This window comes from Chlorocebus sabaeus, chromosome 22 (genome assembly GCF_047675955.1).
Source record: "Chlorocebus sabaeus isolate Y175 chromosome 22, mChlSab1.0.hap1, whole genome shotgun sequence".
NCBI classification, from domain to species: Eukaryota; Metazoa; Chordata; class Mammalia; order Primates; family Cercopithecidae; genus Chlorocebus; species Chlorocebus sabaeus.
The window spans coordinates 96,971,526-97,043,252 of record NC_132925.1 but is presented as its reverse complement, the minus strand read 5'-3'; the positions used below and the strand labels follow the sequence as shown (position 1 = coordinate 97,043,252).

Genomic DNA, 71,727 nt, shown 5'->3' with positions numbered 1-71,727 from the left:
TGTATAAGTATGGGACTAGATTACACAAAACAGCATTGATCACTGGAACTAAGGGATTTCTGTTTACCACAGGCAAACAGCTCTTTCTAGTAGAAAAGAGCTGGGCTCCCTCACTGTTTCCTGGCACATGGTATGATACTGAGTTCCATGATTATGCATGTACATTGGTTACAAGCCCCCTACCAGCAGAACCTCTATTGCATCCTTCTTTGTATTGCCAACAGGGCCTGTTGGTGACCTGCACACAGGAGCCCTCCAGTCAGTATTGATTGAATGACTCAAGGCTGCCTCCCTGCAAAGTTGAGGTAAGCAGTTGAGTTCAGTAATGCTGGCTGCATTTTCAGCTATTGGGGCTGCAGTAGCTAGGCAGGGGCTGCAGGCCCTTATGGCTTTTTAGCCCTCCTGGTCACCCACCATTTACACAGTCTTCCTTTCAGAGCCCCCCGTTCTTGTCCTGCACTTCCTTAAATATTGATTGCCTCTCTGATTTCCCTCACTTTGTTTCTCCCAAAGATTTAGGGCTGTTTTTATGGTCTGCTAATTCTGTGAGAATGAGGTACCTCTTCTGGGAGGCACTGCCAAACTCAATGGCACTGCAAACAGGTTTTTATTGGCTCATCTCCAAGCACTCCAAGTCATTCTGCCCTCATACTGATTATGAGACACCATCTGTTTATCTTGATTGTGTAATAAATTGAGTACTCATAAATGTAGTTGACATCTAAATTAGATCCAAATCACAGTAAGAACAGGATAATGGTCTCCTTTGCCAGAGATGGATGAACAATTACTTTTATAGCTCTGGGAGAAAAATGGGTTATGCAAACAGATACTTCACCCAAATTGGTTTCCTGAGTGACTCTCCATATGTTGATGTTTTTGCTCAGGGACAGGAACCTGCCTACCCTGTTTCAGGGAAAACTAGAAAAGAAATGTAATCTGCTTTGGGAGGCTGAGGCGGGTGGATCACGAGGTCAGGAGATTGAGACCATTCTGGCTAACATGGTGAAACCCTGTCTCTACTAAAAATACAAAAAATTAGCCAGGTGTGGTGGCAGGCACTTGTAGTCCCAGCAACTTGGGAGGCTGAGGCAGGAGAATGGCGTGAAACCAGGAGGCGGAGCTTGTAGTGAGCAGAGATCACGCCGCTGCACTCCAACCTGGGCCACAGAGCAAGACTTCGTCTCAAAACAAACAAACAAACAAACAAACAAACAAACAAATATAATCTGCCCAACCCAAGTGAATCAATAGTCAAATGCTAGCCACCAGTGTCCTTCTGTTACCCTGCTTTCTGAGGGCCAGAAGAGATGTTCAAAGACTAGAAGCACTAAAATAACCGTTTAAAAAAAAAAAAAAAAAAGCTAGTAACCTTGGCCTGTTGCCTAGTATAATATAGCTGTTCAGAAGGAAATCACAAGCAGTGGGACTGGGCTTAAGGTGCAGCTTGTGAATTCTCTAGGAATTGGGTGAGTTATTGCTTAAGGACAGTTCATGAATGGTTTTTGGTTTTTTTTTTTTTTTTTTTTTTTTTTTGAGATGGAGTCTCACACTGTCACCTGGGTTGAAGTGCAGCGGTACGATCTCAGCTCACTGCAACGTCTGTCTCCCAGATTCAAGTGATTCTCTTGCCTCAGCCTCCTGAGTAGCTGGGATTACAGTTGCCTGCCACCGTGCCTGGCTAATTTTTAAAATTTTTTAGTAGACTTAGGGTTTCACTATATTTGCCAGGCTGGTCTTGAACGCCTGACCTCATGATCCACCAGCCTTGGCCCCCGAAAATGCTGGTGCTGGGATTACAGGCGTGAGTCACCACACCTGACCTCATCAATAGTTTTAAAAGACCTATTACCATTTCTGGCTAGTTTGCTTTTACAGTTAATTCGGAATGCTTGTGATCCATGGGCTGTATTTAGTGAGTTGTCCCTGGCATCCCTTTTTCTTTTATCCGTGTTCCACTAGAAGCAAGAAGAACCACATACAGCTGCTCAGTCTGCAATACACCACCAGCACACACACACAGGAGTCCTGTTTAGCTCATTTCCATTTCCTACATGCACTGCTGCAAACTTGACCGACACACTTGACATATGAAAGTGTCTCTGATCATTTAAACAACTCTACAAGTGTGTATTATTACCCCCATTTTATACAGGAGGAAACTGAAGTTCAGTGTGGTTAGGTAACTTGCTTGGGTTTCCATAGAGGCAGAGGTAGAATTTGAACCCAATACTGTTTAGCTCATGCTCTTTCTGGAACACTCTGTCTTTTCTTTTTGCTGCCTGTGCTCAGATTTCTCTCTCTCTCATATAATACTTTTCTTTTTCTTTTTGAGACCGAGTCTCGCACTATCACCCAGGCTGGAGTGCACTGGCACGATCTCAGCTCACTGCGAGCTCTGCCTCCTGGGTTCACGCCATTCTCCTGCCTCAGCCTCCTGAGCAGCTGGGACTACAGGTGCCTGCCATCATGCCGGGCTAATTTTTTGTATTTTTAGTAGAGACGGGGTTTCACCATGTTGGCCAGGATGGTCTCGATCTCCTGACCTCGTGATCCACCTGCCTTGGCCTCCCAAAGTGCTGGGATTACAGGCATGAGTCACTGCGCCTGGTCAGAATATACTTTTCAATCTTCTGTTTCCCCTGTTAGAATCTTTATCAATCACAACTTTTGTTTTGAAATACATATGTGTACATATTTACAAACACATACAACTTAGGTTTATATCTGTATTTATTTATATGCATAGATTTTTAGATATTTATAGATAGATAGAGACAGATATAAATAAATAAATAAATAAATAAATAAATAAATAAATAAATAAATAAAATGTGGAAAGATATACTCCCTAAATGGTAATGGTGGCTTTATCTGAACAGTAGAATACTTTGTGATTTTCATTTCCATTTAAAAAAATATATGTATGAAACTAAATTTATATTGTTGCTATAATCAGAAAACAATTTTTAAAACCTTTCATCTCCTTTCAAATTCACACGTCACTACCTGAATAGAATCTTTTCCTGGTCTCTAAATTAAAGCTGTCTGTCTCTCTTTTGCAACACACTGCCTTTTCCTAGTACTTTTATTTTCTTGAGTCACTTCTAGCATTTTGCTTTGTATTCTGTGTAGCCTCAATTTCCCAGTTCCCACCAACTCAGAGAGGGAAGAATCTAACAGGCACAGTTAAAAATAAAAACAGGCTGGATGCGGTGGATCACGCCTGTAATCCCAGCACTTTGGGAGGCCAAGGTGGGTGGACCACTTGAGGTCAGGAGTTTGAGACCAGCCTGGCCAACATGGTGAAACCGTGTCTCTACTGAAATGCAAAAATTAGCCAGGCATGGTGGTACATGCCTGTAATCCCAGCCCAGCTACTTGGGAGGTGGAGGCAGGATTGTGCCACTGCACTCCAGCCTGGATGACAGAGCAAGGCTCTATCTCAAAAAAACAAAACAAAAAACGAATAAAAACAGTAGCAGAATAATTGTTATTCCAGTCTGCCCCCCTCCCCAGTCATGAAAGCTAGAATCTTTCTGCTGTATCCACCAGATCTCAGGCTTGTGTCTCTTCTCCTCTCTGTAGTCTTGGCTGTGTGTCCACCACAACACTGTTCCTTTGATGTGAGTTAACCATTATGCTCACTCCAGTGTTTGTCTTTGCATGATGCTGTCCCCTTCCTTTCACTTGGTTCTAGGCTAAGCCCCATTGTTCCACCAGGCCCCACGTGGTCTAGGCTGTGCCTGCTCTCTTCACTTTGCTGAAGTGGCAGGACAGTCTTCTCCTACCCAGGTTGCACTTTTAAAAAGTTATCCCTTCTTGTTTTCTTCATCTCTGATAAAGCCTAGCATGGAGTGACTTTTGTGTTTGAATTTTTCCTTTTGTTTCTTACAGCATCCCCTCCCCTGCCACCTTGCCTAGGGGAATTTGTACTGAGCTTGTTCAGGAGTCAGAGTGATCTGTCTCAATACCTCCCTCTCCTCAATCAGGGGCTCCAGACAAAAGGATGCTCAACTGCTTTCTCTCCTGTCTGGGAGATCAGGGTGTGACCTTCATTCTATAACTCATTTAAGTGTCTCTCTCCTGTGTAGCCTGTCAGCCTTCATGTCTCCAGTCATTCTCTTCCTAGACAGACTTGTTTGGGATGCTCAGAACTGGAAGTTTGGTGGCTTGCCCTGACCTGTCCAATGCTCAGTAGGCAAGCAGAACTTACCCTCTTTGGGCTGTCTGCACTGTGTGCTCTTCTAAGCCATGCCATCAACTTCTAAGAGCATAAGAGGGGAGCTGAGCACCATTCAGCTTTGTATGCCCTGAGGGAACTAACACAGTTGCATAGGATGGCAAGAAACCTATACATTTTTGAGGAATGAATTAATAAAAGTTATTGACTTTTGTGCTCTGCTTTTCTCCCTTAACATTATTGCAGGAAGCAATCAAATAAAGGTAATTAGTCCCAGTTTGTTCTACACTAAGTATATCACACCGTGATTCTGATTCCATAACTTAGATCTGAGTTTTAAAACACTGAAACAATCACAGTCATCCCTTGGTATCCACAGGGGATTGGTTTCACATCTGACCTCATGTGATAGTTTGCAGTCAAAACCCAGTCAAAACTTTGTTTCATGCACAAAATTATTAAAAATAGTGTATGAAGTTAACTTCAGGCTATGTGTATGAGGTGTATACGAAACATAAATAAATGTTGTGTTTAAATTTGGGTCTCATCCCATAGATATTATTTATATTTTGAAATATTTCAGGCCGGGCGCGGTGGCTCAAGCCTGTAATCCCAGCACTTTGGGAGACCGAGACGGGCGGATCACGAGGTCAGGAGATCGAGACCATCCTGGCTAACACAGTGAAACCCCGTCTCTACTAAAAAGTACAAAAAAACTAGCCGGGTGAGGTGGCGGGCGCCTGTAGTCCCAGCTACTCCGGAGGCTGAGGCAGGAGAATGGCGTAAACCCGGGAGGCGGAGCTTGCGGTGAGCAGAGATCCGGCCACTGCACTCCAGCCTGGGTGACAGAGCCAGACTCCGTCTCAAAAAAAAAAAAAAAAAGAAATATTTCAAAATCCAAGGAATTCTGAAATCCAAAACACTTCTGGTGCCAAGCATTGTGAATAAGGGATACTCAACCTATAATACCTAATATAATGTAAATGCTATGTAAATAGTTCTTATACTGTATTTTTAAAAATTTGTATTTTTTTATTGCTGTATTGTTATTTTTAAATTGTTTTTCTAAAATATTTTCAGTCCTTTGTTGGTTGAATCCATGGATTTGAAGGGCTGGCTATATACATAAAATTCAGCATCTTAAATTATGCAATTTAATATAACCACAAAGTTGCATAATCATCACATTGTCTAAAATCAGAACATTTTTCATCATGCCAAACACACACATTAGTTGTCACTTCCATCTCCACACCTTCCCCCTGCGCCATGAATCTGTTTTGGGTATTTGCCTATTCTGGACATTTCATATAAAGGGAATTGTACAATATATGGACTTTTGTATCAGATTTCTTTTACATTGCATAATGTTTTCAAGGTTCATCCATGTCATAGCATGTATTGATACTTTATTCCTTTTAAATGGCTGAATAATATTTCACTGCATGGATATACCACACTTTGTTTATCCACTCATCCGTTGGTAGACATTTGGGTTGTTTCCCATTTTGGGCCATAATGTTGGGAACATTTGTGTATATGTGTTTTTCTAGGGACATATGATTTCAATTTTCTTGGCCTTATACCGGACCATATGTTTAAGTTCTTAAGGAATTATCAAAATTGTTTTCCAATGTGGCTGTGCCATTTTACATTCACAGCAGCAATGTATGAGGTTCCAGTTTCTCCATGTTCCTCTTTTTGAATTATAGCCATCCCAATGGATGTGAAGTGGAAAAATCAATTGACCATGGATACCTGGGTTTATTTACGGATTCTCAGTTCTATTTGATTGATCTATATGACTGTTCTGATATCAGTACTACACAGTCTTGATTACTGTGACTTTGTAGTAAGTTTTGAAATAAGTGTGAGTCCAGCTTTGTTCTTTTTCAAAGTTGTTTTGGCTATTCTGGGTTCCTTGCATTTCCATGCGAATTTTAAAATGTCTGTTTCTGTAAAAAATGCAGTTGCAACTTTGATTGGGATTGTGTTGAATCTGCAGATCAATGAAGGGAGTATATCCCTCTTAACCTTTAGTCTTCCAGTCCGTGAACACGAAATGTATTTCCATTTGCTTAGGTCTTCTTTAATTTCTTTCCATGACGTTTTAGTTTTTAGTGTATAGGCCTTGCACATCATTTGTTACATTTATTCATAGGTATTTTATTTTTTCTGATGTTATCATAGATATAATTGTTTTCTTTTTTTTCTTTTTTTTTCTTTTTTTTTTTTTTGAGACGGAGTCTTGCTTTGTAGCTCAGGCTGGAGTGCAGTGGCGCAATCTTGGCTCACTGCAAGCCCTGCCTCTCAGGTTCACGCCATTCTCCTGCCTCAGCCTCCCAAGTAACTGGGACTACAGGCGCCCGCCATTACGCCCGGCTAATATTTTGTATTTTTTTTTTTTAGTAGAGACGGGGTTCCACCGTGTTAGCCAGATTGTTCTCGATCTCCTGACCTCATGATTCACCTGCCTGGGCCTCCCAGAGTGCTGGGATTACAGGCATGAGCCACCGCGCCCAGCCGATATAATTGTTTTCTTAATTTCTTTTTAGTATATAGAAATACAATTGCTTTATGTATATTGAACTTATATCCTTAATGTTGCTGAGATAACTTAGCTCTGATTGTGTCTGTGTGTGTGTGTGTGTGTGTGTGCATGTGTGTGTGTATTTCTTAGGATTTTCTGTATACAAAATCATGTAATCTGCCAATAGAGAAAATTTCACTGCTTCCTTTCCAGCGCAAATGCTTTTTATTTTTCTTGCACAACTGCTCTCACTAGAAATGCCAGTACAATGTCAAATAAAAGTGGTGAAAGTGGGCATCTTTGTTTTGTTTGTGATCTGAGGTAGGGAGGGGGAAGCTTTTAGTCTTTTACCATTAAGTGTGATGTTAGCGCTGGGTTTTTTTTGTTTTTTTTTTTAAATCAGGAAAGGGTGCTAAAGATTACCAAATGTTCCTTCTGCATCTGTTAAGATGATCATGTGTTTTTTGTCCTTTATTCTTTTCATATGGTGTCTTACATTATTTGAGTTTCAGATGTTGAATGGTTTAACCTTGCATGCCTGGCAAATAGCTTAACTGTCCATGGTGTATAACCCGTTATATCTGTAGTTGGGTTTGGATTGTTAGTATATTGTTTAGGGAGTTGTGTGTGTCTGTGTATCTATATATTGTCCATAAGGGATATTGGTGTGTAGTTTTCTTGTGATGTCTTTGTTGGGTTTTTGTATCATAGTAATACTGGACTCATAGAATGAGTTGGGAAATGTTTCTTCCCCTTCTGTTTTTTGAAAGAGTTTGAGAGGATTAGTGGTAATTCTTTAAGCATTTGGTAGAATTTACCAGTGAAGTCATCTGGTCCTGGGCTTTTCTTTGTGGAACATTTTTGATTACTAATGAAATTCCTTTATTTGTTATAGATTATTCAGATTTTCTTTTTCCTCTTGAGAGAGTTTCGGTAGTTTATGTATTTCTAGAAATTTGTTCATATTAATTATCTAATTTATTGGCATACGGATGGTCATAGTATTTTCTTATAATCTTTTTTATTCTATAGCGATTCTTTTTTATTTCTGATTTTAGCAATCTGAGTCTTCTCCCTTTTTTCTTAGTCAATTAGCTAAAAGTTTGTCAGTTTTGCTGATGTTTTCCAAGAACAACCTTTGGTTTTGTTGATTTTCTCTATTGTATTCATATTCTCTCATTCATTTCTACTTCAATATTTATTTTGTCTTTGTTTTTGCTTGCTTTCAGTTTAGTTTGCCCTTCTTGTTCCAGAGTCATAGGTGAAAAATTAGTTTACTGAATTGGGGTCTCTTTTTAAATATATCTGTATTCACATTTCTTTCTAAGCATTGCTTTCACTGTGTCCCATAAGTTTAGTACATTTTATTTTTGTTTTCATTCATCTCAAAGTATTTTCTAATCTCCCTTGTGATTTCTTCTTTGACCCAATGGTTATTTAGGAGTGTGTTGTTTAATTTCCACATGGTTTTGAATTCCCCAAATTTTTCCTTCTGTTATTGATTGAATTTAATTCCATTATGGTTGGAGAAGATATTATATATGGTTTCAGTTCTTCTGAATGCATTGAGACTTGTTATACGGCCTAACATATTCTCTCTCCTGGAGAATGCTCCATGTGCACTTGAGAAGAATGTGTATTTTGCAATTGTTGGGTGGAGTGTCTTCCTTATATGAGTTTTAGTTATTCACTTTTCACCTGGTTAAACATTATTCATTCTTTGAGTCATAGGTCCATAGGACTTCTTGTGTCAAATATTTCTTAATCCGTCTCCCTAAGTAAAATGTAGTTTCTTCATTTGAACTTCTATAATTCTGCCAACACCTGTACCTGTATTATAACTTTTATTCCAGTTCAATCTTTCTAAACTCTGATGTTACGAGTTTCTTTGTGCAGAGCCATGTTGTAACTGTATCTCCATATCCCTGAAACCTTACTTCTAGCGGTAACTTTAAAGCATGTCATCGAAAGGCCAAGAGAATCTGCTAGTTATTGAACACTTCTTCAATCCAGAGCCATAAGCTACCTACAGTGGATTATGGATCAGGAGAAGCAAGGCAGTGCACTCAGCCTCTGGGGAACCTACATTTTAGTTAAGAGATCTACAAGATACCAATGTAGGAAACCTTTAATACAAGATTTGACAAAGTGCCAAGATGAGAGCACTAGGGGATTGGACTTGTTCATTTTGTCTCTCTCCCCATGCATGGGAAAGAGGCTTGTGGAATTGTGAGGCTGGAACAGCCCTCAGGATTTCTGATTTCTAGCCATCATCCAGCCTGCGCTTGGACACTGTCACCCACAGGGAGACGCCCCCACACTCCCATTTAGGACTTGATGATGGCTGTTTGCCAACTTTGGGCAGAGCAGGAAAAATGAATTGCCCTTTAGCTACCACACACCCTTCAGTCTTCTCCATAAAATAAACCATAAGCCTGCAAAATCATGTGTAAAGTCAACAGAGAAAGGAAAGAGCTGTAGTCATAAACTGTAATCCCAGGGGGATAGGTGAAAGAATGCTTGCATTATATATATCTTTTTTTCTTTTTTCTGTTTTGAGACAGAGTCTTGCTCTGTCACCCAGGCTGGAGTGCAGTGGTGCAATCTCTGTTCACTGCAACCTCTTCCTCCAGGATTCAAGCGATTCTTCTGCCTCAGCCTCCCAGGTAGCTGGGATTACAGGTGCCTGCCACCACACCCAGCTGATTTTAGTATTTTTTAGTAGATACGGAGTTTCACCATGTTGGCCAGGCCAGTCTTGAACTCCTGACCTCAGGTGATCCACCTGCTTTGGCCTCCCAAAGTGTTAGGATTATAGGCGTGAGCCACCACGCCTGGCCAGCTTGCATTATATTTTGATTTCAGATAAGCAAAGTCAGATCAAGTGACCATGAGAAGATCACTTCTTTCTTCTCCCTTCCTTCCTTCCTTCCACAATGCAGCCCCTAAAAGTGGCAACATCTTGTTTTAAGGGGAACCAAAAGGAATGTTTCTGAGACTTATTATTCTCCTAGTGCCTACCTGTCTGTGAATGTTCTGGGAAGGTCTGAGGGTGTGAGATTTGGAGATGTGGAGATTTGGAGAGGCGAATTCATCTCACATGCCAGTTAGACACTTTATTCTGTCTAATTCAGGACAAAGACTGATGATTTTGGAGGCTAATCAGGGGATTCTTTTCAAGAATACAGTGTGGGCCGGGCGCGGTGGCTCAAGCCTGTAATCCCAGCACTTTGGGAGGCCGAGACGGGCGGATCACAAGGTCAGGAGATCGAGACCATCCTGGCTAACACGGTGAAACCCCGTCTCTACTAAAAAATACAAAAAAAATAGCCGGGCGAGGTGGCGGGCGCCTGTAGTCCCAGCTACTCGGGAGGCTGAGGCAGGAGAATGGCGTAAACCTGGGAGGCGGAGTTTGCAGTGAGCTGAGATCCGGCCACTGCACTCCAGCCTGGGCGACAGAGCGAGACTCCATCTCAAAAAAAAAAAAAAAAAAAAATACAGTGTGATGAACAAGGTTGTCAAGACAGACTGCAAACTCTTCTCTAGCAACCTCTGAAAATAGACTCATAATGTGAAGTACAATACCTGCAATTATGGTAGCACACATTAAATAAAACAGGAGGATAATATAAGAGCAGGCCCATAGTTGTATATATTAGTGGACTAAATGAGCGATATCTTGATTATGATCATCATGGTCACATTTATTGACAGTCAGTTTCGGGCAAAACACTCCTGGGAGAGGGGAACATCAAGCCATCTGAAATTGGAAGGAATTAAATAATTAGAAAAGAAACAGAGCAGGTGTCCTGGAATACAGTGGACTTGAACAGGGTGGAAGAATGGGCGATCTTTGGATGGAGAGAAGGGGAGAAGAAAATGAGGGTGAGTAAAAGGCCACAGAGGTTGGAATGTGTAAGGCATACATTTTATCAATGCAAAAATACCAGAAGGTGGAAAACCTGGACTTTGGTAGAGGCATGGCACAGGAAAATTGCTGTTCATGGGTCCACACAGATGTGTCAACTTCCAAACAATATTAGCTCACTAGGTGCAAATAAATTATCCACATTACTCTGTTCCAGGCAATAGCCCTTATTGAGCTAGTGACAAAGGTAAACCATCTCTGACTCATCAGAAATTCTCTTCCCAAAGAGGTGAGGGGAGAAAATGGGAGTGGTAGGCCAGGAATAAGGGGCAATTCTGGTTGGCCCAGGGTGAGTCACTTTCCCTAATGTTCCTACCAGGAGATCAGGCCATGAGCTCTTGGCTCTGCTGCTCATTCTTGTCACCTTGCCCCCATATTCTAGCTTCCTCGGGTCACTCATCCTATCACTTTTCCGATAGGGCCCTGGAGTTGTACCCTCTCTAATTTTATAGATAGGGACCCTGTGGCCTAGAGGGGATTGGGGCTTGCCCTTCTTCCTGTGGCACATAGATTTCACAGCTGGGACTAGGAGAGGGACCTCTTGACCATCAAACCCTTACATCTGCACTCTGTCCTCTGCCATGTGACTTAACTCTTTTAGTCTTCACACCAGTTGAGAGGCAAATGAGACACAAAACAGGACATGGGAAGACTTGAAGGGGCTGTACCTGGACTGCAAAGGGCACCGGGGTACATGCGTAGAGGCAAGAAGAGTTTAGGGGCAGCAGGTCATCCTCCATGACCCTGTTCTCAAAAGAAAATCAGTCTCCATAATCCAGTTTCAAGTCTCATATTCTAAAACGTAAACTCTGAAGTAACAAGCATTGTGATTCTTTCATAGATGTCTAATATTTACTAAACAAATATTGGGACTTGTTTTCAAATTTTTGTCTTCAATACCCTCTTTCAAATACCTCTTATAACAGGGTTCATAATTTCTCTTCCTGAATGTTATGAGATTTCATCTTTCCTTCCTAACTGTCCCAACGCCTCTCTTCCTCTAGTGACCATGTGGCAATCATAGAGGGGGTCTTATATAGCTTTCCTGTATCAAAGGAAGTATGTCTAAGGAATTGGAGGGTGCTAGTCTTTAGCCTTTGATGGATAAGCATTTCTTATTAATTTAGTTTAATTAATTTATTTTTTTTAGAGACGGGGGTTTCACCCTGTTGGTCAGCTTGGCCTTGAACTCCTGGCCTCAAGTGATCTCCCTGCCTTAGCCTCCCAGAGTGCTGGGATTACAGGCATGAGCCACCATGCCCAGCCTTTGATTGATAAACACTTCTTTCCTCTTCCTTCATTCTGCAATGCAACCGCTACAGGTGGCAAAATCTTGTTTTAAAATTTTGTCCATCCCCTCCCCTAGATTTAGCATAGTGAAGATATGGAGCAATAGTGACTCTGAGAGGAGAAGAGGTGTAGTGCAGGACACAAGAAGCTGCCAGCTGCTGAAATCCTGTAATATCTTTCTTTCAAGTCCCCCTCCCTGCCTTTGTCTCCTGGTGATGAGGTGTAAGTTCTGCCTTTTGTTTGTTTGTTTGTTTTTTTCTTTTCAGAAAGGCTTTGTTGCTTCAGGCAAGCATCAAAAACTGAATCTGCTGGGCTTCTGGTTGGACTGTGTGGCCTCTCTTTATCCCTTTCTTCCTGGACCCCTCAAAATCAGGTGCATTCTATATCTCCTGAGGCTAGATAGACGTTCTTTGGTTGCTCCTGTCTGCATGAGGAAGGGAACTCCAACCTCCCCCAAGTCAGTTAATTTTAAATATTTTGGTCTTTTCCTGTATAATCTGGGATCGGTGTACCAGAAATGACTCAAACCTGTGGTTTTCTGAGACTGATCCTGGGACTATAATTTCCTGAAATTAAACTCTTAAGGCAAAAAAAAAAAAAAAAGAAAGAAAGAAAAGAGAAAGAAAAACATAAACTCTCATCATGGCCAGATGGAGCCAGAGATCTGTGAGAAGACAAGACTTAAAGAGTAAAAGGCTATCTGCGTGCGACATGGGTTGAAAAACAAAAAGTAAAAGGCGAGATCCTAGACTGCTACTCTCTCCTAGGAGAAGTTGCAAAACCTCCTTAGTGATGTTGGGAAAATTCTTTTCAGTGAAAAGTCTCCTATGGACCTGTTAAAAATATCCCCAAAGAACAAAACAGCAGACCCCCATCTTTAAAGCAGGTGTACCTTTTGTCACTTAATGCCTACCTGTTTCAAATCCAACCTTCATTGCTTTGTGACGTTAAAACATTTCTTCTTTGCCAGCTGGCATGATGCTAAACTTTATCAGCAGGGGGCGCTGGAGGGCTAATTTCTTTGGCCAATGGCAGTGGTTTCTTGCTCTCCAGCTTCAGTTGCCCAGGATGCTGCTTGCCAGGAAACCCATAGTTTCCTGCCTGCTAGCCCCGGCTGCTGACTGTGGATGAGCTCCAGCTAGGGCAATCCAGTGAACATCTCTGCCATCCAGTAGCTGCAATCACACCCTCTCAAAGGAGGTCTGCATCCTAGCTTTGGGGCGGGGCTCCCTTCTCTTCCAAATTAGTACTTTTGAGAGTAGTCTCCCTCTGCCTAGGGTGTTCTTTAGAGTTCTGTTCGATTCCCTTGTAGTAGTTACTTCTCTTCAAATAGTCAATACATCTTTACATTAAACTTTCCCTGTTCAAATTACTGTGGTTACTATCTCTTGACTCTCCTTTCATGGACCACGATGCCAAAAATGCAATTACTAGTAACAAAACCATCCCTATTAGGTGAAAGGTTTGATAGTTTCAAAATCAATTGAGCATAGGGAAATACATGGGTCTTAATGTTACTAGAAATTAAAAGAGGCAGAACCAGTATATTCAGCCAGAAATTATGTCTATGAATTTTGTACTTATAATTGGTATTAAATCATTATATGATTTAATGGTAGTGAAATGAAACATGTACAAAACTTTGGAGACTGAGATTTCTGGAAAGATAGAGATGACCCTCCCCTTTCCTCTACTAGCATCTGCACCAAGAACAGCCTAATACCAGAGAGCCTCCATCTCTTAAGATGTCAGGACCCTTCACTGTTAGAAATTCATTGCCATCAGGCTGGGCGCAGTGGCTCATGTCTGTAATCCCAGCACTTTGGGAGGCTGAGGTGGACAGATCACTTGAAGCCAGGAGTTTGAGACCAGCCAGGCCAACACAGTGAGGCCCTGTCTCTAATAAAAATACAAAAATTATCTGGGTGTGGTGGTGGGCACCTGTAATCCTAGCTACTCAGGAGGCTGAGGCATAAGAATCGCTTGAACCAGGGAGGCAGAGGTTGCAGTGAGCTGAGATTGTGCCATTGCACTCCAGCCTGGGCGACTGGGCGACAGAGCAAGACTCTGTCTCAAAAAAGAAAAAAAAAAAGAAAGAAACAGAAAATGTAGTGCCATCAAATTAAGAAAATGGAAAAAGCTACACCGGTCCATCTGTCAGATTAGAGCACTCCATCACCACATACAGAATGCACAGCTACGAATGACTCTAGACCAGTGCTGTCCAATAAAAACAAGTGAGCTACCATGTGATCTGTACACGTCATTTTAATTTTTTTTTTTGAGAGAGTCTCACTGCCGACCGGGCTGGAGTGTAGTGCCATGATCATGGCTCACTGCAGCCTCAACTTCCTAGGCTCAAGCGATTCTCCCACCTTAGCCTCCCAAGTAGCTGGGACTACAGGCGCATGTGACCACGCCTGGCTAATTTTTCTATTTTTATTTTTTGAGACAGGGTCTGACTCTGTTGCCCATGCTGGAGTACAGTGACACAATCTCAGCTCACTACAACCTCTGCCTCCTGGGCTTAAGTGATCCTCCCACCTCAGCCTCCCGAGTAGCTGGGACTACAGGCACGTGCCATCACACCCAACTAATTTTCGTGTTTTTTGTAGAGATGAGGTTTCTCCATATTGCCCAGGCTAGTCTTGAACTCCTGGGCTCAAGCGATCTGCCCGCCTTGGCCTCCCAAAATGCTGGGATTACAGGCATGAACCACTGAGCTTGGCCTAATTTTTAAATTCTTTTGTAGAGACGAGGGCTCACTAAGTTGCCCAGGCTTAAATTTTCTAATAGTCAACGTTAGAGCCCTAAAGAGAAACAAGTGAAATTAATTTTAATCATATGTTTATTTAACCCAAAATATAAAAAATTATCTCAAGATATAATCAACATAACTGAGATATTTTAATTATTTTTTATTTTTATTTTTTAAAGTATTTTTTGTTTCAATAGGTTTTGGGGAAACAGATAGTGTTTGATTACATGCATAAGTTCTTTAGTGGTGATTTCTGAGATTCTGGTGCACCCATCACCCGAGCAGTGTACACTGTACAATTATTAATTATTAATGAGACATTTTACATTCTGTTATTTGTACTGTCTTTGAAATCTGACGTGTGTTTTATGCTTGTACTTCTCAGTTCAGGTTAGTCACATTTCAGGTGTTTAATGGCCAAATATGACTAGTGACTACTGTACTGCCCAGCTCTAGAATAGGATTTGACCATACATACTACTTAATGGGAATGACAATTTGAGAGATCATTTAAAAAAACAAACTGCATTACAAAACCAGACTTCTGTGGCTGTATTGATCATATTAATATTGTATTTTAAAACCATTTTCTTTTATTGGATACAGATAAACATATTAGTGATTATGGGTATTTTTTTAGAAATCCAGATTTTCAACCATGTGTTGAGCAAGTCTTAAGCCATTTTTCCAATAGGATGTGTTCACTTTGTGTCTCTGTGTCACATTTTGGTAATTCATTCAATATTTCAAACATTTTCATTATTTTTATTTTTATTTTTTTGAGACAGAGTTTTACTCTTGTTGCCCAGGCTGGAGTGCAATGGTGCGATCTCGGCTCACCACAAACTCTGCCTTCCGGGTTCAAGCAATTCTCCTGCCTCAGCCTCCTGAGTAGCTGGGATTACAAGCATGTGCCTCCACACCTGGCTAATTTTGTATTTTTACTAGAGATGGGGCTTTGCCATGTTGGTCAGGCTGGTCTTGAACTCCCAACTTCAGGTGATCCACCCACCTCAGCCTCCCAAAGTGCTGGGATTACAGGCGTGAGCCACTGCGCCCGGCCACATTATCATTATTATACCAGCTATGGTGATCTGTGATCAATAATCTTTGATGTTACTGTGCAGTTGTTTTGGGTGTCCATATAAGACGAAAACCTAATGGATAAATGTGTGTTTTCTTTTTTTTGGTAGGGAAGACAGGGTCTCACTCTGTTGCTCAGGCTACAGTGCAGTCACACGATCATGCCTTACTGCAGCCTTGACATCCTGGGCTCAAGGGATCCACCCACCTCAGCCCCACAAATATGTAGGACTACAGACTCAAGCCACCATGTCTGGCTAATTTTTTTTAATTTTAATTTTTTAATTAATTAATTATTTACTTATTTTGAGACGGAGTCTCGCCCTGTCGCCAAGCTGGAATACAATGGCGTGATCTCAGCTCACTGCAACCTCTGCCTCTCGGGTTCAAGTGATTCTTCTGCCTCCACCTCCCAAGTAGCTGGGACTACAGGTGCGCACCACCACGCCCAGCTAATTTTTTGTATTTGTAGTAGAGACTGGGTTTCACCATGTTGGCCAGGATGGTCTCGATCTCTTGACCTCGTGATCCGCCTGCCTCGGCCTCCCAAAGTGCTGGGATTACAGGCGTGAGTCACTGCGCCTGGGCAAATTTTTATTTTTATTATTTTTTGAGACAGGGTCTCACTCTGTTACCCAGGCTGGAGTGCCAGTGGCCCAATCTCGGCTCACTGCAGCCTCTGCCTCCTGGGTTGAAGTGATCCTCCCACTGCAGCTTCCTGAGTAGCTGAACTGCAGGCACGCACCACCACCCCTGGCTAATTTTTGTACTTTTTCGGTAGAGATGGGGTTTTGCCTTGTTGGTCTTCAACTCCTAGGCTCAAGTGATCCACCCAACTTGGTCTCCCAAAGTGCTGGGATTACAGGCGTGAGCCACCATACTTGGCCTGAATTTCTTAATATTTTCCTTCACTGTTTGGGCGTTTAGAACCTTGTTAAAGAAGCCCTTTCATCTCCAGGGCTCATGAAGATGCTTTCCAATGGCATCTTCTAGGTTTTAAAACACTCAGAGCTTATTTGCTGTGTGGTGTTGGTAAGGTCTCTAATTTTTCTCCCCGCAACCCAGATAACCAGGGTCACCCAGTTAACAGAGCTTAGTCCACGTTGCTTTCCATTGCTCACACTTTCACTGACTGCTCTGTTCATCTGCCTATCTCAGACTCACACCCTTTCTCCAGGACCACTCTCCTTCTGCTGGAAGTGCGTTCTTCAGTGAGTTCCTTGAGTCTCACTCTCCTGAGTTTCCTGTTGTGATAAATTCTGTTTCCCATCTGGAAATGCCTTTACCATGAGCAGATTCTTGGATAACCAGCAATTTCAATGCCTGATTCTAAGCTGACGGTGAAGAGTTCCAAGTTACACTCACTGTATCACATGACTTCCCGCTCCCACTGTGGCCACTACAAAGTCTACTCTCAGTCTCAGCATCTGCTCTCTGTAATCTGTGCTTTTTCCTTGGCTGCATTAAAGATCTTCTCTTTGCCTTTGTTGTCCTGCAATTTCATTATGATATGGATGCGTATTTCTGTGCTTCCCGATTCTGCGTATTCAACCTCCACTAAAATAGGTGACTCATGGTTCCCAGGTCCCTCCTTCCTCCCTCTGCCCACCTGAGCTTGGGCATCTTACTGCAGTGCACAGTTGGGTGAAGGAGCTTGATAGAAGCACCCTAGAAGAGATGATTGGTGCATTAGAAGCCATCTGCCAGGTCTGAGTTGTGTTATGCTTATTTTCTGGGTAGCCTGAGGCAACCCCCAAGAAAGGCAGGTATTACTACAGTCAGAAGAACTGCTCCAGGAATGCATTCCTCCCCAGAAAAAGTCTCACGTCTAAACTGAGACTAATGTTCACGTTTTATGGGGCAATTTTCCAAACATATATATAAATTATAAACCACACCACTCTACCACCTCCAAAGTTGTGATGAGATAGAAGCAAAACTATAGCACTAGCAAAACTAAATAAAATTTTGTAATAAGGCTTTAAGTGCCCTGAGTCTCTTCCAAGGATCAAGATGAACCCTAGAGCTGCAATTCCACGATCCACCAGATCCTGGGATTCAGGCCATATCAACATAGTTATCTAGCTGGCATTCCAACCTCAAGAGGTTTCTTACTTGTCTGTTGCTTTCTTATTATCAAGTCCTCACTTAGGTTCTGTGTTCCTTTGCAGCCCAGACCACCCTAGACTCCATACAGCACCTCTATTCCAGCGGTATACAGGGCCTATTAAAAGAAATCCAGAGAAACAACCCAGATGGAAAGGGCCCTGGGGCGTTCTGTTGACCATTGTCATGACTCTGTGGGGCTCAAGACCATTTTTGAGGATACAGGGTGACAAGCCAGTCAGAGTCCAAAGTCTTATCTCCCTTGTTCCCTGAACATTGCTGCTACCCTGTTCTTTTTTCAAGGTGCCCGGATTTCATATTGTTCAAACACACATGCTCTACAAACAATTTGTGCAGTCAACGCAATCATCACAGGGTCCTGAGGCGACATATATCTTCCTCAGCTTACAAGACGACAGGATTAAGAGATTAAAGTAAAGACAGGCATAGGAAATCACAAGGGTATTGATTGGGGAAGTCATAAGTGTCCATGAAATCTTAACAATTTATGTTCAGAGATTGCTGTAAAGACAGGTGTAAGAAATTATAAAAGTATTAATTTGGGGAAGTAATAAATGTCCATGAAATCTTCACAATTTATGTTCTTCTGCCGCGGCTTCATCTGGTCCCATCGTTCGGGGTCCCTGACTTCCCGCAACACACGTGCCCCTTCTTTTGCTTGAGTGTGGGTCCTGCTGTCCCCAGAAAGCCTCATTACTTGAGTAGTAAATCTTTTCGAATCCTCCTGATGAGTGTGTGGCATCATCAGTCTGGAGCTCTGAATCAATCTTGGGTGGTTTGAAGGGCTGATAACTCCCATCAACAGTGCAGCAACAAAGCAAACCCCAAATTGGAAACTAACTACTCAAATGCCAAGGCAATAGATGAGGATACAAATACATTTTTTGCATATTTGCCCAATGGAATCTTTGAAGCAATGAGAATGAATGAACTACAACTGCATGTCATTTTGCAAACATAATGTTGAACAAAAGAAACCAACACAAAAGAATATATTCTATATGACAGGTTACCATTTTTAGAAGCTAACTTGCAATGTTAGAAGTCAGGAGAGTTACTACTATTCTTAGGGTGGTAGGTTACTGGAAAGGCGCAGAAAGTGAGGCCTTTTTGGTATATCAGGCTCTATCTGAAAAGATAAAATTAAATCTGAGTGAGACAGGAGAGGCGGGAGAGGCAGGGGAGAATGATCCGACGCTCCAGCTCTCTGAGTGAAGTTCTGACTCTGCCCTGTTGGGCTGCGGTATTTAGAACGTGAACCAGCCCCATCCAGTGGACAAATGTAGAAGTGCGTGTAAAGGCTTAAAATAAAATAGCAACATGACTGGTCTCTCTTGGGAACCACTGATAGTCGCAGCTGATTTTGGGTGTGGGTGCAGATCCTGGGCTCAGAAATGAAACAGAGTATCCAAGAAGAGTCTGAGGTCAGCCGTTCTGTCCTGCTACAGAAAGCTGGGTTCAGCCAGGCTGAGGGAGACAAATGACTTCTCTGGTGGGAGGGATAGGAAGCGGAGAGAAAGGTGGACCCTATCCCAGCTGAGGGCTCCACTATCCCCAGGCATTGTTTGCCTCATCAGGAAGTCCAGCTGGGTTAGGAAATCAGCTTTACTCAGGTGCTAAATGCTAATCTCATAACGTAGGTAGTAATGCCCATGTTTCAGGTGAGGGAACTGAGGCCTGGGTAACTCGTAAGTGGCAAAACTAAGGTTTGAATTCTAGTCCGTCTGGGTCCAAAACCCATTTCTAAATTATAATACTCTATGTGGAGTGTCTTAACATTTTTTTTGTTTGTTTTTGTTGAGACAGAGTCTCGCTCTGTCACCCAGGCTGGAGTGCAATGGCACAGTCTTGGCTCACTGCAACCTCCACCTCTCTGGTTCAAGCAATTCCCCTGCCTTAGCCTCCTGAGTAGCTGGGATTACAGGCGCATGCCACCACGTCTGGCTAATTTTTTTGTATTTTTAGTAGAGATGGGATTTCATCATGTTGGCCAGACTGGTCTCGAACTCCTGACCTCAGGAGTTCCCGCCCACCTTGGCCTCCCAAAGTGCTGAGATTACAGGCGTGAGCCAAGGCGGCCGGCCTAGTGTCTTAACCTTTTTTGTGCCATGCCCTACTGTCCCCAGCAGTCTGGTGAAGCCTATGGGGCCCCTCTCAGAATCATGTTTTTTTTTTTTTTTTTTTTTTTTTTTTTTTTTTTTTTTGAGACGGAGTCTCGCTCTGTCGCCCAGGCTGGAGTGCGGTGGCGCAATCTCGGCTCACTGCAAGCTCCGCCTCCCGGGTTCCCGCCATTCTCCTACCTCAGCCTCCCGAGTAGCTGGGACTACAGGCGCCTGCCACTGAGCCCGGCTAATTTTTTTCTATTTTTTAGTAGAGACGGGGTTTCACCATGGTCTCGATCTCCTGACCTTGTGATCCGCCCGCCTCGGCCTCCCAAAGTGCTGGGATTACAGGCGTGAGCCACCGCGCCCGGCAGAATCATGTTTTAAAATGCATAAAATAAAACACATCTGATTGTCAATTCTACTGAAGTTTCTAAGAATGTCAATCCCATTGAAATAGTTACCAAGTTTTAAAAAAATTGTAGTATAGTGTGTGCTATTTGTGTGTATCTTTATTAATGCCTTAAATACAAGATCTAGCAGTGGGTCTGAATTTCCAGGAAGTAATGAGTATAAATATTTTTAGATGTCTGTTCTGACGGTAATGTGAAATGAAACTATCAGGGATTTTACTGGTGACAAAGTCATGGGTGACATTCCAATGAAAGGAAATACTGAATTTCCATCAGAGGTTAGTGAAAATAAGGATGTAATCTTGTTCTCATGTAAGCTCAGATCTCTTGCATACCAGGTATGGGTCCTTTGGGGATCCATGGACCTCAGATTAAGACTCCTTTAATTGTTGCCTCTGACTCATCTCTCTTTGCCCCTGACTATTCCCAGGGCTTTGCTGGAAACCTGCCTGTGAGCTGACAACTAGCAAAGAGTGCTAAGTGTTTGTTAAACAACAAGGCAAGATCACAGTGTTCAGCAGATACGAAAGGCGTCAGATGGGCTGTTGGACCCAGAAATACACACAGGAATAAGATGCAGCCTTGCCTTCAAGAAGCCCCCAGCCTAGTAGACGCAGTGTCTCTAAAGGTTATGATTTACCTCCAGATGAGTTAAACAGGCAAGAAGTGAGTGCTTTGGGAACATACGAAGAGTAATCCTATGGTCTGGGTAGTCTGGGAAGCTGTCCTCTGCGGGGCAATACTAGGGTTGAGACTGGGATGGGCAGCTTTAGAAGGGGCCAGGAACACCTAGTAGTTAGGCACATAGGCTGTCTCATCAGCCTGGATTCAAAACCTGGCTCCATCACTTCCTAGCTTTAGGATTTTGGGTAAGTCTCCCTGACCTCTCTGTGCCTCAGTTCCTCATTTGTAAAATGGAAATGACCCCAACACTTCACAGAGTTGGTGTGAAGATTGGATGAGTTTGGCCGGGCGCGGTGGCTCAAGCCTGTAATCCCAGCACTTTGGGAGGCCGAGACGGGCGGATCACGAGGTCAGGAGATCGAGACCATCCTGGCTAACATGGTGAAACCCCGTCTCTACTAAAAAATACGAAAAAAAAACTAGCCGGGCGAGGTGGCGGGCGCCTGTAGTCCCAGATACTTGGGAGGCTGAGGCAGGAGAATGGCGTAAACCCGGGAGGTGGAACTTGCAGTGAGCTGAGATCCGGCCACTGCACTCCAGCCTGGGCAACAGAGCGAGACTCCGTCTCAAAAAAAAAAAAAAAAAAAAAAAGAAAGATTGGATGAGTTTAAGTGCTCTCGGCCACAGTGATGGCGCTGATGGTCACTGGAGAGGTAGACAGAGGCTGAGGCCTTTCTAGGCATTAGAAACAGCACAAGCTGAGCAGAGATGGGACGGTTTTCTTGTGAAAGGAAATGGGCAGGGAGAGCCATGGATTTGATGAGTTAAGGTGGAATGGACAAGCATGTTTTACTTTTCTAGTTGTGTTTTTATTTTTTTGCCTTATGTTTTTTATTGGGAAATAACATCAAATGTGTGATTTTACTGATAATATTCCATAAAACAGGACTAGAGTGAGTATTTAAGTTTTAAAGAGTGGTGAGTTGATTTAGAGAAGATATATTCATACAATAATACATAGTATAGGTGGTAGAGGGATGTGGCAAAACGTATTAAGGTGGCAGCAGTGCCTCATTTGAATCACTGGATTAGGAGATAGGAACCGTCTTCACCTTATGAATTTTTCGAAGTTCCTCTGGCTCAGTCCAGCAATTCCTGAACCCCTGAATGGGACAGAGGCTGACAGCAAATGCACAGTGTTTGGGAAAAGCCCAGAAATTCCATCCACACCCAAGTCATTTCTGAATACACTCAAGGGCAATATTTGAAATTGAAGGTCACCACCCAAAAGCAGGTTATGAAATCAGTTAATTACATGGTGGCTCACGCCTGTAATCCCAGCACTTTTGGAGGTCAGGGTGGGTGGATCATTTGAGGTCAGGAGTTCGAAACCAGCTTGGCCAACATGGTGAGACCTCATCTCTACTAAAAATACAAAAATTAGCCAGGCGTGGTGGTGCACACCTGTAATCCCAGCTACTTGGGAAGCTAAGGCATGAGAATTGCTCAAACCTGGGAGGTGGAGGTTGCAGTGAGCCGAAACTATACCACTGCCCTCCAGCCTGGGTGACAAGAGTGAGACTCTGTCTCAAAAAAAAAAAAAAGAAAAAAAAAAAGTCAGTTAATGAGCCAGGTCCAGCTTTTTAAAATTAATTAATTTATTTATTATTTATTATTTTTTGAGATGGAGTTTCTCTCTCTCTGTTGCCCAGGCTGGAGTGCAATGGCACAATCACAGCTCACTGCAACCTCTGCCTCCCGGGCTCAAGCGATTCTCCTGCCTCCCAAGTAGCTGGGGCTACAGATGCCCACCACCATGACCGGCTAATTTTTGTATTTTCAGTAGAGACGGGATTTCACCATGTTGGCCAAACTGGTTTCCAACTCCTGACCTCAAGTGATCCGCCCCGCTCAGCCTTAATGTGCTGGGATTACAGACGTGAGCCACCATGCCCGGCCCATGTTCAGCTTTTAAAAACTATGAAACAGAAAGGAATAGAAAATATGAGTGCCTTGATAGTTGGGTAATATTATTTTGTGAAACTTTTTTTTTTCAGGTGTGTGTATGTGTACAATAGACTGCCAGGTAAAATGCATTTCCTATTGTGGGATACAGACAAAAATATCTGCTTAGATGGAAATTCTCCCCCTCCCCTGATGTCTAGCAGGGTGGTCTCCATACTCTGTGAGCCACAGAAACAGGTAAATTTCACTGGGTGACTAACTGAGATAGTAAAGTACTATGTTTATGCCTGGGATTCTGATTTAGCCAAAATGTTCCTGAGCCGATTTATATGCCCAGAACTCTCCATTTAGAGGGACTTCAGTTCTTTAGGAGAGAGGACTGGGATCAGGCCAAACAGGCCATGAACCCATGTTCCCTTTTCCAGATTCCAAGCCCACACCCAGAGCTTCTGCTTCCAAACATTCCATCACTTTTCCAGTTACAGCATTTCCTTATCTTTCACGACTTCCTCATTTTGTGGCCACACTTCCCACTCTGATACATGACGTGGGTGGGGCACATGCTCATTCCTGGAGCCGCCTCCCTGCTGTCCTACCTCCCTGCTGTCCCACCTCCACCTCTCTGGTAACCCGCTGTGCTATGGGACAGGAGGAGGCCCAGCGGCCCTCTGTCCATCCCACGGGTTCAGCTCCTGGGATTTTGTTCAGCAGTTTCTTTTCATTGTATCTTTCTAGGGGTGGCTGTGGGGTGACTTGAGGGGACAGCCTTTGGATAAAGCAGGTAGATAAGCATTGGAGGGGAAGTAGCCCTGGAGCGGACTCTGAGACAAAGATTTGAATGTAAATTTTAGGTTGAACTATATAAAATTGCCATTTTTATAGGTCAAAAAGCTCAAATATTGGCAATGTCATACGGTCCCACTAATAGTTTATCTGGGAGTTGGAAACATGGGCAGGAGAGTGGGGAGATGAGGCAGAGGAAGGAAGGCAGCCAGTGAAGAGTGTGTTAGCAAACCAGCTTCCCCTGTGGGTGGTTGGACTTAATCCCCTGAGAGAAACTTGGGGAGACAGTGTGGTGCACACACTTTGGAGTTATTCCACCCAAGGGCAAGGGAGGCGGGGTATTTAGGAACCAACTGACCTCAGGCATCAACTGAGGGTTCTTGGTGGGGAGCAGGGAACATATGTCTTGGAATTTCTGGCATGCTGCACTGGTGGGCGGGGGCATGACAGGCTTTGTTAGCCAGAGCAAGGCCACAGACAGAGCAGTGTGGGTACTCACAGCTGGAAGTCAGCCAGCGTGTGCCCAGTAGGTGGAAGCTCTGGTAGATGAGGGCCACCAATGGTGCCTGCTACAGGAGCTCTGCCAGAGGATTCTGAAGGTGACTTCAGTGAGCACCTCTGGCCACAGACTCATGTAGATGAGAAAATATGATCGTATTTTTCTACAGCAGGCTATTTTCTATTTTGAGACCCCCATTCTACAGGATATGGAAACTAAATTGCAGTCACTGTGAGGTTCACTCCTAGCCCAGAATTACATCAGTTCCAGGAAACTGGTTCCTGCCCTGGTGCAGGGGAGCATGGTGCCACCTCGTTCTTGGTGACACCTGTCCACATGGGCCTCCATTTAGACATCAGCATCCTGCCTCCCTGCTGGACACCAGCCTATATGTCCACACTCAGGGTGGTCCACTAGCACCTTCAGGCCCGGCAGCCCATTGAAGATTTCATTTGGTTGCTTCAGGCTAGGGCATGGGATAGGGCTATCTGTGGCCCTGTTCACCTTGGACTCCCCATATGCCGTGTCCCTGTGCCCCTGGGTCCCACAAACACCAGAACTCTGGCCATAAGGCAGGGCACAGTGTCCCTCTAACGTTTAGACTGGCCTGCTTCCCTCCTGCCTCTTACCTTCTCAGCCTGGGGTATACTTTTTTAGTTTGGTATAGAATAGAAAGAGAACCTTAATTTCCTCAAATTCCTGTACTCAAAAACCAAGAAAAAATTCAAAGACCTTCCCTGAGTCTTGCTGTTTGAGTGGAAGAAAAGTGAATGGTGGGGAAACACCAATTAACACTTCATTGATTGATTGATTGAGATAGAGTCTCATTCTGCCACCTAGGTTGGTGCAGTGGCATGATCTTGGCTCACTGCAACCTCCGCCTCCTGGGCTCAGGCAATTCTTGTGCCTCAGCTGCCTGAACAGCTGGAACTACAGGTGCACGGGACCATACCTGGCTAATTATTTTGTATTTTTGGTAGAGACGGGGTTTCACCATGTTAGCCAAGCTGGTCTTGAACTCCTGACCTCAGATGATCCACCCACCTCAGCCTCCGACTGACATTTTAAAAAACGTAATTCTGCCTTAACCCCTAGGGAACCGCTGGCCCCACTCTTAACCATAAAAATAAATTGGCCAGGCATGGTGGTGCATGCCTGTCATCCCAGCTACACAGGAGGCTGAGGCATGAGAATCACTTACACCTGGGAGGCGGAGGCTGCAGTGAGCTGAGATAGTACCATGCACTCCAGCCTGGGCGACAGAGTGAGACTCCATCTCAAAAAAAAAAAAAAAAGGAAAAAAGAAAAGAGAAAAACAACATTGTAAAACTACAAAATGTATCTGGTGAGAGGGGAAAACATCTGATTCAGAAGGGAAAATCCTGTAAACTAACTGGGTGGAGGCTGAGAGTGGGGGTAGTCTGGCCCAAATCCCAGTGCTACAATTTGGAAAAGTTTCCTAATCTCTCTGTGCCTGATTTTCCTCATTATAACATGGGGTTGGTGGGAGGATTAGACAAATTAATATATGTAATGCACTTGAAATAGTGTCCCGTCCAGCCCAAGTGCCATGTAAGCATCAGCATTATTGTTCTGTCCCTAGTGCCCTGTCTGGAATGAAACCCAGGACAGGCACTTGGGAAGGGCTTCCTGGATGGGTAGATGGGGTGAAAAAGTGAAAGGGTGGTCAGGCAAGGTCTCCAGTTCTCAACTGTTGATTAGCTGTCAGCTTTCTCAGTTTCCAGAGAACCTGAAAATATTTAAAAGAAAATAGTGTCCAAGAAATGAAACTGACTCCAGAAAACTGGCAGCTCAGCCTGTCCATGACACTTACCCACTTCCAGGGTCAGCTGCAAACACCAGCTTCCAAGCCTTACAGTATGTGATCTTCTTTGCCTAGAACCTAAGGGTGCACCCAGCTGCTGCTATTTTTGTCCCCGACCTTGGGCTGGCTGGGCATCTGAATTTCCAGACATGTGCTTGCAGCCCTCATTGGCGAAGTCCCAGAGGAAACAACAGCATATCACTGCCGATGGGAGCATGGACATCGTTGAGTCTAACCCTCTACACAGGAGTGTCCAATCTTTTGGCTTCCCTGGGCCACATTGGAAGAAGAATTGTCTTGGGTCACACATAAAATACACTAACACTTATGATAGCTGATGAGCTAAAAAAAAAAAAAAAAAAAAAATCACACACACACACCCAAAAAAACCCCAAACTAATAATGTTTTCAGGAAGTTTAAGAATTTGTGTTGGGCTGCATTCAAAGCTGTCCTGGGCTGCATGCGGCCTGTTGGTTGGATAAACTTGCCCTATAGTCACTTTACAGACAGGGAAACTGAGTCCCAGAGAAGCCTCAGGTGGTGGAGTCTTTGTACAAGAAGCATTGAGACCACTGTTAGGTAAGAGCAAGTAGTTCTAGGAAGGCTTTCTATATCAAAGCCTGCATTCGCCCGACGAACATTTACTGAGTGTCTACTGTGTGTCAAATGCTAGCTGGGCTATGCAGTGGGGGATGTTCAGATGAGCAAGAAATAGTTCTCTCCTGGAATCACTAACCAGATCTGAGGTGGAGGGGCTGGGGAGAAAAAAGGAGCAAAGAATTACATAGAATATTCACAAAGACAATGAGCAAAAGAGCACTGGAGTAGGAGTCAGAAAGTCCATGTGGCTGCTATCAACTGTGTTTCTGGGCAAGTGACGGGGTTTCTGAGTCTTGACAATCCTGTCTGCAAAATGGATGTGATAACTTCAGCCTGGCCTAACCCACAGAACAGATGTCTGGAGAACCACTCTGTAATTCTAACATGTAATAAATATGTAAGTGAAGATATTTTGATAAATGAATACATATATTGATTTCAAACAAATGCATTTGTACCAAGGCAAGGGACTGGCAATTGGGGAAAGGATTATACATAACCCCTTAGCTGAAGGGTGCCCTGGGCAGATGTACAAAAGAGGAGATAACACAGTCTGAGTGGCCAGAGGGGGCCAGACTGGGGGCAGCACAGAAAGAGGAAGAGGAAGAGGTGAGAGGAGCACCATTTCCTTCCTGTTGTGCCGTCAATGGAGCATGTTAGGAAGATCTGAGTTTCTGGCGTAACAGCGAATCAAAGTGAGTCAATGTGGGCTCTAAACCAGGCTTCTAAATTGGAGGGCAAGTTTGTAGCCTAGGAATTCAGAGTTTTAAGGCCCTAGAGAAGGACTGGACTAACTCCCTCATGAGTGAAGCTAGAATGGGGTGAATTTTGCCCAAGGAAGACAGAGAAATAAGAGAGAAAGAAACAGTGAGACAGAGGATGAGGCAGGGCCAACCCAGGGCTCTCCCATCAAAAACCAGGCTGTCAAGAGCTGGCAGACTCAAGAAGGAACAATCAGAGCATGAGACTGGTGGTGCTGGAGGGAGGATGCCTGATGGAGAGCGAGGGTGGGGGGCATGGTTCTGGGGCTACCTGGCCAGGCTCAGCCCTTCCTGGAACTCTTTGCCTGTGGAGTCAGGACTGACTCTTCTGACTGCAACCTGCCTATTCCAGGAAAAAGACTGGCCCTTGTTGGGAAGATGCCTCAGTGAGTTTCAGGGAAATGGGAAACCTGGTTGCTTCCACAAAGGCTCAGAGGTCTCCCAACCACCTACCCTGCATACCAGGGAGTGTCTGACGTGCTATGGCTGGGGAGTGACACTGAGGGAGTGACTTAGCCGTGGGTCACATCTCATTAGGAAAAGCAGCTTAACAGGAAACAGATGGGTTGAAATATTTTAAAAGAGGATGAGACAATTTGAACAGCAAGATAAATAATGGGAGTAATAGAATAAAATAAATACCCATGAGTTCATACTAATATAAATACATAAGAAGAAAGTCCAACTCTTTTAAAAAAATTTTTTTTTGCACTCTGTTGCCCACGCTGGAGTGCATGGCACAATCTTGTCTCACTGCAGCCTCCACCCCCCAGGCTCAAGCAATCCTCTCAACTCAGCCTCCCAAGTAGCTAAAACTACAGTTGCATGCTACCACACCTGGCTAATTTTTGTAGTTTTTGCAGAGACAAGGTTTCACCATGTTGCCCAGGATAGTCTCGAACTCCGGGGTTCAAGCCATACCTGCCTTGGCCTCCCAAAGTGCTGGGATTACAGGCAAGAGACACTGTGCCAGTACCAGCTCTTTCTTATAATACAATTCTAATTAATACATGTAGAAAGAATGATGGAAATAGAATATCACCATTTGGAAAATACCACAGTAATAATTATTGTTAGCAAGTATAAATGGATGCAAAAATTAGTGGACAAAAGCATGTGAGAAATAGAATATTTGCATAGTCTCAAAGTAGCAAGATATTTATTAATTACAAAAGAGTAAAGAGTAATTTCACAGTGGAAAAACTTGTTAGATACCACGTTTTTCAAGTGATCAAAGTTAACATCACCAGGAAAGAGGCATCTTGAAATTATGTACCTCTGATATGTATACTGAGGACATAAGATCACTTCTGTGGTGTTCCCACCCAAAATACATAACCTCAGTCTAATCCTGAAGAAACACCACACTGAAATTTAGGGACATTCTACAAATGAACTGGCCAGCACTCTTCAAAACTGTCAAGGTCATGAAAGACAAAGCAAGACTGAGGAGCTGCCCCAGAATGAAGAGACAAAGGAGACACAAGAACCAAGTGCATTCTGGTTTAGATCCTGGGCCAGAGAAAGGACATTTGAGGGACAACTGTTGAAATTTGAATAAGGTATGTAGATTACTCAACAGCATTGTGTCAATGTTAATTTCCTGGTTTAGATTATTATTCAGTACTGTGCTTATGTAGATATGTTAAAAGTAAAACCTTAGAGGCCGGCCGCTGTGGCTCACGCTTAGAATTCCAGCACCTTGGGAGGCTGAGGCAGGAGGATCACTTGAGCTCTGGAGTGCGAGACCATCTTGGCCAACATGGTGAAACCTTGCTATGAAGATTAGCCGGGCATGGTGGCAGGCACCTGTAATCCCAGCTACTCAGGAGGCTGAGGTAGCAGAGTCGCTACCTCAGTGAGGTACAGGTTGCAGTGAGCTGAGGCCGAGCTCACAGCATTGCACTCCAGCCTGGGCAACAGAGTGAGGCCCTGTCTCAAAAAAAAAAAAAAAAAAAAAAGTAAAACCTTAGGCAAACTAAACAGAATTTAATTGAGCAAAGAACAATTTGAGAATCGGGCAGCCTCCCAAACTAGATTAGGTTCAGAGATACTTGGGTGCTGCTGCATGTGGAAGAAGACTTGTGGACAGAAAAGGAAAGTGATGGACAGAAAATGGAAGTGAGGGACAAACAGCTGGATAGGTTACAGCTTGGCGTTTGCCTTATTTGAACACAGTTTGAATGGCTGGCCACATGTGATGGGCTGAAACTCTGTAATTGGCATAATAATAGGTTATAGCCTGTTTACACATTCAGTTTGGTTACAGTTCATTATGTGTGGAGAAACCTTTAGGCCAAACTTTAAATATGTAAGTTTTATATATTAAATGTATAAAATGCATGTTATATATATTGAAAAGTTATTAATATATATTAATTTAACTGATGTTAATATTAGGGGAAGCTGACAGACAGGTGTCCAGGAATCTCGTGCTTTATTTTGCAAGTCTAAAAATAATTTTAAAATAAGGATGTACAAAAGAGGGGAGGTGAGGGAGAATAAAGAAGGAGCCCAGGTCCTACAAGTTAGCTGCTCTGTGGGAGGGACCCAGGACCCTGTGGCTCTTGTTGGGCAGCACCTTGGGTCTCTCTATTGGAAACTAGTGTTTGGCCTAGAGAAACTCAGAGGCCCCACTTGAAAGGTCCCCTGCTTCCCTCTGCCTGAGTAAAAATCCATCACAGTCTTAATGTCCATTCTTGGTAGCCGTGGACCCCAGAGAAAGGCAAATGTCTAAGTCCATATCCATCTTCTTGGGACATTACATTCTCTGATGCCTGTCTGAGGGACTATCCCTATCCCCAGTAAAGATGCAAAAACCGAGGCCCAGAGAGGTGAAGGCATCATCTCTAGGTCACACAGCCAGTAAATGCAGAGCCAGGTCCAAGCCCAGCTGTGTGTGACTCCAATGCCATGCCTTTAACCACCTGACATTACTGCTCTGTTATTGCTCAGTTCAGGTGGAGACAGCAGGCATTCACCAAGCACTTGCTGTGTGTCAAGGGGGCAGTGGGACTGGAGGTGAGGGCGGCTGAGATACTGATCCTGGACCACAGGTGCTGCACTGGGAAGGTGAACCCCCATACTGCTAAGCGTGTGGCAGGCAATGTATCATATATCCACAGTCATTCATTCACTCACTCATTCAGTCTCTGGCCTGTCCCTGGGCTCTGGTTGGTGGGTCTGATATGGTCGTTCCCCTGAGAGCTCCTGACCCAGCAGGGGAACAGACAGTTAAACAGTAGGCTAACCATACAGCGATGCCATGAAGGGGAGTCAGGGAGAAGGGAAGGAAAGAGGGAAGATGATTAGGAAAGTCTGGGAGATGAAACTATTGGTGACACAGTGGGTGTAGCAGACACAGCCCTGCTTAGTGGAAATTATGGCCAGAGAAAGAGATTGGGTGGAGTTTAGAACTGGGGCAGAATGGGAGTAAGATCTTGCTGAGAAGGTATCCAGGATGAAGAAGCTGGAGGCAGGATCTCTGAAGGTGATGTTGGGAAGGCTCTTCAGGTAGACACAGGGTAAGCAAAGGCCTGGACGTCTGGGATGGGCTGTTAGTGGACTTGACCCAGCTACCAGGGAATCATTCCAGAGAGGGGATACATGCTTTCCAAACACTGTCTTTGGGGGATGCTCTTTTATAGGGTGGGAGGTCATCTGAGCTTGACTCTTATCAATGAGAGAAATAGCTCACGGCTATGCAGCTGAGATGAGGGCTGGGACAAGGGCAAAGGGATTTTTTTTTTTTTTTTTTCCGGTTGAAAGCAGGATATACGCAGGCTGCTGTCCAGAGAGGGGATGAGTACATGGAGAGGAATTACAATCTCTCTGCATTTCCCTGAGGAAGAGGCACCTGGGCACTGCTCTCTCCTTTCAGGCCTTGTGGTGGACCTTCCCAAGCAAGTCATTCTGGCTCCGGTAGGTTATAGCCACACTCGGGGTGGGGGGTGGGGGTGGGACAGCCCAGGGGCCACAGGGAGAGACTGAACCCAGTGGCTTGGGGAGTGGGCACAGGTGCTGGGAAGAGGGAGGTGCTAAGTCAGTGCAGAGCTTTCTCTCCAGGGCAGCTATTAGAGCAATTGCTTCCAGCACCTTGAGAGTGATGGGTCTTCTGACCTCTTTCCCCTCCTTGACTCTGGCTCTGAGAATCTGCTTTGCAGATTCTGAAAACCCCTGAGAGTTGGTTCTCCAACCTGGCTGGGGGAGCTCAGGCATTCCTTTCCATCTCTGGGCCTCAGTGTTAACAGCTGTAAGATAATGTGGCAGATGAGATGGTCTTTAAGGGCCTCTCTCCCAGGGCCAAAGTTTCACAGCTCTGTGGTCTCTTCTTTTGCACATGTCCACCCTCTCCCCGTCCTCCTCCTTTCCCAAATTCTTGATCCCTTCCTTCTGCCCAAAACAGTTCCGGATTCAAATAGTCCCTGGATCCCCTCCCACGCATTCCAGCCTGAATCAAGTGTCATTTAATCAGCGAGTTTATTCATTTTAGGGGCTGGAAGAGAACCAATAGTATATGCCAGGCCCTTAGTTTACCATAATAACCCTGCAAGGGAGGCATATTATAGGTGAGAAAGCTAAGGCTCAGAGAGGTTAAATTATGAGCTCCGAGTTGCACAGCCATTAAGAAGTGAGTTAAGCTGTATTCTGTCTGTTCTACCCTGCCTGTTCCGTCTATTCTACCATGCTGAGTGTCCTGCCCTTTCTGGGGATGGTGAGGTTTCATTTTCATGCTGAAATACACACGCAAGGAGTTCTCGGGGACATTTCAGGCAACAAGGAGAGAGGCAAAAGCAAAACATCAAAAAACATTCTGGGAAAGACATGAAAGTCTCACCTTCTGCAGCAGCAGCTCCTTGAAGGGTCAGGCTCTAAAAGTGCTTACTTTTTGTTAGCTGAAATAAGCTTTGGGAGGAGGGTTACTCTTGTGATTTTATACACGTCACAAACATCTCTATTTCCTGACCAGGCCAGGAAACATTAAGTGATGTGGGGTCCCAGGGAGCGTGGGGAGCAGGCAGGCCTCACGTATCTCAGGAGCTATGTCTAGCTGGAGGCTGCAAGGGGACTCCTGCCCTGCTGAGGAATGGATAAGGCCACTCCCTTCCAGCCAGACTTTGTGTAATCTGGTGTACCAGACATAGCTCTGGCATGAAAGCAAACAGGATACACTAAGATGTTCCTGTGGGTTATTTTTGCAATGGTAGCATCACAGGGGACTTTTGTTTTTGTTTTTTGGCCTCTTTCTTATTTTTCCACTGTATTTCTACTTTTTACAATGAATATATATTATTATGGTAATCAGGAAAAAATAACATGTTAAAAAAGTAAGGAGAGAGAGCATGCAGTGATCTGGAATCAGAGGCCAGCTGATTCCTCTGGCCAGCTGTGCCTGCCTTGCAATGTGGCCCTGGAGTTCCTGGGAAACCAGAGAGGCGATACCTGTTCACTCCTTCACGAGGGAGCCAGGAAGACACAGCAATGACTGGGATAAAAAAAGGGTATCTGGAAACACAAAGCCCTGTGTAAGTGTCAGGACTGGTTTTTAGTATCTTCATTGTGTTTTATGAATCACGATCCAAATATGCTTCCCATGCAGACCATCCAGAAGGCAGCTGTTCATCCTGCAAGCCCGAGGAAGGGGCGCACACAGGCTGAACTCCCAGTGTGTGATTTGGGGCTCCAGCTCTGGAGCCAGCTGCAGGAACTTGGTTTCCAGTTCTGCCGTATACTTGCTGTGTGTCCTTGGGCATATTACTCCCCTTCTCTGTGTCTCAGTTCCTCATCTGTAAAATGGGGCCAATTTTATAAGGTTATTGTGAGAAGTCAGTGCATTATTACATATAAAGCCCAGGGGAGGGGATCCACAACCTAGTTATTACTGTTATTTTTTTGAGACAGGGTTTCGCTATGTTGCCTATGCTGGTATCAAACTCCTGGGCTCAAGGAATCCACCAATCTCAGCCTCCCAAGTAGCTGGGACTAGAGGTGCATGCCACTGCACCTGGCTGTGCTTACTATTTTCTTTGAGTTGTATTGTAACCTAGCATTTAAGAGCATGGACGCCCGGTTTCAAATCCTGGCTCTACTACTCAATTGCTCTGTGATCTTGGACCAGTTCTCTAACTTCCCTGTGTGTTAGTATCCTCAGCTCTAAAACAGGGCTAATAATAGTATTTACTTCTATCAGGTAAATGTGAGGATTAAATAAGTTAATACATTTAAAGCCCTTACCCTAGATTGTATTTTAAAGGAGAATATGATTTCCACCTTCAAAGGAAGCCAGCAAAAATATTTTCCACTAGAAGTGATCTCAAATGGTGTCCTTGGTTTCATATTTCAAAGGCTGGTGTGGCCTCTGGAGATCACGTTCAATCTTGTTTATTTGATCAGCTTGCATGCTGAATCAGCTGCACTGTGAACAGTACACTCAGCATGGGTGTGCTTTCAGCACCTGAGGGACCTACACGTGACCCTGTCCATAGGCTTCTTGGCTGTGGGGAGGGTGGTCGTGAAATTGATGTTTAAGGTGGAAGAGGGGAGATGGTGGGAGACACAAAAGAGGGTTCAGTGAGTCAAGCAGGGTTTGGTCAAGCTGTGTGGGGCCTGATCAGGGGAGTGCTGGTGAAAGTTTGATAACCAGCTCTGGGCTGGGGGCATAGGGGAGGTAGGATGGCAGAGGAGAGGAAAGCCTTGATTTATAGCTTTTGTCATGGTGTAAATATTCCCAGTTTCAAGTTACCAACTTAACATCACTGAACGCAGGGTTGGTTAATTCCATGATCATTTGTTTAATGCCTCCCAGATGCCGTGACTGGCTCTCAGCACACCACTGGCTTTGAACCTTCCTGCCACTAGTTGCTGAGGCCAGAAGTCCCACTGTCGGAACCTCAACCTTCGAATTTAAGTTTGATCCATTTTGAAAGGGAGTGTGGGGAGGATGGGGTCATCACTTCCACCTCACATTGTGAGGGCCATCCAATCCCCAGTCCCCCATTTGCTAATCTGAGGCTGTGGACAACTGGGCTTCACCTGTCCACACCTGTTTCTTTATCTGGAAAGTGGGGATTATACTCACTTTGCTTCCCAGGACGATGGCGAAGATAAGGTGAGAAAATTACATGTGAGTGTTCAACTCATAGAAGGAGCCCAACTAACATGGCTGCATCCTTGTCACAGTATTCTTCCTCTTGTTGCCTCAACTGCGACTTTCCTGAGAGACCTAAGGGAGGGGAGCCCTGGATATCTCCCAGTGAGGGTAAGAACCTGGACAACCAGCAAAGACTCAATCACACCTTTCTCTTTTTTTCTTTTTTTTTTCTTTGAGATGGAGTTTCACTCCTGTTGCCCAGGCTGGAGTGCAGTGGTATGATCTCAGCTCACTGCAACCTCTGCCTCTTGGGTTCAAGTGATTCTCCTGCCTCAGCCTCCCAAGTAGCTGGAATTACAGGCACCTGCCACCACGCCGGGCTAATTTTGTATTTTTAGTAGAGACGGGGTTTTGCAATGTTGACCAGGCTGGTCTCAAACTCCTGACCTCAGGTGATCCACCCACCTCGGCCTCCCAAAGTGCTGGAATTACAAGCATGAACCACTGTACCCGGCCTTCAAGGATGAGGTGGGACCAGGGACAAGGCACCATGTGCCTGGAGTCTGAAGACCAGATGCAGCTTGGCTAGTGACTTCCTGTGTGACCCTGGTAAAGTTGCTTTGCTCTTGGGTTAAATGGGGCTGATGGTTCTTTCCCGATTTGCCTTACAAGGCTACGATAGTGCATATGAAGGTGCCTGGCCAGCTGTAACATGCATATGGGAGTGCTGACTGCTGCTGTCATTGTTGGCATTATTGATGAAAGTGATAGGAGGGGATGGTTGCTCCAGAGGTGAGGGAGACCTGGAAAGATTCCCGGAGTCAAAGATCAGGGGTAAAGGCCTGACTGCTGTTACCACTGTTGTTGGCATTATTGATGAAAGTGATAGGAGGATGGTTGCTCCAGAGGGGAGGATGACCTGGAAAGATTCCCAGAGTGAGAGATCAGGAGGGTAAAGACCTGATTGCTGTTGTCATTGTTGTTGGCTTTACTGATGAAAGTGATGGGAGGATGGTTGCTCCAGAAGTGAGGATGACCTGGAAAGATTCCCAGAGTGAAAGATCAGGAGGCTAAAGACCTTGAGTGGGAAGGGGATAGAGTGTTCCATGTAGAGGGAGAACAAAGGTGGCCTGGACTAGCAGGGTCCGCTGACTCTGACCTCTGGCTTTGATTGAAACATTCATCAGACTTGGTTGTTTGCTGAAACAAAAGTCAGGGGGCTTTGAGAAATCAAGTCAAGATCAAGGTCCATGTCAGCAGCTCAGAAAAGCTAGTGTTTAATCAATGTCACCTCCTGAGTAATAAGCCCTGATAAGGCCCGAGTACACTCCTCACATCCTCCTTCTGCAGCAGCTCACAGGCTCCCAGCTCCAGCCATATGCTAGGAGTGTCCTTACTGCTGCCCAGAAAAGGGAGGAGTTGAAGGCCAGGAGGCCCCGGTGCAGAGGAGAGGACAGGAAGACCAGCAAAAAACAAAACAAAACAAAACAAAAGGCACTGGGTAAAGTTCCTGAGGTTGATCAGGAACAGAGCTGGGCCTTAGAAAAAGCCACTCAGGCTGAGCTCCTGGGGTGGGGACAGGTCATGTGTGGTTTCCACAGCATCTGGTCCAGATGCCATTGGATAGGACCCCAAGGGTGGGGCAGAGGCTCACAGAGTGGGAGGACTCCAGGACTCCCTCAGAAGAGGTTCTGCTTCAGTAGCACTGAATTGTTCCACCAGCCATGAGATCATGGTATCACAGATACTTTGGGCCAACTGAGGACCCAAGTCAACATTTATTTAGAAGTCTACCTGAAAAAAGGGGATAAAACTTTTATCAGAAAGGGCTAAGGAAAATGTTTGCAATATATATGAAAAAAGCTAACATCCTCACTATTATAAGACCTCATAAAATGAGCATCCCACCTATTAAAAGAATAAATAATTTACAGAATAAATACGAGGGGGTATTGAACATATTAAAAAGTTCAAGCTCACGCAAGTAAAATATTAAAAAATAAAATCCAGAAGTATGGGGTAGAGCTGATTTGCATTTCTCAATTTGTGGCCCGTGACCCTGAGTAGTCTGCAGGCCCCCTCTTCAGTGGCTCTTCACGATTGCCTGCTTGGGCCACAAATTCCTTTTTATCTCCTTCCTCTCTCCTCCTCAAGCCCCCTTCCCCATTGGTGAATGCCCTTTGTTCAACATGAAGTCTGTCTTCCCCTCTCTTTCTCCTGGAACACACTACAGGTTTGAGTCTAATTCTTAGTTCATGACATACTTGTATCACTGGTTTATGTGAAGCTCTCATCAAAAAATTATTTTAAACAAAGCAATAAAATTCTGGGATGTCACTGCCTTAGATGACACTTGACCGTGGACAGTGACTCATCCCATCTCCATGGTCCACCCCAATCCCATACTGCTGGCTCTGCCCAGGCACCTGCCATCTTGAATTTGGTGCCTCTCATTCCTGTGCCTTCCTGTTATCTATTTGTACTCCTTCAAAAGTATATATGTTTTGTTTCATTTGTCTTAATTTCATTAAAAGAGTGTCATGTACATATTTTTATGGGACTTAGAGACAAGTGGGCCGATTCAAGAGGAGAGACTCACAGGGTGGTTGTGAGAGTGAGGAGGAAAGAATATGCAAGATATCCCATGTTTCAGTCTTAGGTGACTGAGTAGTTGGTGGAGTCATTCAGTTAGATAGGCCTAGGAAAGAAGAAAGGAACTGGTGGGGAGATGATGAACTCAGTTCTGGGCAAAGCAATAATTTAAGCTCGCATTTATTGAATGCTTGCTATGTTCTAGTCAGTTTTGTAGAACTTAAAGTGCTCTGCATGTATTATCACATTTAAGCATAAAAGAACATTGCCAGATAGGCACAGTTATTATTTTCATTTTAAAGATGAGGAAACTGAGAGGTAGAAAAGTTTAGTAGGTTCTGAGCCCATCAACATGATGGATCACACCTTTCTGCTACAAACAGAAATACTGTTAAATATTAAATATTTGTCATTGAAAATATTGATATGAGGCCAGGCGCGGTGGCTCACGCCTGTAATCCCAGCACTTTGGGAGGCCAAGGCGGGCGGATCATGAGGTCAGGAGATCGAGACCATCCTGGCTAACATGGTGAAACCCCCTCTCTACTAAAAATACAAAAAATTAGCTGGGCATAGTGGTGGGTGCCTGTAGTTCCAGCTACTCGGGAGGCTGAGGCAGGTGAATGGCCTGAACCCAGGAGGTGGAGCTTGCAATGAGCCGAAATTGCACCACTGCACTCCAGCCTGGGTGACAGAGTGAGACTCCGTCTCAAAAAAAAAAAAAAAAAAAAAAAAAGAAAAGAAAAGAAAGAAAAGAAAATATTGATATGAAACTATTTACAAATAAAATATTTAAAAACTCTCAAAAAGCAAGGGAAATCCTCAGGTGACAGGAGTAAAGAAAACCCAAAGCCAGGGTGGATGCGTTGGACATTTATGGATAAAACAAGCCCCATGGGCGTCTACCATTACTGAGGCTTGAGTAGGCAGTTTTCCCCTCACAGTGTAAACAAAGTCACTGGGAAGTTCGAACTGGGCAGAGACCACTGCAGCTTGGCAAAGCCACTGTAGCCAGACTCCCTCTCTAGATTCCTCCTCTCTGGGCAGGGCATCTCTGAAAGAAAGGCAGCAGCCCCAGTCAGGGGCTTATAGATAAAACTCCCATTTCCCTGGGACAGAGCACCTGGGGGGAGGGGTGGCTATGGGCGCAGCTTCAGCAGACTTAAATGTTCCTGCCTGCTGGCTCTGAAGAGAGCAGTGGATCTCCCAGCACAGCACTTGAGCTCTGCTAAGGGACAGACTGCCTCCTCAAGTAGGTCCCTGACCCCTGTGCCTCCCCGCTGGGAGATACCTCCCAGCAGGGGTTGACAGATACCTCACACAGGAGAGCTCTGGCTGGCATCTGGTGGGTGCCCCTCTGGGATGAAGCTTCCAGAGGAAGAAACAGGCAGCAATATTTGCCATTCTGCAGCCTCTGCTAGTGATACCCAGGCAAACAGGGTCTGGAGTGGACCTCCAGCAAACTCCAGCAGACCTGCAGCAAAGGGACCTGACTGTTAGAAGGAAAACTAACAAACAGAAAGGAATAGCATCAACAAAAATACATCCACACAGAAACCCCATCCGAAGGCCACCAACATCAAAGACCAAAGGTAGATAAATCCACGAAGATGAAGAAAAACCAGTGCAAAAAGGCTAAAAATTCAAAAGACCAGAATGCTTCTTCTCCTCCAAATGATCACAACTCCTCACTAGCAAGGGAACAAAACTGGATGGAGAATGAGTTTGACAAATTGACAGAAGTAGGCTTCAGAAGGTGTGTAATAACAAACTCCTCTGAGCTAAAGGAGCATGTTCTAACCCAATGCAAGGAAGCTAAGAACCTTGAAAAACGGTTAGAGGAATTGCTAACTAGAATGACCAGTTTAGAGAAGAATATAAATGACCTGATGGAGCTGAAAAACACAGCACAAGAACTTCGTGAAGCATACACAAGGATCAATAGCTGAATCAATCAAGCAGAAGAAAGGATATCAGAGATTGAAGATCAATTTAATGAAATAAAGTGTGAAAACAATATTAGAGAAAAAAGAATATAAAGGAATGAACAAAGCCTCCAAGAAATATGGAGACTATGTGAAAAGACCAAATCTACATTTGATTGGTGTACCTGAAAGTGACGGAGAGAATGGAACCAAGTTGGAAAACATTCTTCAGGATATTATCCAGAAGAACTTCTCCAACCTAGCAAGATAGGCCAACATTCAAATTCAGGAAATACAGAGAACACCACAAAGGTACTCCTCGAGAAGAGCAACCCCAAGACACATAATTTTCAGATTCACCAAGGTTGAAATGAAGGAAAAAATGTTAAGGGCAGTCAGACAGAAAGGTTGGGTTACCCACAAAGGGAAGCCCATCAGAGTAACAGCGGATCTCTCTGCAGAAACCCTACAGGCCAGAAGAGAGTGAGAGTCCAATATTTAACATTCTTAAAGAGAAGAATTTTCAATCCAGAATTTCATATCCAGCCAAACTAAGCTTCATGAGTGAAGGAGCAATAAAATCCTTTACAGACAAGCAAATGCTGAGAGATTTTGTCACAACCAGGCCTGCCTTACAAGAGCTCCTGAAGGAAGCACTAAACATAGAAAGGACAAACTGGTACCAGCCACTGCAAAAACATACCAAATTGTAAAGACCATCGACACCTATGAAGAAACTGCATCAACTAATGGGAAAAATAACCAGCTAGCATCATAATGACAGGATCAAATTCACACACAACAATATTAACCTTAAATGTAAACAGGCTAAATGCCCCAATTAAAAGACACAGACTGGCAAATTGGATAAAGAGTCAAGACCCGGCTGGGTGCGGTGGCTCAAGCCTGTAATCCCAGCACTTTGGGAGGCTGAGACGGGTGGATCACAAAGTCAGGAGATCGAGACCATCCTGGCTAACACGGTGAAACCCCCTCTCTACTAAAAAATACAAAATACTAGCCGGGCGAGGTGGCAGGCGCCTGCAGTCCCAGATACTTGGGAGGCTGAGGCGGGAGAATGGCAGTAAACCCGGGAGGCGGAGCTTGCAGTGAGCCGAGATCTGGCCACTGCACTCCAGCCTGGGCAACAGAGTGAGACTCCGTTTCAAAAAAGAGAGAAAACAAAAAAAAAAGAGTCAAGACCCATGGGTGTGCTGTATTCAGGAGACCCATCTCACATCCAAAGACACACATAGGCTCAAAATAAAGGGATGGAAGAATATTTACCAAGCAAATGGAAAGCAAAAAAAAAGCAGGGGTTGCAATCCTAGTCTCTGATAAAACAGACTTTAAACTAACAAAGATCAAAAAGACAAAGAAGGGCATTACGTAATGGTAAAGGGATCAATGCAACAAGAAGAGTTAACTATCCTAAATATATATGCACCCAATACAGGAGCACCTAGATTCATAAAACAAGTTCTCAGAGACCTACAAAGAGACTTAGACTCCCACACAATAATAATGGGAGACTTTAACACCTCACTGTCAATAGTAGACAGACCAATGAGACAGAAAATTAGCAAGGATATTCAGGACTTGAACTCAGCTCTGGACCAAGTGGACCTAATAGACATCTACAGAGCTCTCCACCCCAAATCAATAGAATATACATTCTTCTCAGCATCCTGATACCAAAACATCACACTTATTCTAAAGTTGACCACATAATTGGAAGTAAAACACTCCTCAGCAAATGCAAAAGAGTGGAAATCATAACAGTCTCTCAGACCACAGTGCAATCAAGTTAGAGTTCAGGATTAAGAAACTCACTCAAAACTACACAGCTACATGGAAACTAAAGAACCTGCTCCTGAATGACTACTGGGTAAATAACGAAATGAAGGCAGAAATAAATAAGTTCTTTGAAATCAATGAGAGCAAAGACACAACGTATTAAAATCTCTGGGACACAGCTAAAGCAGTGTTTAGAGGAAAATTTATAGCACTAAATGCCCACAGGAGAAAGCAGGAAAGATCTAAAATCGACAGCCTAACATCACAATTAAAAGAACTAGAGAAGCAAGAGCAAACAAATTCAAAAGCTAGCAGAAGACAAGAAATAACTAAGAGCAGAGTAGAACTGAAGGAGAGAGAGAGATGAAAAACCCTTCAAAAAATCAATGAATCCAGGAGCTGGTTTTTTGAAAAGATCAACAAAATAGATAGACCACTAGCCAGACTGATAAGGAAGAAAAGAGACAAGAATCAAGTAGACACAATCAGAGAATACTATAGACGCATCAGAGAATACTATAAACACCTCTACACAAATAAACTAGAAAATCTAGAAGAAATGGATAAATTCCTGGACACATACACCCTCTTAAGACTAAACCAGGAAGAAGTGGAATCCCTGAAGAGAGCAATAACAAGTTCTGAAATTGAGGCAGTAATTAATAGCCTCCCAACCAAAAAAAGCCCAGGACCAGACAGATTCACAGCTGAATTCTATCAGAGGTACAAAGAGGAGCTGATACCATTCCTTCCAAAACTATTCTAAACAATAGAAAAAAGAGGGACTCCTCCCTAACTCATTTTATTAGGCCAGCATCATCCTGATACCAAAACCTGGGAAAGACACAACAAAAAAAGAAAATTTCAGGCCAATATCCCTGGTGAACATTGATGCTAAAATTCTCAATAAAATACTGGCAAACCAAATCCAGCAGCACATCAAAAAGCTTATCTACCACCATCAAGTCAGCTTCATCCCTGGGATGCAAGGTTAGTTCAACATATGCAAATCAATAAATGTAATCCATCACATAAACAGAACCAATGACAAAACCACATTATTATCTCAATAGATGCAGAAAAGGCCTTCAATAAAATTCAACACCCCTTCATGCTGAAAACTCTCCATAAACTAGGTACTGATGGAACATATCTCAAAATAGTAAGAGCTATTGATGAGAAACCCACAGCCAATATCATACTGAATGGGCAAAATCTGGAAGCATTCCCTTTGAAAACCAGCACAAGACAAGGATGCCCTCTCTCACCACTCCTGTTCAACCTAGTATTGGAAGTTCTGACCAGGGCAGTCAGGCAATAGAAAGAAATAAAGCGTATTCAGATAGGAAGAGAGGAAGTCAAATTGTCTATGTTTGCAGATGACCTGATTGTATATTTAGAAAACCCCATCGTCTCTGCCCAAAATCTCCTTAAGCTGATAAGCAACTTCTGCAAAGTCAGAAAACAAAATCAGTGTGCAAAAATCAAAAGCATTCCTATACACCAATAACAGACAAACAGAGAGCCAAATCATGAGTGAATTCCCATTCACAAATGCTACAAAGAGAATAAAATACCTAAGAATACAACTTACAAGGGATGTGAAGAACCTGTTCAAGGAGAACTACAAGGAAATAAGAGAGGACACAAACAAATGGAAAAACATCCATGCTCATGGATAGGAAGAATGAATATCGTGAAAATGGCCATACTGCCCAAAATAATTTATAGATTCAATGCTATCCCCATCAAGCTACCATTGACTTTATTCACTGAATTAGAAAAAAACTACTTTAAATTTCATATGGAACCAAAAAAAGAGCCCATGTAACCAAGACAATCCTAAGCAAAAAGAAAAAAGCTGGAGGCATCACACTACCTGACTTCAAACTATACTACAAGGCTACAGTAACCAAAACAGCATAGTACTGGTACCAAAACAGATATATAGACAAATGGAACAGAACACAGGCCTCAGAAATAACATCACAAGTCTACAACCATCTGATCTTTGACAAACGTGACAAAAACAAGCAATGGGGAAAGGATTCCCTATTTAATAAATGGTGTTGGGAAAACTGGCTAGCCATATGCAGAGAACTGAAACTGGACCCATTCCTTACACCTTATACAAAAGTAAACTCAAGATGAATGAAAGACCTAAATGTAAGACCTAAAACCGTAAAAACCCTAGAAGAAAACCTAGGCAATACCATTCAGGACCTAGGCATAGGCAAAGACTTCATGACTAAAACACCAAAAGCAATGGCAACAAAAGCCAAAATTGACAAATGGGATCTAATTAAACTAAAGAGCTTCTGCATAGCAAAATAAACTATCATCAGAGTGAACCGGCAACCTACAGAACAGGAGAAAATGTTTGCAATCTATCCATCTGAAAAAGGGTTAATATCTAGAATCTACAAAGAACTTAAACAAATTTACAAGAAGAAAACAACCCCATCAAAAAGTGGTTGAAGGATATGAACAGATACTTCTCAAAAGAAGACATTTATGCGGCCAACAGACATGAAAAAAAAAAGCTCATCATTACTGCTCATTAGAGAAATGCAAATAAAAACCACAATGAGATGAGATACCATCTAATCCCAGTCAGAATGGTGATCATTAAAAAGTCAGGGAACAACAGATGGCTTGAGAGGATGTGGAGAAATAGGAATGTTTTTACACTGTTGGTGGGAGTGTAAATTAGTTCAACCATTGTGGAAGACAGTGTGGCAATTCCTCAAGGATCTCAAACCAGAAATACCATTTGACCCAGAAATCCCCTTACTGGGTATATACCTAAAGGATTATTAATCATTCTACTATAAAGACACATGCACACATATGTTTATTGCAGCACTGTTGACAATAGCAAAGACTTGGAACAAACCCAAATGCCCATCAGTGATAGACTGGATAAAGAAAATGTGGCACATACACAGGATGGAATACTATGCAGCCATAAAAAGGATGAGTTCATGTCCTTTGCAGGGACGTGGATGAAGCTGGAAGCCATCATTCTCAGCAAACTAACACAAGAACAGAAAACCAAACACTGCATGTTCTCACTCATAAGTGGGAGCTGAACAATGAGAACACATGGACACAGGGAGGGGAACATCATACACCCTGGCCTGTTGGGGGCTTGGGGGCTAGGGGAGGGATAACATTAGAAGAAATATCTCACTGCGCACATGTACCCTAGAACTTAAAGTATAATAAAAAAAAAAAAAAAAGAAGAAATACCTAATGTAAATGACATGTTGATGGGTGTAGCAAACCACCATGGCATGTGTATACCTATGTAACAAACCTGCACGTTTTGCACATGTACCCCAGAACTTAAAGTATAATAAACAAAATTTTTTTAAAAAAAGCTCCACTGAAGCTAAGCTGCCATTAAAAAAAATTATAAGCCATACATGAGGAAGGGTCAGGAGATACATTAAATAGATGAATTGATATCCCTAAAGAATAAAGAAGAATTTGAAAAACACTATAGGTATTTTTAAATAATGAAGGAGAAAAATAAAGAAACAAAACCATAATGAAAGAATTACATACTCTGAGAACACCTAAAGGTTAGTCGCTTATCCAAGAGTAAGTGTCCCAGAGTAAGTGGGATTCAGTTATAAGACAAAGGTGAGGGGGATATCTTGGTGACATAACCATTAAGTGGTGCAGATGGCTCCCTAAGCTTGTGCTCTTACTTGCTGGACTGCAGGTGCTGATGTAGATTTGAAGAGTCTATTGGACATTCCAGTGCAGCAGCAAAAGTGGGTTTAGAGAAATGTAGAGAATGCTAGGTCTCACCATATTTTTCCCCCACACCTCTACAGGACATCGGGACTGGGCACTTCCTTCCAACATGGCCGCCACTGCCTCTCCGCAGCCACTCACCACTGAGGATGCCGGTCCTGAGAATAGCAGCTTCTATTACTATGACTACCTGGATGAGGTGACCTTCATGCTCTGCAGGAAGGATGCAGTGGTGTCCTTTGGCAAAGTCTTCCTGCCAGTCTTCTATAGCCTGATTTTTGTGTTGGGCCTGAGCGGGAACCTCCTTCTTCTCATGGTCTTGCTCCGGTACGTGCCTCGCAGGCAGATGACTGAGGTCTATCTGCTGAATCTGGCCATCTCCAACCTTCTGTTTCTGGTGACACTGCCCTTCTGGGGCATCTCCGTGGCCTGGCATTGGGTCTTTGGGAGTTTCTTGTGCAAGATGGTGAGCACTCTTTATACTACTAACTTTTACAGTGGCATCTTTTTCATTAGTTGCATGAGCCTGGACAAGTACCTGGAGATCGTTCATGCTCAGCCCTACCACAGGCTGAGAACCCGGGCCAAGAGCCTGCTCCTTGCTACCACAGTATGGGCTGTGTCCCTGGCCGTCTCCATCCCTGATATGGTCTTTGTACAGACACATGAAAATCCCAAGGGTGTGTGGAACTGCCACGCAGATTTCGGCGGGCATGGGACCATTTGGAAGCTCTTCCTCCGCTTCCAGCAGAACCTCCTAGGGTTTCTCCTTCCACTCCTTGTCATGATCTTCTTCTATGCCCGTATTGGTTGTGTCTTGGTGAGGCTGAGGCCCCCAGGCCAGGGCCGGGCTCTAAAAATAGCTGCAGCCTTGGTGGTGGCCTTCTTCGTGCTATGGTTCCCATACAATCTCACCTTGTTCCTGCATACGCTGTTGGACCTGCAAGTATTCGGGAACTGTAAGGTCAGCCAGCATCTAGACTACGCACTCCAGGTGACAGAGAGCATCGCCTTCCTTCACTGCTGCTTTTCACCCATCCTGTATGCCTTCTCCAGTCGCCGCTTCCGCCAGTACCTGAAGGCTTTCCTGGCCGCTGTGCTTGGATGGCACCTGGCACCTGGCACTGCCCAGGCCCCATTATCCAACTGTTCTGAGAGCAGCATACTTACTGCCCAAGAAGAAATGACTGGCATGAATGACCTTGGGGAGAGGCAGTCTGAGAACTCCCCTAACAAGGAGGATGTGGGGAATAAATCAGCCTGAGTGACCAAACCTCAGTCTGATGGGAATAGATGGGAACCAGCTCAATTGGGCATCCACTCAAAGTGCTGTCTCCAGGGGCCTCAGTGACTGTGTTGCTAAACCCAGTGGTCAGTTCTCAGTTCTCAGCCATCAGCAGCATTTGCTCGCCCCTGCCTTCTTCCTCCACTTTCTTCACTTGCTTCCAGGACACCGTGCTTTCTTTTCTGAATTCCTACAATGATCCCTCCCTCCCTCCCTCCCTCCCTCCCTCCCTCCCTCCCTCCCTCCCTCCCTTCCTTCCTTCCTTCCTTCCTTCCTTCCTTCCTTCCTTCCTTCCTTCCTTCCTTCTGACAGTGTCTTGCTCTATTGCTGTGTTGCCCAGGCTGGAGTGCAGTGACTGCAGCCTCCTCCTCCCGGGTTGAAGCGATTCTCATGCCTCAGCCTCCCAAGTAGCTGGGACTATAGGCGCCTGCCACCACACCCAGCTAATTTTTGTATTTCTTTTTCTTTTTATTTCTTTTTTCTTTTTTTTTTTTGAGATGGAGTCTCACTCTTGTTGCCCAGGTTGGAGAGCAATGGCGCGATCTCAGCTTACTGCAACCTCCACCTCCCGGGTTCAAGCAATTCTCCTGCCTCAGCCTCCTGAGTAGCTGGAACTACAGGCGCCTGCCACCATGCCCAGCTAATTTTTGTATTTTTAGTAGAGACAGGGTTTCACCATGTTGGCCAGGATGGTCTTGATCTCTTGAGCTCGGGATCCACCTGCCTTGGCCTCCCAAAGTGCTGGGATTACAGGTGTGAGCCACCATGCCTGGCCCTAATTTTTGTATTTTTATTTGAAATGGAGTTTCACCATGTTGGCCAGGCTGGAGAATTGCTGCAATAGTTTTTCAACTGGCCCCTGTGCTTCCTCTCTCTTGCTCTCCTCCCTTCTCATCTGCACCTAGCAGCCAGAGTGATCCTGACACTCTCAGCCTTTACTCCCTCCTTCCTCAGAGCATCAGCCTGTCAAAACACCAGATTACAGCAAATTTAGTTTCAAGGTCTCAGCGTTATTGGCAACTCTAGAATCAGGCGATGCACTCATTGAATCAGGAACAGATTCACTACATAAAATAGAAAGAGTGTTCCAATGAGCTGGGTGGAAGAGGTTAGTTTTATAGACAGAAAAGGGCTGTCAAAAGCAGGAAGAAATGAAGAACAAAAAGAAGATTAATTTTTTTTTTGACACAGGGTCTCACTCTGTCACCCAGGCTGAAGTCCACTCCCACAATCATGGCTCACTGCAGCCACCACCTCCTGAGCTCAAGTGATCCTCCCATCTCAGCCCCCCAAGTAGCTAGGACTACAGGAGCACACCACCACCCTGGCTAATTTTTGTATTTTTTTGTAGAGACAGGGTCTCACTATGTTACCCAGGTTGGACTGGAACCCCTTGACTCAAGCAATCTGCCTGCCTCAGCCTCCCAAAGTGCTGAGATTACAGGTGTGAGCCACTGGACAAGGCCAGACTGGTCATTTCAAAGTTACTTTCTATATACGGCCGGAACAGGGTGTTTGACATCAGGTTTCTTCAGGTTACTTTTTAACGATGATTAAAACAGGGGGAACTTCATTATCATGAGCATGGTTACTGTCTGCATTATCACGCCAACTGAAACTGTCGTGTTTGGGAATTTGACTGTTAACTCTGTCTCTAGGAGTCTCAAAGGTCAGATAACAACTTAGTTTCGGTTTGAGGAAATGGAAATTTCATACAACAGATTCCATTTTGGTTCGGTCTGGTCAGCTGGGACCTAGTGCAGGAGCTTAGTCCAAAACAATGGCCTCCCATAGTTTTTATTTAACAAGCCCAACTCCTTACGGTAATCCTTTAAGGCCTATGTGGTCTGCACCCGCCCTGGCTACACTCTTTGCCCTTATGTCCACCAGCCTCCAGTGCTCCAGACACAACTGATCTCAAATACTCCTGACACATCCCCCTGGGGATTCCTCTTCCTGGACTGCTCTCCTCTCAGCTGTCTGCTTGGCTCACTCTCTCACCTCCTGAGGTCTTAGCTCAGATCTCACCTTTCACTCACCTGTCCAACTATTTAACACAAACTCGCCCATCTCTGACCCCCCTGATCTTCCTGATGCTCTATGTTTTAATTTTTTCAATAGCACTTATTTCTTTCAGACGTTGTATATGTTTCTCCTATTTGTGAGGTTCAGTGCTACTGTCCCCACCCACATCGTCCCAGGTGAATTCCACAAGGTGGGGATCTTGGTTAGGCTCACTGCTGTACCCAACCCCCTAACACAGGGCCTAGTGTGTAGGTTTTCAGAAAGTGTCTGTTAAATGCACAGGTGGAGGAGGAAGCATTTTCCTTCTGGCATTGCTGGGGAAAAACAGCCTAAGGTCCTCCACTCACCAGGGTTCCACATTCTCTGTAGTCCAGCTGGGAAGTACTATTAAAAGGACCATTCTTGTAGCCTTGATGGTGTCCCCAGCATCTGGCAATCAGGAGGGCCTGGAAGTGCTCTGCCCAGGGAATGTCCCAGGACCATGTGCAGTCTGCAGAAGGAGGCAGTGAACACGCTTGGCCTGGGCCCCATCTCAGGAGCCTTCAGATCTCCCTGGGACCTGCACAATCAAGTCCAAAATCTTTGTCTGATGTCAAGGCTAGCGCTTTTGCAAATAGGACCCCATACATCTTCCAGCCCTCATACTCCTCCATTCCCTTTTCATTTCCGGAACATTTCAACTTCTATGCCTTTGCTCTTGTGGGCACCCTCATGTAATTAGGATAATTTCCAGCCAGGTATTCCCTCACCCTTGTTTTATAACTGAATCCCACTTTCTCTGGGACACCACTGCTTGGTCACTCTGCCCTGTGTTTTGAGAGGAAGTTGGGTGGAGCATGGGACATGGGTCAGTTACTGCCTTCACATTTCCCTGGTCATGGTGATTTTTTTAGGGGTGGGCACATGACCCAGGCAGAGCCAATGAAGTGCGATGTCACTAGAACATGCGAGAAGAGAGGCATGAAACTGAAGCTGAGAGGGTTTGAGATCTGGAGCTACTCCTTCCTCCACCCAAACTTCAGAAGGTGAAGGAGATCACGCATGTGAGTGAGCAGATCCTGAGGGCACTGTTTGAGCCTCAGAAACAAAGCACCTCTGAACCTCGTCCCAATCTTGGATTCGACAGTTACAAGAATCAATAAATTTCTTTTCGTGTGGAGTCATGTTGTTTTGTGACTTGCAACCTAAAGATTCCTGACTGATATACTGTGCCCAGTGCTTTTCTCTTCATGGCTCTAATGCTTGGCATTCTCCCTGCCCCCCGACATATCCACTGAGAAGCCTTTCCCCAGGGAGCTGCCTGCCCACATGGCATCTCTCTTTCCCGAGCTTCTAAAGCACTCAACTGCTCTTTCCACCTCATAGAACTACCTGGTGCAACCTGCACACGTCCCACCACGTCTGCCCTGCACAGTTGAACGTGGAACCTGGGACACGGGAAAGGAAACTTTCTGGTGGATGGAATGGAGGGTAGGAGAACAGAGGGCTGGGTGAACATAAGTCCATGAGAGCAGGGACTTTGCCATGTGTAAACTCTGCATCTCCTGTGCTTCAATACATGCTCAGGGTATAGTAGATTCTTTTTGGAATGAATGGATAAGTTTTGTTTTGTTTTTTTTTTTGAATGAATGGCTGATAGAAGATTGAACAGACAAGCAGTATTCTGCCCGCTGTTTCTTCTCCCGCTGTTTCTTCTCTTCCCCTGAGCTTTTGATGGCGTAGTCATAGCACATGTGCCACGTGCCATCTGGCGGTCTCGATGTAGCACAAGTCGCCCTGTGCCTTCCCCACATCCAGTCTCTCTCAGCTCTGCCTTTAGTTCTCTCTCCTCAAGGCCCCCAGTTCCCCACCATCAGGAAGGACTCTGAGCTTCCTAGTTCCCTGGGAAATGAAGCTCTAGATCCGAAGGTGGATATTTGTTTGAGGATGCGGAGGATGGAATTCTACTTCAGAGCTCTGGAAATCTTGTCTTACAAGGAACTTCTGTTCGTTTGCCAGCCTGGCTGGTGAGATGCAGCCTGAGCTGCACCAACGGGGTCTAGGTGCTCGGAGGCCCTGACTTTGTGCCCATGATGCACAGAGAGGATGTCAGGCAAGGGACACCCAGCAGGGCTTGTCACACCAGCATTGGTGGATTTGTGTGTGTCTGTGTGTCTATGTGTCTGGGAAGTATGTGTGCATGTGTCTGTGTTGCTGTGTGGGCTGTGCATAGTATATATGGTTGTGTATGTGGTTATGATGCAGCTGTGTCACTGTGTCCAAGTGGGTCTGGTTATGTGCCTGCAAGTTTCCTATTCTTTCTTTTTTTGAGACGGAGTCTTGCTGGAGTGCAGTGACATGATCCCAGCTCACTGCAACCTCTGCCTCCCAGGTTCAAGCAATTCCTGTGCCTCAGTCTTCTGAGTAGATGAGATTACAGGCATGAGCTAATTTTTGTATTTTTAGAGACAGGGTTTCACCATGTTGGCCAGGTTGGTCTCGAATTTCTGAGCTCAAGTGATGTGCCCACCTCGGTCTCCCAAAGTGCTGGGATTGCAGGCGTGAGCCACTTCACCCAGTCCTATTTGTTCTTTCATGCCTTTCTCTATGTGTGTGTGTGTGTGTACTTGCTGCAAAAGGCAAGAACATAACAAGTAGTGCCCTGAAGCCTATGTCCAAAGGAGACGGCAAGGGCTAGCTGCAGGTACCTCATTCTCTGTCACTGTCTTAGGTGCTATATAGTTTGAGAGCAGCTCGGCAGCTCTCACAGCCCAGGCCAGCATAAAGCCCTCTCCATCCCAGCCTTACTTTCTGGTCTGGGCCTTGGTTTCTCCTGTTGCTGTCTGTCTCCCCAAAGGCCTGACAAGGTCTGGCTCCCTGACTGCACTGCTCAGACCTTTCCCAGGGGTCTCAGGAAGGAAATCAGAATTCCTCTGACCCTCAGGCTCTGAGGCAAGGTGGATTCTTCCCATGGGCTAACCTAGGGAGAAGCGTAGAAGTTGCTTTGCCCATGGGCAGGGCTGCTGCCCATGTTCAACGCCATGAAATGTGATGTTTTGACTCCAGTCATTCTCTATGAGAAAAGCATCTCTTTTCTTTCCCAGGTGCCTGAAATTCCACCATTGGAAAGCCACCCCTGATCTTGCTTTAGTATAAACCATCTTCAGAGAGAACACATTTAGTGGACTTTCCTCTGAGGTCCTGATGAGGAAAAGGATGAGAGGAAGAAAACAGTTGGCATAGAAATGAGGAATTGGGGGCAGAATGACTGGGTTGGGTGGGTGGTGACTAGAGGCATCCTTGGTGGTCGCAGTCTTCCTCCTGCCTCAAGGCCTCTGCCAGGGTTGGCTGCAGCAGTCCTCATGCAGGGGGCAGAGAGCTACATGGGCCATGGGCCCCTCCCATGCCAGCAGGTGGGCATGGGGCATTGGGCTCCCTGCCCACACTCCAATCCTTGGGGGCTCTTGCTTCCTGTAGTTATGCTGGATATCGCTGACTGCAGGATGGTACACTTGCATTCACCTCACATCCCACCCGCTGAAGCTCCCCTCGGTCCCAAGCATCTCCTCTGGGGCTCTCAGAAAGGCCACAGGGTCCATTAAGTTCCTATCTGCACATGGTCACTCCCAGTTGAGACCTTCTGGTCCTGACTCAGGGAACTCAGGCCCTCAGCCCCACCCCAGCCAATCCACAGGCCAATCCTGGTCCATATTCCCTTGGGTGTGAGGCATAAAAGGAGACATAGCACCAAGGTCTAGGGAGGGCCAAGGAGGTGTGTGAAAGCTCTGTTCCTGCTTCCCCACAACCCCAGCCCCATTGTACTGGGCACAGGGCCTGGCTGGGCAGAGGCATCATTGGTACGTTTCCCATGGACACTCTTCCACCTTCCAGCCCCTTTCTCCTCCTTCCGTGCCCCCTACTCAACTCTTCTTGTGCTCCTGGTCCTTGTGGAATAGGCTGGGATATCTCAGCTTCTCCTAACCAGGAAGAGCTTTATCAAGCCCCAGGCAGACATCAGCATTTATGGGCAGCTGACCTCAGAGAAAGGCAAGCCCTGGCCCAGGGTTGGGGACAGACTATCACCCCAGCTCAGACCCCTGCCTACTCTCTTGACAGAGAAGAACAGGCAGCCTCAGGAGAAATGTGAGGCTGCCAGAGATGTAAGATAGAAGTAGCAGAGAGAAGCTCCACTGGCTCGTCACTGGGTCAGGGGGTCCATGCAGCCTGGGCCGACCTCCTCCAAGACCCTCTATCCAGTTCCCACAATCGTTCTTTCTCCTGTCCCAGCTCCAGCTGGGGCCCTGCCATCAGCCAGCTGCAGCTATGGCAGCCACCCCCTCACCCTCTTGCAGCACTGGTAAGCACGCTGGGAAGGGGCGTTGTCTTCATTTCATAGATTGGAGGGCTAAGGCCAGGAAATGATTTGAGGACAGAAAGCAAATTAGCTGAGACTAGAAGTCAGGTTTCTAACATTTAATCTTCACTTAGGGAATTGGAGGTCAGAAATGAATAAAATACCATGCTCCAGTAGGCTTCAGTCTGGGGAAGTGGGCAGCAGGCAGAAACCAAGATACAGAAAGCAACGACACGTAACAGATATGCTATGGTACACATGGTGCTGCAGGAGCTTCACAGTTTGGAGGCCATTTCTTGCCAGAGGATGGGATGAGTGAAATCCAGGAAGGCTTCCAGGAAGGAGTAGCTGGCACTGGGATGGGCGGGAAAAGCAATACCTCTACTTTAGGGATGGTTTCATCGGAGAAAGTTTGCAAAGTCGGGGAGTTTGGAGACCAACCGTGACAAAGTTTAAACATCAGGTATGTGAAGGCAAGGGGGACCATCTGTGACAAAATTTAAATATCAAGTGTGTGAAGTCGAAGGGGAACCAGGAAAGTAAAAGAGTAACAATCAGAAGTGCTTTTGGCAAAAAAGCCTCTGGCAGCAGCATAGAAGAGAAATGCAGAGGTCACAGGTATAAGAATGACAGTAGGAGAAGGGAAGAGGGTACACATTTCAGAGGCATCACAGGGGGTGTACTGACAGGACGGGGGCCTGCTTATATGAAGGTGAAAGAGGAGGAGGGAGAGTGTCTCTGGGAGATGGGGTGATTGGTAGTGTTCTGAGCAGAGAGACCAGGGAACTCGGGAGAACAAGTGGTTCAGGGAAGAGGCAGGGGCTCAGATGCCAAGTTCTGCATTGGCCAAGCTGAGTCAGAGGTGCTGGGAGACTCCCAGGGGGGTCTGGGGATAGGAGAAAGCTCTGAGTTCAGCAATGATCATGGAAACCAAGGGAGGGTTGACAGTACCCTGAGGTGGGAGAGACATGGGCACTGAGGAGGGATCTTGAATAATTCCGACATGAAAGGCATCCTGGCTGGGTGCAGTGGTTCGTGCCTATAATCCCAGAACTTTGGGAGGCCGAAGCAGGCGGATCACCTGAGGTCAGGAGGTCGAGACCAGCCTGGCCAACATGGTGGAACGTTGTCTCTACTAAAAATACAGAAACGAGCTGAGTGTGGTGGGGTGAGCCTGTAATCCCAGCTACTCAGAAGACTGAGGCAGGAGAATTACTTGAATCCTGGAGGCAGAGGTTGTAGTGAGCCAAGATCACACCACTGCACTGCAGCCTGGGCAACAGAGCGAGACTGTCTCAAAAAAAAAAAAAAAAAAAAATGGTAGCGTTTCTCTAGACCTGTGCTATCCAATAGGGCAGCCACCTGAACTGGGAAGAGCTGCAAAAATACAGTACATACCAGACTTTGAAGACAGGATGAAAAAGGGAAGGTAAAAACTATTTCGTTAAAATTTTTAATAGTGATCACGTTGAAACGTCAATATTTTGGATATATTGGATAAGTAAAGTATATTATAAAAATGAATTCTGCTTCATTTTACTTTTTAAAAATGTGTTTACCAGGAAACTAAATTAGCTGGGCAAGGCGGCACATACCTGTAATCCCAGCTACTTAGGAGGCTGAGGCAGGAGAATTGCTTGAACCCAGGAGGCAGAGGTTGCAGTGAACAGAGATCGCATCACTGCACTCCAGCCTTGGCAACAGAGCAAGACTCTGTCTCAAAACAAACAAACAAATAAACAAACAAACAAAACCAAAAAACCCCACTACTCATGTAGCTTGCTTCATATTTATATTGGATGACACTGTTCTAGAGCCTGAATTCCATAGGATATGTGATAAGTGTTGCTGAAAAAACTAAAGCAAAGTGGGAGGATGGAGGCTGATGTTTGCAAGATGCCATGTTACTCATGTCTGGGGGGAACCAGTTTCTGTACTCAGGACTTCTCAAGGCAGGCATCATCTCCCAAACCAAGTTGCCCACAGATACTCCCCCTTCCCCTGGACTTCCTGTAAGAGGAGGGTTCAGCAGAACCCACTCTGAGAGATGGTATTTTAAAGAGAATGATAAACTTGTCAGATGACTAGGCAGGGAGAGAGCGAGGACAGGCAGAACAGAGGTAGGGGGTGCCACAGGACCAGAAGGAAGGGTGGCCAATGCGGGCTTGGGCTGCAGAGGGGTGAGAACAGGTGAGAGACCCAATAGAATCCCTCTGGCCAGGTTTGCCGCTGGCTTGACCGAGCTCACTCTATAGGACGCAGGCGGTAGCGGAAGCGCACATCATGGCTGGGCTGCATGGTGCCAAAACCCCAGCGCTGCGGGTCAACATGGGGTAGTGGTGTGTCAGGGTCCACCAACTCTAAGTCAAAGTGTGTGACCATAAGCAGGATAAAGAGCTTCACCTCACTGAGTGCGAAGAACCTCCCAGGGCAGATGGAAACACCCGAACCCCAGGGCATGGTGTAGTGGTGGATCTTCTTGCCTGCCTTGAAGAAGTCCACTTTCCGGCTGCCATTAGGGTTGAGGAAGCGATCGTACTTGAACACGGTGGGCTCGGGGTGGATGTCAGGGTCCACGTGCACTGAGAGGTAGGGAAAGAGGGCCAGGATGTCTCCACGGCGGAACAGATACTCCTGCCCACTGGCCATCTTCAGGGTATAGTCTTCATGAACCAACCTGAGGAGGGTGGGTGCAGCCCTCAGCCTCAGTGTCTCCTCTACCACACTGTCCAGAACTGGGGTGTGTTGCAGGGCACTGAGTTTGAAGGCAAAGCACTGCTTGGTCTCCAGTCTGGCCTCACCCAGGACCTGGGTAGCTTCCTCCCTCACAGCCTGAATAGCTTCTGGGTGCTTCAGGAGGAACAAGAGGGCCCAGAAAGAGGTAGGCCCCGTGTTCCCCTGGGAGGCCCACAGCATCATGAAGTTGAACTTGTCCTGCATAGCTGAGGGTACCCCCTGCTCCCTCAGAAACTGAAGCATGTTGCACAGCCAGTTGCTGATGCCCTCCTTCTCCTGGCTGTGGCTCACAGAGAGCATCTTGTGAAAGAGACGCTGGAGTCGGCCCACTTCTAGCCACTCTTGGGGCCACAGCAGGGAGTAGACAAACCTGGGGAAAAGAAGGTCAAACTTGCGGAACTCCACGAATAACTCTCCTGCTTGTAGCAGGTCCTGCTCCTTGTCCTTCGTGTAGCCGAACAAGCTCAGGTAGCCAGCTGTGAACAAGATATAATAGCAGAAGTGAAAGAGGCTGTCCTCGTGCCAGCAACTGGCATCCAGACTCCAGCCTTTCGACTTCAGCATTACAAAGGACAGGCTGTCCAGCATGGTCTCATTAAGATCCTTCAAGCCATCCCCCCTCAGATGCTTGGTGCTGGCTGAGTGTATCATCTCATGGTCCCCTTGCACTGAACGGTATCCAAATACCTTCAGCACCAGTTTTTTTGCATATTGCCCAAAGTCTAGTTTTCTCTGTGTGTCCTTGAGGATGGGGCCAAAGGAGAGGGGGTCCATGACAAAGGTGAAGTACTGGCCCCCTAGCTGCACTGTGAACACATCCCCATGCTTGCTCCTCATGCGCTTCAGAAATTCAAACATATTCTTCCGGAAAGCCATGGCATAGCCAAGCCAGGGCACAGTACCCTTGTCCAGAGGGGGCTCCCGTGGCCTACGTTGTCGGAGCATCCCTGGCAGGCACAGGTATCCAGCAATGACCACCAGCAGAGCTCCCAGCACTGGACCCCAGAGCACCATGTCTATGCTTCTGCGGATTAAGCTCTCAACACACACACCGTTCCCTGGGTGCCAGAGAGCTTTGGGAGGCCTTGGGAAGTCCAGGAGGTAAAGGTCTGAGCACCTGGACCTTGCCCTGTGGCCACAAGTTATGGTAAATAACACTAGCGAGACAGTACTTGGAAGCAGCAAAATGTTCCCCTGGACTTAACACTTGGCTGACTGGTCATGTAGGGGAGGAGGAGGTAACCAGGAGAAAGCTCAAAGAGAAGCCTCCAGCTATGGTCACAGCTGCTCACCAGCTTCATACGTTGCTCTGGCCTTTTCAGACTCAGCTCTTGCACCTTCTCTCTAAGCCTGCCTTGAGCCCACTCCCACCTCCGTGGCTGACTGACTATTTACGCCCCCATTTACATATGCATTTATTTATTTGCCAGTTCATTCGGTAGAAATGAATCAAGCACTTACAAAATCTCACATCGACTCTTTCATCATCTTTAGAAGATGCAACAAATGCGTCCATTACTAGTTGGCCCCCTTGGTCAAGTGACTTAACCTCACTGTGCCTCCATTCCTTCATCTGTGAAGTAGGGATAATTATAGTGCCTCATAGGTGCTGTCGTGAGGCAAAAAGAGATAAAACCTGCAAAGCACTTAGAATAGTGCCTGGCTCATTCTAGTGCTCCATATATGTTAGTTAGTATCCTAAAGCCTTTTCTCTTACCTCTGCCCGCTCCCCTGGACCTCACGGCAACCCTGTGCTTATCTCCTCATCCTTTCCCTAGTCTATCTTCCTCTCTGGTCTCAAAGATGTTTGCCAAGGGGGCATGGCCTTGTTGAAGTCATGTCTGCTCCTACCTCCATGTGCACACAGGACACAGTCAAAGGCAAGTGAAGAATTACTGTATGCCCTTCCACAAGAGCTCTGACCCCAACCCAAAGAAAAGAGGCATCGATGCTGGGGCTTTAGATACTGAGAAGGCTGAGCTTCTGGAGGGGGTGTTGACTCCATCTTGGGGTATTAGTATGAATGAATTCATCTGAGGAGGCCACAGAGCCTCCCAGATGACGACTCTTCAAGCACAGGCTGGGCCTCTCACCTGCAGCCCTCTCACCTGCCCAACTGCTTGCCTGTACACTTCTCTGACAAGAAGGCAGAATCCTGGAATTGTAAAATGTCAGAGACGATAGGGATCTTACTCAGTCGCTTCATACTTCATTTCACAATGAGGATCTAGGTGCAGAATGCAGTGGGGACCCTCTTTGACAGCTGCCCTGGCTCGAGGCCTTGAGATAAGCTAATCATTGACTAAGGGCCTTCTGAGACATGTCAGACCAGGTCCCTGCCAGCAGCTCAAGAAGGAGAAAGCTGTACGATTGACACCAAGGCATTAGTCAAGCAGTCTGGCCCACTGTTGCAATAGGTGAGGTTCAAACTCAATTCAATCAGTTCTGATAACCTCCAAATTACTTTTTAACTTCCTAACCACCTGAAACAGGGACTTCAGCTCTTCAGACAAAAGAGGATATGGAACTTCTGTATCCCCTCTGGAGTGAGCTTCCTTTGCCCATGAGCTTCCCCTTGGCAGGGAGTTGGAACTGTCCACACTCTGCTTCCCAGAATCCCTCTTTAGTTGCTCAGGACCACCACAGTACTTGGCATCATCAACTCTCCTCAACCTTAGAATTCGGTCAGAAACTGGGCCAAATCCAATGAACTGAACCGTGTCCCCTATTTTTTAGTGGATGAACCATTATTTCACATTCATTCTTACCTCATTCATTAACCCACACTCATCCATTCATTCTCTCCTTCCTTGGAGAAGCCCCATCTATCCATTCACTAGATATTTATTGGGCACTTACTGGCAGAAATGTTGCTAAGATCTGGGATTATAATCGTGAATGAGATAGACACAATCCCTGCCCTCTTGCAGTTTATGGTCTAATGGAGGGAGAAAGATATGAAATCACTGCCCAAAGTAATTATACATGTATTTCTCATTTATTGTGCTTTGCTTTATTGCACTTCACAGATACTGTGTGTTTTACAAATTGAAGGTTTGTGGCAACCCTGCGTTGAGCAAGTCTATTGGCACCATTTTTCCAACAGTTTGTGCTAACTTTGTGTCTCTGTGTCACATTTTGTAATTCTCACAATATTTCATTTTTTTTCATTATTATCATTACAGCTGTTGTGGTGATCTGTGATATGCTAGTATTGTAATTGTTTTGGGGCACCATAAACTGGGCCCATGTATGATGCAAACTTAATTGGTAAACGTTGTGTACATTCTGACCATTCCACTGACCAGATGTTCTCCCCTCTCTCTATCTCTCCTTGGGCTTTCCTATTTCCCAAGGCACAGCAATGCTGAAATTAGGCCAACTAATAACCTTACAATGGCATCTAAGTGTTCAAGTGAAAGGCAGAGCTGCACTTTAAATCGCTTTAAATTTCACTTTAAATCACAAGCCAGAAATGATTAAGCTTAGTGAGGAAGGCCAAGATAGGCTGAAATCTAGGTTTGTTGCACTGCACAGTTATTTAAGTTGTAAATGCAAAAGAAAAGTTCTTGAAGGAAATTAGAAGTGCTACTCCAGTGAATACATGAATAATAAGAAAAACAGCTTTATTGCTGATATAAAGAAAGTTTTAGTGGCCTGCATAGATCAAACCAGCTACAACATTCCCTTAGCCAAAGCCTAATCCAGAGCAAGGTCTTAACTCTCTTCAATTCTATGAAGGCTGACAGTGATGAAGAAGCAGTTGGAGAAAAGTTTGAAGCTAGCAGAGGCTGGTTCATTAGGTTTAAGGAAAGAAGCCATCTCTACAACATAGAAGTGCAATGTGAAGCAGCAAGTGTTGATGAGGAAGCTGCAGCAAGTTAGCCAAAAGATGTAGCTAAGATAATTGATGAATACGGCTACACTAAACAACAGATTTTTAATGTAGATGAAACGACCTTGTATTGGAAGAAGAGACCATCTAAGGACTTTCCTAGAGCAAAGTCAATGCCCTGCTTCAAAGCCTCTAAGGGTAGGATGACTCTCTTTTTCGGGGCTAACGTAGCTGGTGACTTTCAGCTGAAGCCAATGCTCATGACCGTTCTGAAAATCCTAGGGCCCTTGGGAATTATGCTAAATCGACTCTGCCTGTACTCTATAAGTAACAAGGCCAGGTGTGGTGGCTCGCGCCTGTAATCCCAGCAATTTGGAAGGCTAAGGCAAGTGGATTGCTTGGAGACCAGCCTGGGCAACGTGTCGAAACCCTGTCTCTACAAAAATTACAAAATTTAGCCAGGTATGGTGGTGCATGCCTGTGGTCCCAGCTACTTGGGAGGCTGAGGTGGGAGGATCACCTGAGCCTGGGAGGATGAAGCTGCAGTGAGCCAAGATCATGTCACTGCACTTCAGCCTGGGTGACAGAGTGAGACCCTGTCTCAAAACAAACAAACAAAACAAAGGCCGGATGGCAGCACCTCTGTTTGCAGCGTGGTTTACTTAGGCCCACGGCTGAGACCTACTGCTCAGAAAAAAAGACTCTTTTCAATGTATTACTAGTCATTAACAATGCACCTGGTCACCCAAGATCTCTGATGAAGATGTTCAAAGAGATGAATGTTGTTTTTCATGCCTGCTTACGCAACATCCATTCTGCAACCCATGGATCAAGGAGTAATGTCGACTTTTCAGTCTTAGTAGTTCAGAAATACATTTCATAAGGCTATAGCTGCTGTAGACGGTGATTCCTCTAATGGATCTGGGCAAAGTAAATTGAAAACCTTATGGAAAGGATTCACCATTTTAGCGCCGCTAAGAACATTTGTGATTCATGGAGGAGGCTAACATACCAACATGAACAAGAGTTTGAAAGAAGTTGATTCCAACCCTCATGAATGACTTTGAGGGGTTCAAGGCTTCAGTGGAGGAAGTCACTGCAGACGGGTGGAAACAGAATTAGAAGTGGAGCCAGAAGATGTGACTGAATTGCCGCCATCTCCTGATTGAACTTGAATGGATGAGGAGTAACTTCTTAGGGATGAGCTAAGAAAGTGGTTTTTTGAGTTGGAAACTACTGGTGAAAATGCTGGGAACACTGTTGAAACGACAACAAAGAATTTAGAATATTACATAAAGTTAGTTAATAAAGCAGCAGTAGAGTTTGAGAGGATTGACTCCAATTTTGAAAAAAAAGTTCTACTGTGGGTAAAATGCTATCAAACAGCATTGCATGCTACAGAGAAATCTTTCCTAAAAGGAAGAATCAACTGGTGCGGCAACCTCGATTGTTGCCTTGTTTTAAGAAATTGTCACAGCCCCCCCAGCCCTCAGCAACCACCACCCTGATCAGTCCAGGGTGAAGATAGGAATCACTGAAGGCTCAGATGATCAGTAGCAATTTTTAGCAATAAAGTTTTTTTTTTCAAATTAAGGGATTTTATATGTGTGTGTGTGTGTGTTAGATATACTGCTTTTGCACACTTAATGGTGTACAGTCTAAACATAATTTTTATATTCCCTGGGAAACAAAATTCGTGCGACTCATTTTACTACGGAGGTTTGAAACTCAACCCGCAATATCTTCGCGGTATGGCTGTTAATTGTGACGAATGCTGCAAAGAAGAGCAGAGCATGAAGGGAGGTGGCAGTCAGGAAGGCCTCACTCATTGGGCCACACTGATTCAGCAGAGGCCTGGAGGACCACAAGACCCAGTCAATGTGTATTGTGCGTGATGGAGGTGCTAGCGGCGGAAGAGGGGGTGCTGGTCAGGGGATGCAGCAGGGTGGCCCCAAGGCACCGAGAGCATATCCACCCTGGGGCCAATGAGCCCAGGGCGCTCGGAGAAGGGGGAAGAATCTCCACAGGGTGCAGAGCCGGCAGGTTCTGTGCGGGGTCGGACTTTGACACATCGGTGGCACTGAACCCCTCTCACGCCAGCCTGCACAGCCGCGCTTGCGTCCGGGGTCAGCCCAGGGGGGCCACGCAGGGCTGCCGGGTGGACAGGCCAAGGAATACGGGCTCTTCCTCAGGCGGAGATTGGCTTGCCCCTGGGAAGTCAGCCCATGGGACTGCCCTCCTCTCCCTCCCGAGGGGCTGGGGACCAGCAACCCACGCCAACACCGGGAGCGGGCGGCACGTCCCCTCCTCGCCCCTTGGGTCTGGGATCTGTCAGGGGCCGGGGCGGGGCAACAATCGAGGTTGCCGCACCAGTTGACTCTTCCTTTTAGGAAAGATTTCTCTGTAGCATGCAATGCTGTTTGATAGCGTTTTACCCACAGCAGAACTTTTTTTCAAAATTGGAGTCAATCCTCTCAAACTCTACTGGGGCTACCGGGCCAGGTAGGCCCAAAGACACACGGAGGCGGCCTCCGGGCCGGCCAGAGGGGCCGCGGGCCCTCGGGAAAGGGGCGGGTGCACTTCCGGCCCCCGCAGCCGCCGCGAGGGCGTCTCCGGGAGGCGCGGAGGGGAGTAGGCAGTGTGTTGCTGACCTCTGGCGGTCGCTCTGCGGGACTTTGCACCTTCTTTGTGCTCAGGAGCTGTGCGTGTCAGTTCGGCGGCTGTGCTCTCAGTAAGGGCGTGGTCCCGGGCCGACGGGAGGACGTGCTGAAGGCGCCGCTTTCTTCCTACCTCACCGCAGCTGTTTTCCACTCGCGCGCTGAGCCCACTACTACCCCTCGGCCCACGCCCCTGATAGTTGTCACGGCATAAGCCCGGCAAGAGCATCATTTTGGTTGTCCTGGGGCATTTTGGGGGGTTAGATCCTTTATTGCTAACCTCATTCGCACATTCCATGGTGGGTAGGACAGTGGATTGAGTTTTTTACACTGGGCCCTAGTAGTTCCATGTTCCTGTCCGATGTCATGACTTCTCATTCTATATATGGCCCAGCATTTTGAGCAACTGGGCACTGACCTGAGGTTTCTGTTTATCTGCTGTGGTTCCTTTACTGGGGTTCTCCGCTGTGGGTTCTCTAGTCCGGATGCACCAGCTCTTCCCTGCGTCTTGTTTGCCCCTTTTTAAACTCTGGATGATATTGATTGCTCCCCCAGTATGTGCCACCTCTTGCTCACTGCCTCGCCCCCAGCAGTAAGCAGTACCATTGAAATGGAAATACAGGGGAGAAATTATTTCACCCGGCTTTTAGAGCAGGTAATAATTAGGGCTTATTTATGGCTCCTTTTTCGTTCTAGCTTTCCAGGTTCCTTCTGTTTTCCCAGAGGGGAAGGAACCACCTCCATGGCAGCCTGGGTTCTCGACAGCCTGGCTCAAGGGTCACTGTGCTTACTGCTAGCCTGCATCACTTATACCAGGTTGCCAGTGTAGGACATAAAAGGCAAACCTGGGTCCTTGTCCCAACTCTTCTACCAGTTCATGGCCTGACCCGGAACATTTTGTTTCACACTTCTGGGCCTTTATTCCGATGTGTCAAAACAAGAGGTACTGAATTTGTGGTACTCGCCTGCAGTGAGATGCTATTATAAAGGTATTGGGTTGTGCATTCACTAATTTGCCAAGAGATATGAGGGCATATAGTGTGAGAGGGTGGAGGGATAGGGTGGGAATTGGTATGATTGGCGTTGAGCTTCTAGCCAGTGGATGGCTTTATGCTGATCATTCCCATCACCACCAACACCATCACCATTCTTATTTTGAGAACTTACCTTGAGCTAAGTATGACACTAAATTCACGTATTTTGCCGTTTAGTCCTTATATCAACCCGATTCAGAGATACTGTAGAACTCATGGGACTCAGAATACATTTGTAATCACGACTAAGACTGATTACAGCTAGATTGCTGGTCCTCAGCCCCTTGAGGTGGTGGGGAGGGCAGCCACAGGGGCTTAATTCCCAGGGGCAAGTCAGCCTCTGCCTGAGGAAGAGCAAGTATTCTCTGCCTGTCCATCTGGTGGGATACATAACCAGATCATAAGGGAAAAAGACATAGGTGGAGTCTGGAGGAATCTATGTGCAGGATTCCGAGTTCTTTCTCCCTGCCAAGAGAGATTACACAAAGCTTACTCCTCCTAGCAGTGGAAACGCAACAACATATGTGCCATGTTTCTACCTAGGGAAGCACAAAAGTTAGTGCCCAAGGTTTTTATTGGGGGACTGGTCGTGTAGGCACCTTCTGCTGAGCATATACTAAAATTCCAGACTCCTAGAAGGAAAGCAGATGTTCATTATAAATCATGTTTGTACAAATAGTCAAGTTATAATGAACTACTCTTATTGGTTAAGTGTTGACTGGACGCACTTTGAAAGTGAAGTTCCCAGACACTAGCCAGGGGCCTACCTTGTAAGCAGGGCTTTTTTTTTGGTCTGTGACTTGCTATGTCAGTGATTTTATGCACCCAACCATATGAAGCAATAATGACCTCCTTTTACAGAGGAGAAAATTGAGATTTCAAGGGCCAGTAACTTGTCTAGAGTTGCACCACTAGCAAGTGGTACAGCCAGGAGTCTAATCAGTCTGACTTCAGAACTTGAGTTCATCTACTGCCATACTGCCAGTCCCAGGGCATTCCTCAAGTCCTTTGTCCTTGTTCTTTCTGCCTGAAATGTTCTTTGCTTAGCTATTTGCATGACTGGTGATATGGCTTGGCTGTGTCCCCACCCAAATCTCATCTTAATTGTAGCTCCCATAATTCCCACCTGGTGTAGGAGGGACCCAGTGGGAGATAATTGAATCATGGGGGTGGTTTCCCACATACTATTCTCGTGGTAGTAATTCTCATGAGATCTGATGATTTTGTAAAGGGAAAGCCCTTTTGCTTGGTTCTCATTATCTCATCTGCCACCATGTAAGTCATGCCTTTCGCCTTCTATCATGACTGTGACGCCTCCCCAGCCACGTGGAACTGTGAGTCCATTAAAACTCCTTTTCTTTATAAATTACCCAGTCTTGGGTATGTCTTTATCAGCACTGTGAAAATGGACTAATACAACTTATTTTATTTATTCATTTTTTAAGAGATAAGATCTCAATATGTTGTCCAGGCTGGCCTCCAACTCTTGGCCTCAGGCAATCTGCCTGCCTCAGCCTCCCAAGTAGGTGGAACTACAGGCATGTGCCATATGCCTTGCTTGGTTTCTTTTAATTATTCAGGCCTCAACTCAGATTTCACCTTATAGAAAGGCCCTCCCCTGACTACTCTATGTAAAGTAGTCTCTTTTTAAAGTTACTTTGTATCATTAACCTATTTTAGTTTCATCAAAACACTTATCATTATGTGAAATGATCTGGCGTCTTTGTTTATTCTCTATAAAGTCAGTTTTCGTCTGGGCGCAGTGGCTTACACCTGAAATCTCAGCGCTTTGGGAGGCTGAGGCGGGCAGATCATCTGAAGTCAGGAGTTTGAGACCAGCTTGGCCAACATGACAAAACCCGCCTCTACTGAAAACACAAAAATTTGCTGGGTATGCTGGTGTGCACCTGTAATCCCAGCTACATGGGAGGCTGAGGCAGAAGAATCACTTTAACCTGGGAGTCTGAAGTTGCAGTTAGCCGAGATCGCACCACTGCACTCCATTCTAGCCTGGGCAACAGAGGAAAACTCCGTCTCAAAATTAAAATAAAATAAAATAAAATAAAATAAAATAAAATAAAATATAAAAAAATAAAATTAAATTAAAAAATAAAATAAACCCTAGGTGGGGAAGAACAATGAGCAGTTGTTCTGAAAGATGGCTAATCACAAATAACCTGTGGGCATAACGACCTATCCTGTCCACAAGTGGCCCCAAGAGCAGGACCCTATAAAACTTCCCTCCAGCCCCTGCCTCATTGTAGACAGCCCATTCTCTGCTGTGCTGCCTGTTGCAACTTTGCAACATATTTTTATACTTTCTCTAATAAATCTGTCTTTGTTTACCTACAGCTGTCTTGGTAAATTCCTTTACCACCTGCACCACCAGCCCCAGATAGTTGCTACCTGTGACAATCAGCTTTCCTGAGTCAGTGTGTGCTGGCACCACAATAAACTCTTTAAAATCAAGGGCTATGTCTTGTCCATTGGTGTATCCTCAAGACCTAGCACATTGCCTGATAGATAGTAAATGCTCTGTAAATGTTCGTTGAATGGAAGAATAATTCTCCAATTCCATCTCTGATTACTGTTGCAGGCATTCAGTCTTATTTTAGAGTTGAGAACAATGGGGCTTAGAGGTGTGAGGAACTCTCCCTTGGGCACACATTTATTCAGTGGTAGAGCCAGACATTTAGTACAGCCAGTTTGTTTGTGCAAGCTTTACTGCTAAGTGGGTCAGAGAAACCTAAAATGGGAGAAATTGGAGCTAGAGAAACAAGTTGTCCATATACAGTTCCATAGTTCATAGCAACAAATAATTTATTGCAGGCTTAGCATATGCAAGGTAGTATCTTAGTCTTAGGGAGACAAAGATCGACTGGATTTTTAAATCACCCTTCAAGGATCTCACTGATTAAATGGGATAAGCCTGCAATATCAAATATACAATGCTAAAGCAGTATGAGCCAAATGCCAATGGATTCTGACAGCAGTGTCACATTTTGTTGGCGTAAAGGGAACAGGGTCAGAAAGGGGTTTATAAAAAGTAAGCCTTTTGAGTTGGGCTAGTAAGGATATATAGGGTCAGGTTGTGAATGGAAAGGTAAGGTATTTCAGGCAAACACTGATGAGGATTTTTTGCTCTTTAGTTCAGCTAAAATCTGGTTTCTGGTCTCACGACCAGGAAAAATTAGGCACATGGACACACTGAAAGGTGAGGAGAGTGGAATTTATTGAAAGGAAGCTCTCAGTGAAAAAAAGGGGGTTTGCCAACAGGCTCCCACCTCACAGATTGAATACCAGGCCACCACACACCAGCTGAAGAGGCCAGGCTTCTCCCCACTGCATAAAGTGTGAATTCCCGGTGGCTACACCCCAATCTCCCAGTGCACAGGCGGGCCCTTAGTCTGAGCCACTCCACACTGATTTATTTCCTTTACTGCACATGTGTTAAGGGACAGAATTTTTCACCGTGGGCATGTTTAGGCAAGCCCCCTGTGCACAATGACCTGAGCAGCATTTGGCTGTCCCATTTCTATCAACTCTATGGAGAAAGGCATCTAAAGAGCTGGTGAGATGTGCTTGAAGAAGAAAGTCCAGTTCGTCTGATATGTCAATGCAGGTACAACTCAGGCAGGCCCGAAGCCTATAACTCTGATGAACATGCTATCCAGGAAACTAACTTTCAATCCACATGCACACCAAACCCTCAAGAAAATATTAGAGTTGTTAGTAGTTGCAGTAGTCCAGTCTTGTCTGCAGGGGATACATCCCAAGATCCCTAGTGGATGCATAAAACTATGAATAGTACTGAACTCTATATATGCTGTTTTTTTTTCTGTATATATATCTATGATAAAGTTTAACTTATAAATTAGGCACAGTTAGAGATCTACAACAATAATTTATAGTAAAATAGAACAATTATAATAATATGTTGTAATACAAGTTATGTGAATGTGGTCTCGTTCTAAAAATATTTTATTGTATTGTACTCACCCGTCTTCTTGTGATCTGTCAATGTAATAACTGTGATGGCCACCAAGTGACTAATGGTCAGGGAGTGTATACAGCGTGGATATGCTAGACAAAGGGATAATTCACGTCCTGGGTGGTGTGAAAGGAAATAACAACTTGGGACCCCAATTCACTGGGCCGAAAGTTAAAAGTCAAGTTAAAAGCTGAGTCATGCAAGAAGCTGCCTTTCCTTTTGTTCCTAAGCAGATAGCTACAGATAAAAGGTAAAAAATCTCCACGGGCAGCTACTCTATGTTCACCTTATCTTATGTAACCTGCAGATTTACTTAGTGTGAGATGAATACACAATTAAATATTCCCCTACCTGCTCCTTTTCTCTTACATGTGGATTCAGTAATGACTACACCCTCTCTCTTTCCCCTGCAGCCTGCTTTTCCCTTTAAAATATTGAAGTCTTCAACATCATCTTTGGAAAAAGACAGAGACCTGTCTCCTGGGTATGTCCTTAGCCTTGGCAAAATAAACTTCAAAATTGATTAAGTCCTTTCTCAGATACTTTTGGTGTACAGTGGGATGGAGCAGGGTGGTGTGAGATTTCATAACACTACTCAGAACAGCGTGCAACTTAAAACTTATGAATTATTTTTGGAATTTTTCATTTAATATTTTCAGACCATGGCTGACTGTGGGTAACTGAAACCACAGAAAGTGAAATTGCAGATAAGAGGGGACCAATGCATTTGCAAGTGTAAACGATGTGATCTTAATGCCATGGTTTCTAGAGTAGCTTGGAGAGTCTAAGTCCCCCTACCCCCTGCAACCCAAGGCAAGGAGAACTTTGTAAAATACTTGGTTGAACTTCCACTGCATTCCACTGTAATCAAGCAGTATCTTCAGCAATCGTGCACCTTCATGGTGAATCTGAGGGCCAGGAAAGCTTGACTTTCCATGAAGAGACTGGATTAGTATCCTTTGCCCATGTGTGATGTTACCTTCCTGTCGATCACTATCATCCTTGTGACAGTTGTGCAGTAGGATCTGGCAAACAGTTGGAAAGATGACTTGGTGCCTATTCTGGGGTGTCTTGAAGTCAGCTGAGGCATGGATCTTATTTGACAGGCAGTGGAGAACTACTGAGGACTTCTGGTCAGAGACGTTGGTGGAACAGGAAGCACCAAAAATCCATCTCATCACCTAGAGAGCATTGTAGTAGCAGAACTGTCTAAAGTGACTATTTTGGAACTCTGGGATCAATTTGAATACTTGCAGCTTCCAAAGGAAAGACTGGTTGGTAAATTGTGGCTAATAGTGGTTGATTTCAGCTTTTATTGGATACCCACCCATAAGAACCATGGCAGGCAGCCATGACATGTTTCTGACATGGGTTGCTGAAGCCAGAGTGGGAAATTAGGACTTTGTCCTCCAGATATTGGGGTTCTGTGTTATAGTTGCTGATAGCTGCTTCTTATCAATGAGGTGTAGCCATGGAGGCTGGCTGCCTTTGGTTCACCTCCATTGGCTGAAGCAGTCTCTAGGGCATTAAAACATTAAAAGGAGCTGCAGCTTTGGTTTTTTCTTTTCTTTTCTTTTTTCTCTTTTTTTTTTTTTTTAGATGGAGTCTCGCTCTGTTGCTCAGGCTGGAGTGCAATGGTGAGACCTCGGCTCATTGCAACCTCCACCTCCTGGATTCAAGTGATTCTCATGCCTCAGCCTCCCAGTAGCTGGGACTATAGGCATGTACCACTATGCCCAGCTAATTTTTTGTATTTTTAGTAGAGATGGGGTTTCACCGTGTTAGCCAGGATGGTCTTCATCTCCTGACCTCATGATCCACCTGCCTCGGCCTCCCAAAGTGCTGGGATTACAGGTGTGAGCCACATCGCCTGGCCTGTTTTTTTTTTTTTTTTTTTTTTTTTTTCTTGAGACAGAGTCTTGCTCTGTTGCCCAGGCTGGAGTGCAGTGGTGTGATATCGGCTTACTGCAAGCTCCACCTCCCGGGTTCACGCCTCAGACTCCTGAGTAGCTGGGACTATAGGCACCCACCACCACGCCAGGCTAATTTTTTGTATTTTTAGTAGAGACGGGGTTCCACCATGTTAGGATGGTCTCGATCTCCTGATCTCGTGATCTGCCGCCTCGGCCTCCCAAAGAGCTGGGATCTCAGGCGTGAGCCACCGTACCCAGCCTGTTTTTTTTTTTAATTTTTTATTTATTTTTATTTTTTTATATACATTCAAAATCAACTGTGTGTATGGGGGAATTTAGAAGCCATGTGTGCATACCCAGGGAAAGACATAGGTTCAGAAAAGACCTTAAACTTTCACCTCAGGATGATCCCTAGCACAGACACTCTAAAATATTTCTTAAAAGTCAAACCCTGAGATAAGTAGGATAATATTATTTCCAGAGTTATAGCAATGTAAAATTCAAATGTCCAGTTTCTACAAAAATAAAAATAAAAAAATTAAAAATCGCAAAGCATACAAAGAAACAAAAAAGTGGGTTCATTCAAAGGAATAAAAGAAGTCAATAAGAAATGTGCTTGAGGAAGCCCAGATAGTGGACTTCATAGACAAAGACTTTAGAATGACTGTCTTAACCCGTTTCTCATTTAGAAAAAAGTTGCAGCTCACTGCCAGTACTCATTTAATTTTACATAAACACACTCTTTGAGGCTGAAGCAAATCAGATTGATCTTCAATGTGAAAGTAAAGTATAAAAACTGTTCTTGGAGTTATTTCCAAACAGAACTTTTCTCTAATCCTAATGTAACAGAAATGTATATGATGATAGTAATTAATAATTGGGCAGACTTTGGGGGTAAGGTTAGGACTGTAATCCATGAGTTATCGTGGTGTATTCACTGCACTGCAAGGGCCACTGGGGAGTATTTTCATGGGAAATGGGTTAAAGATACTCAAAGAGCTAAAGGTAATCATGGACAAAGAAGAAAACAATGTACGAATAGAATCAGAATAGCAATAAAGAGATAGAAATGATAAGGAGAAACCTAAAGGAAACTCTGGAGCTGAAAAGTATCATAACTAAAAGGGAAAATACACTGGGGTGAGGGTGGGGATGGTTAAAAGCAGATTTGCACAAGTAAAATAAAGAATCTGCACACTTAAAGATAGGATGATTGAAATTATTGAACTGGAGGAACAGAAAGAAAAAAGGACGAAGAAAAGTGAACAGAGAGGTAGGCAGGCAGATACATTCATCAACTTGCTCCTTTGCCTGTGGACACTGTGGAAGAAGCATCATTAAAGTCTCTTTTCTCCCTGTGTCATGTCTAAGTCAGAGTCTCCTAAAGAACCCGAACAGCTGAGGAAGCTCTTCACTGGAGGGTTGAGCTTTGAAACAACCAAGGAGAGTCTGAGGAGCCATTTTGAGCAACGGGGATCGCTCATGGACTGTGTGGTAATGAGAGATCCAAACACCAAGCGCTCCAGGGGCTTTGGGTTTGTCACATATGCTACAGGGGAGAAGGTGGATGCAGCCAAGAATGCAAGGCCACGCAAGGTGGATGGAAGAGTTGTGGAAGCAAAGAGAGCTGTCTCCAGAGAAGATTCTCAAAGACCAGGTGCCCACTTAACTATGAAAAAGATATTTGTTGGTGGCATTAAAGAAGACACAGAAGAACATCACCTAAGAGATTATTTTGAACAGTATGGGTGTAAAGGTAGACTGAGGCTGGAGCCGAACCGGGAACGAAGACACAAGGCAAATGGCAGTGAGAATAGCCTTTTATTAGGGCTTGCAGGCGAGGTTCCTCGGTCCAAAGGCGTGGGCCGAGGAAGTCGCGCTGAGGGAGGAGGGTAGGGGCTTTTTATAGCCTGAAAGGTAGGGAAGCTGGTTGTACAAACAGGGCCTGCGGGGTCTTGAAACTACTAGGGCAGGAGTTGAGTAAGGGTCATGAGGAAGGGGTCTTTGGAAACTGTTAACCGAAACTGCTGTTTACGAACTTGTGGAATGCAGGTGAGCTGCAGGTCATGGGGGAGTGTGGTTGCCCAGCCGGAACCTCTGATGTATGCAAGTCTGCAGGTGTGTTCAAAAAGGAAGGGAAGTCTCGAACGAAGGGCCTACTATGCCGGGTGGCGCCACCATGTTGGGTCTATAGCCCTGCCTAACGATGGGAAAACCGAAGTGATTGAAAACATGACTGACCGAGGCAGTGGCAAGAAAAGGGGCTTTGCCTTTATAACCTTTGACAACCATGACTCTGTGGATAAGACTGTCATTTAGAAATACCATACTGTGAATGGCCACAACTGTGAAGTTAGGAAAGCCCTGTCAAAGCAAGAGATGGCTAGTGCTTCATCTGGCCAAAGAGGTCGAAGTGGTTCTGGAAACTTTGGTGGTGGTCATGGCGGTGGTTTTGGTGGGAATGACAACTTTGGTGGTGAAGGAAACTTCAGTGGTTGTGGTGGCTTTGGTGGCAGCCATGGTGGTGGTGGATATGGAAGCAATTTTGGAGGTGGTGGAAGCTACAATGATTTTGTCAATTACAACACTCAGTCTTCAAATTTTGGACCCATGAAGGGAGGAAACTTTGGAGGCAGAAGCTCTGGCCCCTATGGTGGTGTAGGCCAATACTTTGCCAAACCACAAAACCAAGGTGCCTATGGCGGTTCCAGTAGCAGCAGCAGCTATGGCAGTGGCAGAAGATTTTAATTAGGAAACAAAGCTTAGCAAGAGAGGGGAGCCAGAGAAGTGATGGAAGCTACAGGTTACCACAGATTTGTGAACTCAGCCAAGCACAGTGGTGGCAGGGCCTAGCTGCTACAAAGAAGACATGTTTTAGACAAATATTCATATGGCAAAAAACTCGAGGACTGTATTTGTGACTAATTGTATAACTGGTTATTTTAGTTTCTGTTCTGTGGAAAGTGTAAAGCCTTCCAACGAAGGGTTTTAATGTAGGTTTTTTTTTTTTTTTTTTTTTTTTTTTGCACCCATGCTATTGATTGCTAAATGTTAAAATAGTCTGATTGTGATGCTGAATAAATAAAAAAAAAATTTTTTTTTGTCTTAAATAAAAAAGAAAAGTGAACAGAGTCTAAGGGACCCAGGATATACCATCAAGCAGACCAACATATGCATAATGTGAATACCAGAAGGAAAGAGAGAAAGAAAGAGGCAGAAAGACTAGTTGAAGAAATGTTCCCAGACCAAACTGAGGGTCGGGCTGCTATTTCTTGCT

The 71,727-nt window shown here is 45.0% G+C and overlaps 2 protein-coding genes and 1 pseudogene across 2 annotated transcripts; 2 read left to right on the top strand and 1 right to left on the bottom strand.

The window, feature by feature from the left end:
- Positions 1-30,432: 30,432 nt before the first annotated feature.
- Positions 30,433-46,137, top strand: ACKR2 (atypical chemokine receptor 2). Its single transcript, XM_007983819.3, has 2 exons — positions 30,433-31,393; positions 44,722-46,137. Exon 2 carries the CDS (start codon positions 44,751-44,753, stop codon positions 45,903-45,905), a length of 1,155 nt encoding a protein of 384 aa, XP_007982010.3. The 5' UTR covers positions 30,433-31,393; positions 44,722-44,750; the 3' UTR covers positions 45,906-46,137.
- Positions 46,138-52,357: 6,220 nt separating this feature from the next.
- Positions 52,358-56,034, bottom strand: CYP8B1 (cytochrome P450 family 8 subfamily B member 1). The gene has a single exon (XM_007983824.3). The coding sequence runs from the start codon at positions 56,032-56,034 to the stop codon at positions 54,529-54,531; it is 1,506 nt and encodes a 501-aa protein (XP_007982015.1). The 3' UTR covers positions 52,358-54,528.
- A 13,141-nt stretch (positions 56,035-69,175) lies between these two features.
- Positions 69,176-71,311, top strand: LOC119625693 (heterogeneous nuclear ribonucleoprotein A1-like; annotated as a pseudogene).
- Positions 71,312-71,727: the final 416 nt, after the last annotated feature.

Bases quoted from the DNA above. Each gene is read 5' to 3' on its own strand.
- CYP8B1 (XM_007983824.3), bottom strand. From the start codon at position 56,034: ATGGTGCTCTGGGGTCCAGTGCTGGGAGCTCTGCTGGTGGTCATTGCT.
- ACKR2 (XM_007983819.3), top strand. From the start codon at position 44,751: ATGGCCGCCACTGCCTCTCCGCAGCCACTCACCACTGAGGATGCCGGT.